Source organism: Polyodon spathula, chromosome 3, assembly GCF_017654505.1.
Source record: "Polyodon spathula isolate WHYD16114869_AA chromosome 3, ASM1765450v1, whole genome shotgun sequence".
In the NCBI taxonomy this organism is placed as follows: Eukaryota; Metazoa; Chordata; class Actinopteri; order Acipenseriformes; family Polyodontidae; genus Polyodon; species Polyodon spathula.
The window spans coordinates 18,567,522-18,639,610 of record NC_054536.1 but is presented as its reverse complement, the minus strand read 5'-3'; positions in this window follow the sequence as shown (position 1 = coordinate 18,639,610).

Here is a 72,089-nt window from a genome sequence, read left to right as displayed (position 1 = left end):
ACTGTCTATAGGAGTGCCAGGAAAACAAATGCTCTCCTCCTTCTCATCTAGTCATCTCCGTGGTCTTTTAATCCTCCAGCACCCAGGGAATGGGAGAAAAGGAAAACATACAGTACAGTATATCCTTTACACAGATTTATTTTTAAAGAGGTTGTAGCTAACAAAATAATCTCATAAATCTTACCTGTCATATTGACCATTGAGACAACATGCAAACTCAAGCTGTGCAACAAAATTGCTATGCATATTGTTTATGCATTAAATATCATACGTAATTTATGTTTTTCAATGAGCAAAACACCCAGTATGCATCTTATCTGGAGCACTGGGCACAGTTTTTGCTTTTACTGAAGTTTCTGGGGTACTAGTGGTGGTGTGTGTTGAATCCTGTGCAAGCAATTACTACTTTCAAATTAATAATTTAGCTAAAGAAAAAAAAAAAAACAGTAGTGTATACATCTGCTAAAGTATGAAGGTATAATAGTTGGCTGCTGTGTTAATTTCTCCTGATGAAGATGGCCTGCCGGTTGTTGACCTTGGTGCACTCTTACATTGATGGAGCTAGTTCAAGAATCTCTGACCTTGACCTTGTGTGCAAGCTTTCCAAACTGTGTTATCCAAGCCCCATTGCAAATAAACAGGCTCATGCATATTGCGGACGGCCTGGGATACATTAATATATCCAGACAGTATGGATTAGCCTGGGTTCCAAGTGTCCTATTGAGTGGGATGGGATATTGGGGGATTATTGGTGGGCCAACCTACCAGGAATTTGAAGTTAACATCTGTGCTGGGATGAAGATTGTATTAAATATTAATTGGGTTCCACAGAAAGAATATTACATGGGAGTTAATAAAACTCAAAAATAAACTCTTTGCTGAAACAGTATAATAACATTGATGATTATTGATCTTTATTAAATCGTGTTCAGTCGGGATTGGCTTGCTTTGTAATCCAAGCAGTGATGGACTGTACGCTAAAGCATAAATAACTGAATATTAATGCACTGTGCTTCTCTTTGAAGTTGGCTAATTGCTACCACTCACTCATTGCTTGCTGAAAAGCTACTTGATGAGGAGTGGTTCTTTGGTTCACACTGTAAGATACTTGACTACTGATCAAGCTATTGCTTTTTTGCTTGCACAAGTTTGGTAAATCAAGGGGATTATTATGAAGACACTGAGGATTTCCATAGTGTTGCTGTGGCAAAACACACAAACAATTTCCAGAGTCAGCGATATCCTTGTGTGATCGCATGGCTCATAGGATGGAATGTAGTCAATAACACACAAAAAGGCTTTGAAATGAGATCTGAGCCATTGGTTGTATTCTTTTAACTACCTGGCATTGAAATGTAGACAATCAGTACAAGAAATTTCTAAGCCATTTTGCAAACCGTATTCATTGCGGAATATTCCTCTCAGTACAGAAGTGATTGTGGGGATCAGTTACTGACTTGAACATTCATATGGAAAATTATACTGAAAAAACAGTGATTCCTAGAACAATACCAGATGTCATTTTTAAAAAGTGTCTTTCAAAACGGATGTAGAGAATTGAACATTGTATGGAATTATTTTATTAGCTTTAACCTATAAGATGTTATATAACTTAAATGTTTTGCATCCGCTATTCCATTCAAACTTCAATCAGAGACATATCATTGGTCCCCCAAATCTTCTTCTCATATAAGGGAGTTTACTCACTCCTGTGATATGCAAATCATTAGCGTCTGTGTTGTGTTGCTGCACGCGAGACTGACAGCTGAGAGCTCTCAGTCAGAACTGTGGCACTAGAATGGGGGGCGTGGCCACTGGACTGCGTGTTCTATTTTGTGTGTGTGTGTATAAAAATGTAATAAAATATGAATAGACATCAAAAATAAAACCTGAAAAAATCTTAATTGATTTGTTGTCGAGATTATGGCGGGAGTTACATGAGGTTACTGCATCAATAAGTGCGTTAGTATTGCAATAAAACTAACCATATTAGCATTTTTTTTTTTTATTTAGTAATGATTACCATGCCGTTAAATTCTTCAGCAAACCACTCAGAAGTCAGAATCCAATATCGGAGATCTTCAGCACTGCTCATTTGGCCCACAGACAAACATGTGACAAAGCCTAAGTCCTGTATTTGTCAAAGGCACTGTACAACCAGATTATAAAAGTTGAAAATCAAAAAAAAATTAAATAAAATCTATTTTTGAAAGACTGAAAATTTCAGCCGTATGATGAACATAATAACCATGGCTCAAACATACGATTAATTCAAATATAGCAGATTGATAAGATTTTCATTTGAAATGTATTTTACAAAAATGTATAAAGACTAAGGTGTCTGCAGCTAGTTGTCAATACTTTGAATTCACCTTGAAAGCCTCGGCTTCCCAAACTGGTAAATATTTCTGCTTATACAGTGAAGCCAATGCGAACACCTCCTTCTCTTAACCTCTTTCAAGAGCTAAAGCAGAGATAGAGTTAGGGTTGGGGTTAGTGTAGTTTCCTTGGCTCGCAACCTTGTATATCTTCTCCTGGGGTTACAGTGTTATCTGTGTTTGAAAGGGAAGGCTCGAGGGTTTGAATTCATTATGAACTGGAGATGATTTTAAATCATAAAAATAACTCTTAAAATACATACTTTCCTTTAAAAAAAAAAAAAAAACCTTTATTAAATTAATACATCCAGAAATCCCAAGTAAGGAATAAAAACCTCTAAATCTGGAGTGGGGTGGGGGTGGGCTCTGGTTGTATGAGCACCAGTAACAATATATATGTTCATGTTTATCCATTCAATCTGTTCAGCTCCACCAAACAGGGGAGATGACCTTACAGTCATCCATAACTATTCAATAATGCTGATTTTAAAATACTGAAAGAAGCATAATGATTTCAGTAACAAATGTTTCAACTAGGCATGTGCATTTGCCCATACATCCTATAGACCAATGGTTTTCAAATTACGCACCGGTGTAGTGTTAGAAAGTGGTACATTGCTACACGTACCAAAGCATGAAAACTACTAAAAGTAGTATGATGTCATATTTTGGTACATGTGCAATCAATTATTATGTGTTTATTTAGCAGATGCCTTTATCCAAGGCAACTTACAGAGACTAGTGTGTGAACTATCATCACTTATAACATCATCTCACCTGAAAAACAGAACAGAGGGAGATTAAATGATTTCCTCCAAGTGAGTGAGCCAGGATTTGAACCAGCAACCTCCTGGTTACAAGCCCTTTCCTTTAAGCACCACACCACACAGCCTCAATTGTGATCACATGGCTGTTTTCCTATTGTCAAACAGAGATACATTTACCATTAATTATACATTGTTTTGCAAACTTAAACTGGAAACAATCAATTTTTCTAAAAAGAAAAAACAATTCTTCACGAACAAGTCAAATTGAGAAGGCCACTGCAAAGTTGCACAATTAAAAAAAATAAAAAAATGTACCCAGTGTATTGCTTATAATAAATATTTGCATAATATTTTCTTAATGGTGGAACAATATGATAAATTACATTAGCAACAATGTAAAAGATCATAACGTGTCAGATTTGAATTAATTGTTTAGGTATTGTTTAGGCATGTGCGAGCAAAGCACAATGAGTTGTGTACCACTTTTTAACATGTACCCGAAAATAACACTGCATTGTTACCATAATAAAAAAACAGTAATGTAGTTTTGTTCTGAAGCAAGGTGAGCTGTGGCAGAGAAAACAAAGTTTATTTCTCAAACTGACCATGTTAAGAAATGTAAAAGCAGAACGCACAGAAATACTTGGGACTGTAATTAGGACATGTACTGCTGAGAAAAAAAAAAAGAGAATTAAAAATGAAATGTACTGCAGCTTACTTGAGTGCAGTAAAACAAACCCAGTTTAGCACATTTAGCTCTCAGATTGTGCTAATGACAATATCTAAAATACATGAGAGTGTGCTTGCTGTGGTGTATTTAATATCGCAAATATAGCAGAAGGAGCTCACTGCAATTTAAACTTGTTACTGAAAAATAAACAACAACATGTGATCATAACAGCTGATCAGGACTTCACCAACACTGAGCATGCAAGCTGCAGCATGCTATTCCCATATTACAACTGTAAACAATTAAAGGTGCGGTCACAAATTCCAGACACAACACACTGCAAAATATTTAAAATATAAACACACTGAGTTCATTGCAGTCACCAGCTGCATAGATTAACCATTCCGCAGAAAGAGGCAACAAACAAGTGAGTACCGGACACAACAAACCTGGTTGTAATGGAGTAGGTCTCGGTTTTACAACAGCAGTTTAAGATTGCACATAGTTACTGGTACACCTGGTGGTCCCTGTTGGGCCTTGAGATTAAAAGGTTGCAAACCAGTGCAATACACATTTCGATTTGCATTTGGCTAAAATCAAAGAAACTCTCAATTTTATGTAAATATTTGTAACCTGTACATGCACTCTTTCACTTTTATTTGTGCTCAGAATAATGAAGCTCTGCTGTTTCTATCTGGTATTATGAGGAGCCCCTGCGTTGCTTTTTTGTTAACTAGACACATTGTATTTTCTGAGATTACTCTCTGAAGTTTTATCAACAACCATTTACTCAAATTCACTTAATGCAGACCAATCGATATTCTGCACCAGACAGAACCTACGTAAAATATGACAGATGCAGTTTAAAATCGAATTGCTGCTCGCAGCTGTGATCTGTAAGTGTTGACCTTAGACTCTGACTCTTGACCTGGGCAGTACACACTCATAAACACATATATCATAGCTTTAACAACCGTGCTCCATGGGGACAAAACCTGATGATCTGTTAATGCAGAAAGACCCATATCAGCAGTGTTTACCAAAGGATATTAGAATCATTCTGTAAAGGAATTATGGATCCATCAGTTCATGCAGAGATAATTACTATGAAGACTAAACAGATGAAGTGGATGGGCCATTTACCACTATCACCATTGACTAAAAACTGGAAACCATTTAGAATAACCATAAAAAAAGAAGAAATCCCTTTAAAATGACTATTTCAAATTAAAATTTATCATTTTTCATTCATGTTAAAATTTTTTGATGGTATTTTTTTATTTTGGTATATTTCTGATGTTAATCAGTGTTAGACAAACTACCAAAAAATCCTAATCTTAAACAACTTTAAACTGAATTACTTATATATATATAGATATAGTATATACTATATATATATATATATATATATATATATATATCCAACCCAGATGCAACCACAAAATAGCAAACTGAAGTTTAAAGATACAATCTCCCCCAGTGATGTAATATTTTACCTTCAGGTTAGGGAAATCTCAAACAATATCTAGTTTTACTATTCTTAAACCTACTAAGGATTCATTTTGCAACTTTGTCCCTGAAAAAACTAAACAAATAACATTGTTGTTAAGGCTCTGCCCTGTTACATTGGTGCTGCAACTCAGATCTCATACTGTAGACTGGCTAAATGCCATCCCTGAGGTCAAAAGGGCATAGAGTGTAACAGGTGATGCACTGTTGTTATGGACGCTGACGCCTGACAGTGAGATGAGTTTATCCACAAATGCAGACAAGCTTTTTTCTTTTGTATTGCTGTTAAGATGCCAGCTTGCAGTCCATGCCCATTTCCACAAATTAGGAATGTTTTATTAAGGACTGTTTTAATACAATGCATTTTTATCAGCTGGGTTTCATAAGTGTCTCTCTCTTTGGTGGACAAAACCTCAACCCAGCACTTGAGGTGACTTTGACAGAGCACCGCCACTGCAATCCTCCATCACAGCCAGGCTGGGAGACAGATCCCACTCCATCTGAGCTTATTAGCGGATAGATCCACATTAGGTAAGCAGCTGCATGCTTCACCAGTCGTGTTTCTCAACTGCTTCTCCTGAGTTTTACAACAACTCAGTTTCAAACCCAGGCCTCTCAATATTGTAACAGCCTTTTGAAAGATGCCTGCGACTGGGACGAGAACTGATATTCTCATCAGAGTCAGGCTTCCTTAGGAGAGACTATAGATGCAGCTTATACTGTGGTATTTCAAGCAGTCGCTTACATACTGTACGTGTGCTAAAGAAAAGCACAGTCAGAGCTCAATCCTGAGTAACACATCCATGGCACACATGCCGTATGTGTACAGACTGTGTGTGTATTTGTGCCGTAGTGAGAAACATAAAACTTAAAGCATATATTCACCTCCCTTCAAGCCACCATCTGTAACCACTAGGCTACACTGCCTCCTACCGTTTCTCAGAAATGACATCAATAGCAGCTAATACAGACTGATAACTATTTGAGAAGTCATGGGTATAAAACATTTTAAGGAACTGAGGAAACACTAAAAAAAAAAAATTGGTAAAATGTTTTGCCTAGAAGTCATTCTCAAATGTCTTCAATGTTTGTAAAGTGTGAAAAGTTCTTAATGACCACATGTGATTATTTTGTTGATATGTTCATAGTCATATATGTGCTGAGCAAATCTAGTGGCCACTTGTTTGCTAGTTTCACCAATTTTAAAGAACTGCTCTGTGTCTTAAACATAACATTGATTGACTAAGTGGTGCTGCGTAGGTAGGCAGACACATATATATACCACTTAACTAAGACAACATCCAGAGAGAGTCCATCATAACCATGCTTTCACATTGCCTCTACTCCAGTGGGGCTGGTTAGAGACTGAGAGTTGGCAATAAAATCAGGCCAAGGCTGGCTCACATTTGCGATGTTCCCATGGGCCATGGTGATGGGCAATTGTGGCAGGGCTGAGGCCCTGCACATGTAAATATTTTTTAATTTAAGTTTGGCAGGGTTCGGGTATTTTAATCCCTCCTAGTGTATCAGAGTGTGTGTCAGGGTTAGAGTATTTTAATCCCTCCTAGTGTATCAGAGTGTGTGTCAGGGTTAGGGTATTTTAATCCCTCCTAGTGTATCTAGTGTGTCTGTAGGGGAGAAGTTTCTTGCAGTGGGACCTCCCTTTTAGTGGGAGCAGCGCTGAGCCATTTGTTGGCAAACTTTTATTTTGTAGCTATTTTGTCCACTGTGTTTTGGTTTGACTTTTTGCATTTATTACACTGAGATTGTTTGTTTATGTCGTTCTGTACAGGGATTACCATTGCTGGTACCCCAGTGGCAGCCATCTGAAACTGCAACATGAGTTGCATAAAAAAACCTGTAAATACTGTAAATAAATCCTGCGCTCATGTATGCCGTGGCAAATACAACCTCCAACCTCCTGTCTGTTAGTGGATACCCACACCCCTATTACTCCCTGTTACAGCAGTACTGGTGACACACTGAGGGTTAGGAATTGTGTGCATGTGGAGGTTATTTTGGGAACCTGATAGGCTAGACTTCCAGAGAGTGGAAGGATGGAAGGATTGTCATCTGGCAGCTCTAGGGCATGCTGTGGCAAGTGTATAGGGACAAAGATAAATACATTTCCTATTTTGTTTGTGCTTACCTGACCATATTCTTCTGGGTCTCTTTACCCCACAGCGCTACAATATGGTAGCTATTTTGTGTCCAGTTGGCCAAAGTCCCTTCTGAGATTCCTAGGTTTCAAATCAATCCACTCCAGCAGCTTTCCAGCTCTCTTTCTCTCAGCCAGAAGAGGAGCTGTGTAAAACTCAGAAAGGCAACACAGGGATGCTGTTTGATGGGTTCCCACATTCACTGAGCCCTCTCCTAATCCTGTCAGTGGAGCTTACAGCACAGTTGTGCATTAGCATAGAGAGGGCTTTTTATATCAAGCTTATTTGCATAAAGGAAAATCAGATTTTGCTTGGAGTGCCTCTAACTAAACTCCCAATTTACACAGGATAGCAAGGTTGTTAACGCAGGAATTTAAAATCCTGTGTATTGTAACTGTAATGTGATTGAGTCTTTTCTGTACTTTAGTAACTGTAGCACTGCCTTGTCCTGCACACAGTGGTGGTCCTTTTGAAATTTCCGGGTTTGCAGCAGTGTGCCAGCTGGTTAGACTCGTAGTCTGTGCTGAGCTACGACTTCGTTCAATGATCGTGTTCTGCAGATTCAGTTTCACCCTACATCCACTCACAAAGGTATTGGTTGATTGTAGAGCAGGGTTTAGTATATTTTCCAGAACAAGCTTCAGACAGAGGCAATGTAGCTTCTGATCATGATATACCACAAGCTAGACTGGTGGAAGAAGTTATCAGGAGTAACTTAGACGCCACTGGACTAATAAGACAAGAAAATGCAGATGTGATATAGCATATGCAATGTTTCCAAGAACAACAGTGCAATTGAGATGTGAAAGCACAGCAGAGTGTAATAAAGCACAGTGGAAGCATGGTAAAGCAGAGTATGGTAAAGCATATTACAAAACATGGCAAATTATTGTAATTGCATAGTTTAGCCACTGGTGCACAATTTACCGTGGTAATGTTTATATGGGTCATATCAATGAAGGGGAATGAAATACATTTTAAATACATACGTACTGTACAGACATACCTAAATACATATTAAATGCTGTATATAGTAGAAATCACCCAGGACAAATTGCAAGACAAGATTTCTTCTTTTTTTTCTTTTAGGTTTTTTCTTTTCTTTTTTTCTTTTTTTTTTTGCATACCAGACGTTTACAAATGTATCTGCATGAGCTAAAAGTAAGCTGAAAAAGGAGAAATTTACCAGGAGCTTGCAGAAATGTCTCTGCCCTCCTTCACTACATGTGGTGCTGAGACAGGCTTCTTCACAAACCACTAGGTTTTGCCTAGAACTGTTTACAATCAGCATTTGGGGCGTCAAGAATCGAAGCCATGGGCCTTCTCAAGCGGTTCCTGTTCCACTCTGTGATCTGTCCTGCAGAGGTAACTGTGAGATTCCTGATTTATAATGCCTTCAAAGATGCTGACGGTAAAGTTATGGTAAGACTTGTTTTTTATTCTGCTGAAAAGCGTATTTGGTGGTGTGTTTTTTCTTTGTTTCTTTTGTTGATGTGGTTGTTGGTCCCCCTGACAGCTAGATATCTTCAGGTGCTTGGTCAAGAAAAGGAGTTGACGTAGTTTACCCTCACCAACACTTTATTACAGTACAGAATCCAGAACCATATGGAAAAAAAATTGGAAATGAAGTGGTGATACTATAGACTTAGGACAGTGAGATGGAGAAACATAGTCACACAGAGAATGGTAAGTGTATGGAATGGGCTACCTAGTCAAGTTGTTAAGTCAGAATTATTTGGATCAATTTGAGACCCAACTTGATAAAGTACTGAGATCAATCAGCTACTAGGAACCGGACAAGCACCGATAGGACAAATAGCCTCTTCTCATTCGTAAATGTTCTAATGTTCTTCTATTCTAAGAATCCTTAATCATCTCAATTAACTTGCAGTTACAAGAACTGGGAAGGTGAAGTGGGCTGACAGGGTGAGCAACATATGGACTTTAACACAGGTCAAAGGGCTGCCTGTGTATTCTCTGACCTCACATCCCTTCACAAGTTCTTATTCAGAATAGGAGGAGCAACATTTTTATCAGGGTCATAAGCAATATTATTGAGAAAGCCACAGAGACAAGAATGGGTTCGTATTTGTATTAACAGTTGACTTGAATGCACAGACTCAACGTATTGCCTTGATTGCCTATCCCTGGGAAACTTGGTCTATCCTCTTCATTGCAGAGATATCGGTTGAGGTAGAGCTTTTCTGGCTAGTGGACAGGATGGTGGAAATGATGGAGGTAGTAGGGAGGTGGAGGTCACCTGATAAGACAAGTACAGGTGAGAATAGTACAGTATTTATAGGACATGTACCTGCAGGGGGGGCAGAGACAAGTGATTGGGGTAGTTTGATTGAAAGTGGGCCAAGCTCTCAGCCAATGTTTTATTTAAAAAGTGATTCAATAAGGAATGCCACAGGATGCACATGCTGCACAGAGTCACAGCCCAGCAGGAGACACGGACTGGCAAGTGGTGTGACCGAACCCGGAGCTGTTCCAGTTTTCTGCAGTCATCTCAGTCTCTACCCAAGCAATAGAACTCAGAGAAGAGAACTTTACTTAATACTGTCAAGGTGTCTGAATTAACCATTTCTAATTGTAGTATTGAAGCCTGAAGGATACCTCACCACATATTGAAATCTGGGCAAACTGCATTACTTTTAGAATGTTGAAGAAAACGTTTGCATTCATTAGCAACTAAAGCTATTGCTGCATAAAATCACGAAGAAATAAACAAACAGAAAGCTTTAAATGTTCATTTTTAATGCAGCCCTTTTCTAATAGCAGTATAACCCCAATGAAATGAAAGAGCTTTGTTGTCTGTTAAGGCCCTTCTTGCTATATTAAATGCACTTAACAGACAGTAAAGCCTTCTCATATTAGGGTCAGCAAACATTTTTCTTAGATTTCAACAAACAAAACCCCAAATAGGTTTTTAGCAATAGTTTTTACTTAAACATATCTGAAATTAAAATTTTAAAACATTTAAAAATGCTTTTTTTTTATGCCCCAAAATCGACCACAGATCCTGTCCGCTGGCCATCTTGGACTTTAGCTTTTAGAAGTAAAAAAAAAAATTAAAGATTTTCCATTAAAATATTAAAACTTTTCATTAAAAAAAATTAATTCCAAGCTAAATTGTGATTTTAAATTGAAAGATCTTTTTTATTACTACGATAAAGCCTACCCCACACATCTGTCACTCTGCCAAGACTGTCAGAGGACGTGGCACCGAGCCTCTGTACTGCAAAAAAAATGCATAGGCATAATTTTAAATGCATGGGTTTTGTTTAGAATATACAGAAATGTAACATATTATAGCACATTTTAAAGGGCATTTATTTGTTTGTTACAAAATTATAATTCTACCCATTATGCAATATACTTTGTAGTATTTCTTAGGGATCAAAAAGTCATAATAACAATGTTTTACATATTAATAAGTACACAACATTGGATTAATGCATTTGCCACTTAAAATCTGGTAATGTGTGTGTGTATATATATATATATATATATATATATATATATATATATATATATATATATATATATATATATATATATGAAGCATTTTTTAAAATGCTATAAATGTACTCCAATTTAAGCTAAATATGTGCATTGCAAAGTCATGTCTTCCACATGTTTTAACTTCCTTTCTATATTACAAATCCATGTATTTAAATGGTCTAGCATAGTTGCAGAATCAGATTCAGCATGAATTGTATCGATGCTACTACTACTGGAGTTTCTACACTACCTGAGCTGCACTGTGAAGTTTAACCCGTCATACCATCTATGTTACTGTTGTCAATCTCTTGTCTACTTGCAAATAAAAACTTGCCTTTTAAATGTATCCTGTGTATTCTTAGTGGAGTTTCTACACACACTACTCGTGTTATTTATATGTGCACATAGCGCATTTGAAATGCTGTTCACGGTGCAAATTTCTAATATTGAGACTGATTTATTTTATTTTATTATTTTGTATTTTTAGGAGCACATTCCAGCTATACATTTAAATGTAGCCCCCTCTGTTGTCACTAGTCTCTTTTTTTCTCCATATCGTCTTAATTTATCATCTATAAAATTCCTTATTTTCCTGTTTCCCTAATATAACTGTTTTATTTTAATGTTCTGACTGTCAGAATGTGAAAATTGAGATTCAGGAAGATTAAAATCTACTAAGTTAATTTTGATGCAGTTTGTTTGTGTAGTATAATGAAGTCGGTGTGTTTTTTTTCGAAAATAAGTAAACCGCAAACGAAACTGACTGTGGCAAGAACAAGACGATACGACAAAGTCATGAAATGTCATTGCCGCTTGTCTTAAAAACAAACTGTTATACAATAAAATCCACTTAGAAAAGTGTGCTTGTTTGTGCCAAATGTAATCTAGGTGAATTGTACAATACAAATAATGATATTTTGTGAGATTTGTGTAATATTTTGAGAAATTATTACGATTAATGCAACAGGTTTCATTGTCTATTGCGATCTGTAGTGACTTTAGAGCTCTTCAAATGTAAAACTACTCAAACATCCTTTCAGACAGATGTGTAGTGGAGAAAAAGTTGTATATTTGTTTTGCAAATGGTGATTACTGGGATAATCTTACGTCAATTTCAAAACTGCTGCCTTCACGATTCACGCACACTCTCCTCATAGAGGATGAACCCGATCACGCTCTGTTCTCCCTGTTCTCCCACCCTACTGAGAAGGGATTATACAGGGATCAACCACACAGCTATACAGAAATCATCCAGCCATACATTAGTTTGCCATTTATATACACTGTCTCTAAAGAGCTAGACTGGAAATTGGAATTTCAATGAGAAAAGCTGAGCCATTCACCCCCAAGGGCCCGGTAAGCTAATTATTGAAGAAAAGCTGATTTTAACATTTAACAGTTTTAACTTATATAACATATATTGATAATTTAAACTGCAGTGTTAGAGCTGTTCAGCATGTTTTATTTAGTATTATATTTGTGTCTAATTTCCCAATGTTGTCCGGTAACAAGAATCATTCACTATACTGACTTTGTTCGATGAAGCTGCAGATTGAACCCAACATCAATGTCCAGTCCTTCTCTTTGCCAAGCAATCCTAGGTCACTCCATGAGCTGAAACCAGCACAGTTCTAGTCTGTCAGAACTGAAGACAGACACTGAAAAACTGAACTGAATTGCAGATGATAGAATGTATTTCCATGTCAAAATTGAGACAATGCTCCTGATGCATAAGTAAGAGCAGTAGTAAGGGAGTTTGCCAATGCCAACACAAAGCTCCATTCTGTGGATTCCCTTATAAAACAGTTACCCATAATGAAAGCGTAGCAGTGTAATAAAGCACAGCGAAAGCATAGTGCAGCACAGGTAAGCATGGTAAAGCATGGTGAAGCCTATTAAAAAGACATGGAAAACCATAGTAAACTATAATAAATGCATAGTATAACCATAGGAAAAGCATGGGGAATCCACAAAATATTATGGCGTTCCTAACTAGGGTTAGTTAGCCGTGTTTTACCAAGTCAATTCTTCAGTAAAAATGAGGGATATGTCTTATATAAATATGATCTTGTTTTTTTATTCCATTTTGAAGGTGCACTAATCTGCCATCAAGAATGCATAACAGTGCAGGAGGTTATGCTGTTTCTTATTCATACAGCTGGTTTTACAGACCCTGATTAGCACTACATGGAATACCTAATGTTACGTTAGGTAAGGTAGTCCAAGATCAGTGCCAGTAAGGGTCTGTAAAACCAGCTGTATATCAATTTACATTGCAGTTAACAGCATTGTATTATGGGGACATTGTGGCAAAGTGGTTAACAGTGTGCAGGTGCAGGTAATCAATAATCAGACAGACAATGATAATCCAGGTGCAATGGTGGTTTGTTTATAAATCCAATTGCCTGATGACAAACAGCAGTAAATAATAAACAGTGATAATGATAAGCAATAAGGTGGCGTGTATTGCTTTATTGCTTTATAAATTCATGTCCTCCTTTCGGTTCACCTTTAACCATACCAAGCAACAAATCACATCGCTCCGTCCCCTTTTGTACATCTATCATGAGCTCTTGGTTAACGAGTGCAACAGCTCCTCCAATCTGCAGTTGCCACATCGTTTCCCTTCCGGGTCCATGATTTAGTGTTCCAGAGCTCCGCCCTCTTTCTAGATGACCAACTTCTGCCTAATCCTGTAAATAAATTGTCTGTCTAACCAGTCCAGGGTACTCTGTTCCCTTTACACAGTGCCCTCGCAGGTCGGGAGGGAGATGTAGCACAAAGAGTCACTTTGTCTCTGTCACAGACATCTATCTGCTACAAACTCATACAGAAACTACAAAGAGATAATGAAATGAACTCAATGGCTGATTGCCGGACAGCCAGTGATTAATTCCATTTCCCCAGTGAATGTGTTAGTACAATGCATTCCCATTTTACAAAGCATACCTCTGTGCTCTACTTGCAATGATCCCAACTGTGTCTGTGTCTGTCAAACACTGCATGTTGCTCATATTGGTGCATTTTTATCTTTAAAATGATATTATACAACGGCAGGGATCGTCCTCCTAATCATTTCAATGGGCTTTTTGATCTCATATCTCAGGACATCGCCACGATTCTATTTAAACTTATTTTTGTGAGTTGTTTGTAATTTCAAATTGCCTCATGGCCACTGCACAGTATAATGGCACTATGGCACTCCATGGTGTATGATCATTATGGAATATCACACCTCACAGCGCACTTGTGATGATATCCTATAACATCACCTACTCTGTAGAGCTGTATTGCGACATGCAGGGCCCTAGAAATGTTTTTTAAAGATTTCTGCGCTTCGATCCATGGATTCCAATTGTCCTTTTTGTCTTTTTGAATTATTCGATGACACAGTGCCGTCCGGTGCTGTTTTAACTTCCAGGACCTAAACAATTTTTCACACATTTGGAGGGAAGAAAGATCACATGCTGGGATGTGAAATGTAACATTTGCCACGTCTTTGTGTTTCACTTTTCTCTTACAGCTGTTCTTCCTTCGCTAATTAATCAAAGATTGCATACTCTATTCTATTAAGTTACTATTTAAACAATAAAAAAATGAGTTTATTTATACAGAGGTATTAATGAGCAATCCAAAAAAGAAGCTAACAAAGAAATATACACACTGGGGGTGAGGGAGATACAAGCGTGTAGAAATGGCATTTAGGACTATGTATGATCCCTATGGTCTGTAATCATAAAAGTATTGTGGAACGGAGACTCTTCCCCTTGGTTTAAGGGCTGCTGGAACTGTATGTGGATAAATAAAAGGACTGTAGGATAAATAAAAGGACGAACGCACAGGTATCGAAAATCAAGCTGCGTTTATTCACTGGCAGGAATCCAAGGAGAACCATGCTTATGTTTTCCTGCTTGGGAGCCTAATGTTTTACTGAGTAATACTGTGCATGCAATGCTTACATACTGGGCATGCGATGCTTACATACTGCTCAAGCAATGCTTAGGTCTGATACAACAGGGTTCCTAACAGGCTTGTTAATATTGTTTTGTTTGCTGAGCAGCATCCAGTGCTCACACAAACACCATACTCTCCATCACGTTGCATTGCTCTTAGAAAGGGAGACGGAACACCCATAGTGGAGTGGCTAAGCATTGAGAGAGACAGCATATGTTAAAGATAAAATACATTTTAAGTGTAGACCTCTATAAAAGTTTACCATTGAATTTGTGCATGGTATGTTTTATACTATGCATCTACCGTTGTTTACTCCTGGTTTGTAATGTTCATTAATATGCTTGACCATACCTCTTTATGCTTCACAATGCTTACATATGCTTTACCATGCTTTATTATTACATTTTGCTCTGCTTTTACTATGAGAAACCTTTACAAGGGGAGGCTCAGTACAGCCCATTGCCTGCAAACCTGTGTGTATCCCTTCATCCTCCAGAACCCTGGATACCATGGCTTAAACAGGTTGAACCTGTCAGCGTCATTCTTGATATACACAGTAAATCTGTATTGTCCTGTATTCACCCACCTTAGTTATAATAGGGCCTGGCTGTAATACAGTAATATTGTAATTGCAGTTTTGCGTTATTGTTTTTTTTAGGAAGCCCAGAGACTGTGACACAAGGCATTTATCTCTAAGTGTTATTGATCTGAGCTCTATAAAAATGATTACACTTGACCTCGCTCTGCTCCCTCTCCCTGGTGTTTCCAGCAGACACAGGAAGACAAGGAACAGACACGCACTGTTTAGCAAAGACCAGCTACAGATGGTGTTATCTGGTGCTAAATGCACCAAGTATGGGAGTGCAAACTGTCTCATTTCGTTATACTAAGTAATGGCCCGTGAGTTTTATTTACGAATGAAAAACTGTGACTCACTGCTGTAGTTTAAAGCACAGTTAGTAGTTTAAGCTCAGACTCTTTACTCAAAATAAATAGATGTTAATAATAGCTGTTTTCGGTGTGCTTCCAAATCAACAGAAAGAGGATTAAAGTTCAGTATCAAGAAGCAAAATCATAGTGGTGAAGACAATATATAAACTGTTACATTTTATTATATACGTAATAAAAAAAAATATATATAAATCTATATAAACAGTGAAAAAGGATTTCAAGCACTGCATTTTCTACAGACATACACTGCCTTGTCACTTTATTAGGACATATCTACCTGATTGAATTTGGCATCTAACCTGGCATGGAGCATGTTCTCCTGGTAAATCTCAGGTCTGGATGGCCTAATGAATATAACCATCCACCGTGCCAGAATATTGGTTGAGGAACATAACAGAAACTTCAGGCTGCTACTACGACCACCACAATCCTCAGGTCTGCTCAGTGTATCTAAATACTGTTCCACTGCCATTTAAATTATTATAATACAAACAAGAGGGTGTGGAAACATGCATTTTCAGAGTAGCTTCAAGAAATTTGCTATCAACGAAAGGTCACATTTACGTGATGAATGAGTCGCATTTGCTAGTTTTGCAACATATTTTCATAGTCAGGTGACGACCTCGGTACGGCAGTACAGTTAAAACATCAGCACCCCAAATGAGAGGAAAATCTGCTTCCAATCAGCTTTTAAAACACTCAATGAGGAAGTTAATTGCCATTGATTGGTGCTCCACTGTAACGGTGAGGCAAAGGCAGCGTTTCTGGTTTTGAAACCAACACATTAATAAACAGGTGTGTTTTGGTTGATTTAATATCTGCTGACAATTGCTGTAATTACTCGGAAAATCAGAGTATCAGCACACCCCTAGTATGAACCTTCCTGAGTATTTTCCTATTTTCACCGACAGAAATAAACTACAGAGATATACAGTAGGGTATTTGATTCACATAACCTCGAGCCATTTATTAAAATCCAGCTTTTGGATAAATGGGATATACCGTGAGAGCTCTTTATCAGTTTTACTTAGAATCATTATATTTATTTCCAGGACCGCTAGAAGTTGATATACACTTTTGTCTTACTGGGAGAAAGAACTAAACTCACAAGCCATAACATTCCCTCCAACCACTACACTCTGAACAATGACTGGTTGAATGGTTAATAAGAACCCCTCCATACTTCATTGCATTAGACAGGCACAGCTTCTCGGTTATTCAAACTTCATTAAGTCAGCGGTGAGTAATAGCTTCTGAGTAATTCCAGCAGGAGGCTGCCCCTGCTTGCCTCTCCCTCTCTCACCCCTGAGCCTGAAGAGGTTAAGAGCCTGCTTTTCTCCCTCCTGTGGTTGAATTAGTCTTATCAGTCACAGAACCACCCCCCCCCCCCCCCCCCCCCCCCCCCCCCCCCCCCCCCCCCCCCCTTCCTTATTACTTGAGAGGGGCATAGGAGCAAACCAGCAAGCATCACTCTCACCACTACCAGGAAAACACAGTACCACCATCTCCACTGCTGTGAAAATAGCAGCTTTTGCAGACACTACTCTCTATCTTTGTATAAGGAGCTACAACACGGTTGCCTGCATGAGCATCTGTTCATTTCTCTGTGAAAGCCATTGCGGGAGTATTAGAGTACTGCAAGGAACCCAAACTGTCAGAAATGTAAGATTCAGAATGAGACCCTCATACATGCTCTTTGGGCTTCACAGAAATAAACCGTATATAGGCAGCAAATTCATGATTTTTTCCTTTCACTAAAAACTAAATAAACATTACATTAAGCTATTCATCCATAAACTAATTCTTAAATATTGGAAAGGGGAAAGAATGCCACATTTCTCAGAATGGAAGCATCTTTTACTTCACATTTTAGACTTGGAAATGTTGTTGTAGACTGAACTGCTTTTTAAAAATATGGAGTGTTTAAATCATATGCCGAATTGTTTCAAAAATACAAATTCAATTTGAATTATTGTAATCATTCAGTAAATCTAAAACAATACGGACAGTAGTTTGAAACACCAGGTTTCCTTTCAACTCGAAGACGACCACCAACCAATACTTTTGGGATATGCTTTTAGGTATTCGCTGAGGGTTGCATGTCAGAGCTGCTGATAGGCCCCTCCATGGAATGATGTCCTCGGTCCCACCTACCGAGGGAATAAGTAGTCGCTCTGTGGAGCACACTTCCTATTTTGCCCCTCACCTATGGTAAGGTACGCTTTTGTGTCACTAAGCTGAGTGTGTTTTTGAAAGATCTGCTCTGAGTCAGCTGCTGTTCCCTTGCATTTGTGCTCGCATTCATGCTTGCTGCTCCCGTGGAATCAGCGGCTCCATTTTGAGTGTCTTCTTTCTTTCTTTCTTTCTTTCTTTCTTTCTTTCTTTCTTTCTTTCTTTCTTTCTTTCTTTCTTTCTTCTTAACGGCCTGCCTCGCCTTGCATCGCAGTCTGTCTTTTCTGTGGCTGTCTGTCATATGCGAGTGGCTGCCTGTGCAGTATTGGTGTGTCTGTGTGTTGTCTTTCAACCTACACCCTCAGGGAGAACACCGTTCCTCCGCCGGGGTTCGGCTTGCTGCCACGTTGAGTGACTCTGCCGGCTGTCGTTCGCACAGCTCATGCAAAATAAAGAAATCCTGCTACACGCGGTTAGGGTAGGCACTGCTGTATTAGCTTAGCTTCAGTACCTTTGTGCACGCTCACTACTTCAGTACACACTGTGCACATGGTGCTCGGTGCTCACAGTGCTTCAATGCCTCAGTGCTCTGTGCACTCGGTGCGCTCTGTGTTCGGTGCACTCCCCTCACGGTGCTTCAGTGCCTTGTGTGCATAGCGCCTCAGTGCTCGGTCCACACGGTGCTCAGTGCACTTGATATGTCCTTCCCCTGTGACTGAGCCATCAGAGGTCCAAAGTTCCCCAGTACATTCCCTTATCTAACTGTTCCAGAGCCCCTCGCAGGGTATTCCCTGCGCAGAGGCTCAGCCATCACCCTCTCACAACTGCTCCCCATCTCCACAGACGACAAAGTGGGTCAAGCACTCGCGAGAGACATAATAGACCTTAAAGCACAGATGGCACAGATGGAGTTGTTGGCACGGCAGCAGACTGCCACTGCTCCGTCCGTGGCTCCGCCAGTGCCTGTCCCACTACCAGACCTTGTCTCCCCTAAAGGAGCTCAGAGTGAGCTGGAATTGACTGCATGCTCTCGATACAGGCCTCCTGGAACAAAATCTCCTTCCCCACTGAGATGGAGGAAGGAGAGGAGCCTACGCTTTCTACCAAGGCAGAGCCCAGCTCAGAGGTTGCCTCGGAGGCTAGTGCACCCCCATTTTTGAGTTCCATATTGGCCCTGATGGGACGCACTGCAAACTTCTTGCAGGTCCCTTGGTCGACAACGACTGAGCCACAGCGGTCTGTTTTTAGGATGCAGGCTGCGGCTCCCCATCCTCAGCCCTTCCCAGCGTTTTGGGATATAATGGAGGAGGTACGCTCCTCTTGGGATCATCCTGCCTCAGGTGCCGAGTGCGTTGAAGCAATCGGGCCTGCTCGCTTCCTGGACATGCCACTGGACATCCGTAGACATAAATACTCTGGAGCTCTGAGCAGTGCATCTTGTTCTCCAGAATTTCTTTCCTGTGCTCCAGAACAGACATGTGTTCATTCACACCGACAACATCCTCACCCGTCAGAATGGTGACTACACCCTCAGGCCCAAGTCAATCCCTTTGCCTCAGCAGAGACGACTCATTGCACCCTGTGGTTCTCCCTCCACCATTGTGAAGGTCTACTAGGCACCGACGACCGAGCCAACGAATGGCCCAAAGCGGTTTTGTATGCTTTCCCACCAATAGCATGACAGAAGAGACAAAGTGACAGTTCTCCTGGTGGCCCTCAGGTGGCCCAGGAGAATCTGGTTTTTGAACCTTTGCCAGCTACTGCAAGGCCAGCCCTGGGAGATCCCACTACGCATGAATCTCCTCAGTCAGATGTAAGGCACCCTCTGACACCCAGAACCAGGCAGACCCCAATTGTGGGTCTAACCCCTAAATGGGACCATCTGTCTGCCTTAGGGCTCTCAGATGTGGTCATTAGTACACTACAGAATGCTAGGGCTTCCACCACAAGAAACTATGTGCTTACAGATGGAGGTATTTTCAAAAGTGGTGTATGGCCAAAGGTCATGACCCCATCTACTGCCCCATAGCAATTATTTTACAGTTTCTGCAAGATCTGCTAGAGGTGGGCAGGTCCCCCTTTTTGCTGAAGGTGTACCTCACAGCTATATCTGCATGCCACGTCCCAATAGACAGATACCCAGGCTCTCACTAAGGTCCCGTTTGAGCCTATACATTGAAAAAACATTCCTTAAGTAACCTGCAGTTAAAGTGTTATGATTGGAGCCCATTATTTCAAACCGGCATTCAAATAGCATTTAATGAGCCAAACACCCAAAGACCTGTCCAAGGTGCTGAAGCCCACACCCAGCGCTCCAGTGCTTTGTAAACCATTTAACCCTTTAACAAGACCTTACTGTAAGTGTGGAAAACCGGCGTTTGAAAACCCGTTGGGGGAAAAATGCAAAACTCATGTGGGGAAGTGACCAAAAAACCATTGATGTTTGCAGTTTTGTAGACTTAAAAAAATATTGATTTAAAAGTGTCCGGCGCTTAGCCCCTAGCTCCTGTGAGTATCTCTTGTGTTTTAGCAAGCATTAAGCATATTAAATTCAGTTTTTACAATCTGCAGTTACAATGTGTGAAAATAACTGTGACTGTAGAACTACCCTAATTAGTCTGACTGATTTAAACAGAGGGATACAAATGTGTTAGCTTTCACTGGAGAACACACAATTGTTTTTTTCCCCAATATAGTATATGTTCTACAAACCTGTTTTATATAGAATTAAGTGATGTCTCTGTATGTCACACTTCACATGGTGTTTTGAATTTGCAATAATCTCGACTAAATGTTTATTATACTCTCCTTGCCTTATTTACACAGTAATGTGGACACCCTTTGTTCTTTCTGGGTATTTCTTTCTTGCAGTTGTATTCCATGTTAATCTCTTGTAAAAGTTTACAAAAGTAAAAGTCCAGCAAAGTGTAATAAAGCATAGTGAGAACATGATAAAGCACAGCATTGCAAAGCCCAGAGCAGTATGGTAAAGCATATTTAAAACCATAGAAGACAACTGTAAACTATAGTAAATGTGCCATGGCAAAAGCAGGGGGAAAACTGCAAAATAACTGCAAATTTACTGTGGTATACCCTCCCTGTAGCTCTAGTTTCATGTCACTTTATAACCACATTAGAACTGCAGTTTACAGAAGAGCTACTGAGTGCTAAGCTGAAATGTCAGTCAGCTACAGTGCAGGCAAAGTGCTCTCTTACTGCACTCTGCTTAGCTGCAGTTGCTTTCACTAGGAGACACAGTGAGCTGCTCTTAAACTATGTACTTTGTGAATGAGAGGCATTGCAGCACACGACACTGACAGCAACCAGACTGCTAAATTCCACTCCATTCAACTGCACTGTGAGTCTTTGTGTCTTACAGGCCTGGTGTTCAGTGAGCGACAAAGCAGGGATTACCCAGACTTCAATGAGTGTGCAAAATGTTCCATTAACATACATTGTACACTCTCTTCTATAGAGGCAAAAGAGGGGGTGGGGAAGCAGAGTGGTGCACACATCTGCATACATTGTATAATCATCCCTGGGCGACAGGGAAATGGTACTATGGTTCATACGTACTGTAAAGACATCTATAGCCTAGAGTAGGGCAGCTTCAAGATTCTTCTCAAACTTTAAATAGGGACAAGCTGCACAATCGGCAACCTAAACCACAGCTTTATTGGCAGACAGGCAAAAAATGATATTGAATACAGCTCAGCAGGCTAGTATGCAGACAGACCGCATGGAACAGGCACTGTCGTGTGAATACACACACAGGCTTATTCTTAGCAAGCGTTAAAAGAGAGTTAGGGCTCAGCCAGGACTTGCTTACACTGTAGAACACCCATCCATCCATCCATTATCATTCCATTTCTCCTGGTGAGGGTCGCGGCACTATAGAACATCTGGAAGAGAAATAACCTTCCCAGTGGGCAGGACAATGGCCCCTTCCCTGGAAAACAGTGTATCTAATTGTGCTGAACCTTGGAATTAACAAAAAGTTATTCCACATACTGCAAATCAGTCATTGTGGTATACCTTTATACCTGATGACATCTAGGTCTTAAAAACCCAGTTTCAGTATTCATCAAATTATTCACTGCCATTTCTTCTATACTATTGTAGCTGTCCTAGTCATCAGCATTTTTGTCAGACTGATAGCTCTAATTCTGAATTCACAGCCTTGTAAGGAGGGTGTATATTACTGACATTATTATTTTTATTATAGAATATGGTGAACAATATTTCTTCTATAAACTTCACTTCACAGTTTTATTATACATTGGTTGTGTGAGACCTCCTATAATAAGATTAGGTGGTGGCACCAGACCTGTGTATAACAAGACTGTTGTGTATAATAAGGTTGATGATAGAACTGCTAACCTCATTTTTTAAAAACAAACTCGCCTTCAGCACATGAACACAACAAAACACTGTCAATACAAAGACAAACAACAGCGGCCTGCAGATTTATAGTGTAATCTGCAGAAGACATGGAGAAATTTGTGGAAGAGCAGAATAACAAAAGAACTCTTAAACAATAAGCGACATACATTTAGTAAAATTCATTTTTTCTCGACACTTCTTAAAGATTGTATAAAATAAACACTACTAGTTTAACAATTTCTGTCTGCTATGTCACCAAGTATTGTAAAAAATTACAGTAATGTAATAATAATCTTTATTTTTACATAGCTAGCACCTTTCATAGTGGACCACCATCACACAGCACTTTACATGACATGAGACACGAGTGTGTGAACTATGCATCAGTTGTAGAGTCACTTACAAGAATTTCTCACCCGAAAGACAGAGCATAAGGAGGTTATTGCTCAGGGTCACACAGTGAGTCAGTGGCTGAGGCAGGGTTTTAATTGGCGACATCCTGCTTAAAAGCCTGTTTCTTTAACCAATGGACCACAGAGCCTCCAGATAGTGGGCATATAAGGGTCTAATTGATTCTGGTGACATTGACAAATCACTTGAGCTAGCGCTCTTGTGATTTATATATCATCAGAAACCCTTGATTGAATTACAGCCTTATTATGCACAATTGACCTTATATTATTATTATTTATTATTATTATTATTATTATTATTATTATTATTATTATTATTATATATGTATCTCTGCTCTTACAGCCCTGCATAGGATCCAGGTTTGCAATCCCAGTAGAACGGCAAATAATTTACAGGGACTGTTACAATCAATGAAGCAGGTTTGTGTTCAATATGAGGAGAAACAGGCAAAGATCCTAATGAAGTGAGTGCAGCCACTTAAAAAGTCTCATTTCCCTGATCTCATTGTGAATGGAGCTCTGATTGTGAACTGATTACAAATCTAGGAGGCAGACAGGCAGCACCAAGCTTGAAATTATTTAGCACAGTTGTTTTTACACAATAGCCCTATTCACAAACTGCAAGGTCTGTTTAGATAAAAAAAAATTTAAGTTACAAACATTCTCTTGGGTAAGCAGTGCTTTGAAGCAAAGCTGAGCAGTTCTGTCTGTTTAAACTTTGCTAAAGGTTTTCTGTTATAGTAAGAGGCAGCCTATACCCGACATACAAAGACAAAGATTGTACACAGGAACTACAATTAAACATAAAAAAGCTTATTTTTTAAAATATTACTTTAGAACTATGATATAGAGTATGTTGTGTGCACTGGATGACATCTGTAAGATAAGATGGAATTCTGACAAATCCTTAACTGTGATTGGTTGATTTCAGAAAACACAGCCCCTCCTCATGTCAGTATTCCAGTCAGACAGGTCCATATTGCCGGCAGCATGTCTTTAGGATGTGAGACGAATAGCCAAGTGGGGGGAAATACCTTTGGAGCAGCCAATATCCTGACAAGAGACACTGACTGTTAAAGACTGAGAGAAATTAACAAATCGAGGAACTATGGATGAGGCCTGCCAATATCTAGATCAGAGCTATTACCAAAGATCTGGGAGCCGCTGGTTACTAAATTACAGGCCTAATAGAAGCCATTGCTTAATCTTAATGTACCCAATAGCCGACTATAAATGGATCAAACAAAACTCTTTTTTTTTTAAAGCCCATTTTGATTAATTAAATCGAGTTTGCAGTTAATATACCCCTTCTCTGTTTAGCCTTAGGGATCATTTACAAAACAATCCTTACAAAAACAATTCTTTAAAGTTTAGGGCAGAATGGCCTCTTCTTGTTCATCATTTTTCTTATGTAAATGATGATCAGAAGCGAGGGTGCTATTACGACCAAACGGTCCATAAAGTCTGGTAATGCCCAATGTGGAGAGTCTTATTGTTTTTATTTTTCAATGTTACAGCACTAAAACTAAAGGTAAAAAAATGAGAAAACAAATCCTCCCGAATAAACCCTACAGGCGCACACACAGATTTGTCGACCGATCCATGTGAGAGCCCCCAGTGGAAAAGCATGTTGTGGCTGTTTAACATTGAACATCTGCAATTCCACATGACAGACTGTTATGCTAGGACATAGATTCATATTACAACACTGTTGGGAGCCCTCCTGTCATGCACTTGTGTCTCACGATCGACCATACATATTTACTTCCCCTAATGTTGCCCTGTATGCAGCTCCTCACCGCCCAACCAAACTGGCAGCACATCAAACGTGTATACACACCAGACACTGACCACCTACTAACCCTGCCTAAGCTGTGCCCAAATATACACAGAGTGTGTCATCCCGTCCCCATCCCTGCCATGGTGCCCAACATACTGGATGCATTAACAAAGTTATATATATATATATGTTGGTTTTCAGCTATACAATTAATTGCATCTTTTACAAACAACTACATACAGTAAATGTATTATATTCTAATATTACATGTTTTTTTCTGTATTAGTTCAATATTAATTTGCATTCTGTTCTCTGTTCCAGTTCATTATTATAATTATTATTACATTTATTTATTATTATTATTATTATTATTATTATATTATTATTATTATTATTATTATAAATTTGGAATCGCCAATAATTTTCTTATTTTCTCCTCAATTTGAAATGTCCAATTATTATTTCAACGCAGCTCACCGCTGCCTCCCCTGCGCTGACTCCGGAGAGATGAAGACAGACACACGCATCCTCCGAAATGTGTGTCTTTGTTTTCACTGTCCAGGCCCACCATGCAGCGACCTCAGAACTACAGCGTTGGAGGACCCAGCAGCTCTGGATAGCCTACAGACAGGCCCGCAGGGGCCTGGCCATTCTACCGGGGTCGCTGGTGCGCAGTGAGCCGAGGACACCCTGTCTGACCTAGGCCCTCCCCACCCGGACAGCGCTCTGCCAATTGTGCCCCCCGGGAACTCCCGTCCACGGTCAGCAGTGCAATAGCCTGGACCTGAATCGGCGACATCCAGGCTACAGGGCACATCCTGCACTCCACGTGGAGTGCCATTTACCGGATGCGCCACTCAGGAGCCCCCAGTTCATTACAATTAGAATCCTTTTATTACATTTATAACTTCAGAATGCTCAATCAGAATTCCAAGGTAGAACTACAAGAACCAAACCAAGTACACAATATTTAATCTTCTTTTTCCATCCAGCTGAAGAAGGACTTGTAGTCCAAAATGTCATGATATCATTGATTTTTTAAAATAAATTATTCACATTTTTGTGTACCTACATTACCTTTCTCTTTTTGATTTTGCACCTTTTGGTGCACAGCAGTTTTCCTTTATACACAGGTACTGCAAATCAGAAGCTAGGAGACATTGAAGAGAAAGAGAGAGAGAGATAGAGAAAGAGAGTGACAGAGACAGAGATAGAGAGAGCGAGAGTGAGAGTGGTCCGATGTCCAAGCTCCACTGGGGTCTTTTTCTTAAGTTGCGGGTCATGCATATTTCACAGGAGTTAAACCCAGGTCACAGCAGTTGATTGGGGATTAAAATTTCTGGTTTATCCACGGCGGGGAGAATGATACAGCGATTAGTGCAAGAGCCTCTTCTGGCAGCCAGGCTCTGCTGAATTAGCAACATGTTTGAATGAGATAAAAAGGCAAAGCTTACCCCACCGCACTTCAACCAGCTAATCCAACTACAGCTGTGAAATGAATAGCACCACATCAGCCTGCTCCCAACAAGCGGCTGCTGCCATCTCTCTCTCTCTCTCTCTCTCTCTCTCTCTCTCTCTCTCTCTCTCTCTCTCTCTCTCTCTCTCTCTCTCTCTCTCTCTCTTTCTCACACACAAACACACACAAACACACAGCATATTGTGCTGTCCCCTTTCTGGTTCCTATTGACGGGCGGCAGTCCTGTCTTACTCGCCGATAACAATCAAAAAGTGTATTATTATGTTTGTGGAATACACCCCAGTGCTCTTTAAACATCTCTACTAGTGCTGCACAAACCGGATATTCATTTATTCGAAATGAGCTCTCCACAGGTCAGGGACATCTGTGTTGATCGGGCTCATTTATTAATGAAGAAGAAACAAGTGAAGAAACAGCTACTTGGATTTGTGTGGATTGCTGTTCTCCACAGTCTAAGAAAAGCAGCAATCCACACAAACCCACACAGCCGTTTCTTCCTTTGTTTCTCTTGGAATGGTAAATTAGCTCGATCAACGCCAGTGACCCTCACCTGTTCCCAGCACCTGATTTCTGTGGAGAGATCAATCCGAATAATCAAATAATTGGTTCATGCAGCACTAGTCTCAACAAAGTGCTGTTGAGTAATAACCTGCCTAATAATCCATCTGTCAACACCTCTGGAGGTTGATGCCTCTCCAGCCCAAAGAACTCCAGGTTACACAGACAGACATGTCAAGTGTCACTCATTTGGAGTAAGAACTTTTTAGAGTCAGTATTAGTAGTGTCTCTTCCAAAAGAACAGTTCAGTAGATCAGGACAAACACCCCACAGCACGAACGTATGAATAATATATATTTTGTTATTGATGAAGTACAGTAATGAACAACAGCCTCACTCCCACTAGGTTTGAGAGCCCATCACCGGGCCTGCTGGACGAGGTCCCCCATAACAGATAGTGCCAAGGGGAAGCTGCAAGGGGGGAACTGGGGGAGGCAAATGAATCAAACAACAGAATGGAAAGTTACCAGCCTGTTTATATAGCTCCTAATCTCACTCCTAATTGTTTTCAAATCTCACTGGTTCAGTTGTTCTGACCTTGGCATCTCTGGAGATACATTCAGCCCTATCTCATTGACAGCAACAACTACGAAAGGGACAAACAACAAGGAAAAAATTGTATTATTTTTAGTACGAGAAGTTGCCTTGCCAAGACTGAAAAAACATGACTGCATTATAAAGCATAGCATAGATAGGAAACCTAACATGGTCCAATTATACACAAGGAAGGAGATACATTCCCCAGTATAGAACAAACAGCCATATTCTTATTGATTAACACTATTGATAATATTCAGATGGTGTTTTGTACCATTCAAACTGTATTTATTGCAGTGCAATGCAGCCGATAGATTTCAGAAAACAAGCCACAATGATGCCATTCAGAGACAAAACAGGGACACTGCATACCTGGTTGAGTGCTGTCTATCTCACAGACGTCTCTGTTATGAGGAGAGACAGACGAATAAGCATTTTTCCTTTATTCATTTACCGAACGTCTGTTAATATCATATTGATGATAATTTTTCTTTAATGCACCATTTGCACTAATTATGATTCAGAGAGTGAGTAATTGTATCTGACACCTAGAGTCTCCGATGGAAATCTTCACATGCAATTCCCCTGATCGTCTGCGAGGTCTGGGACATGACAAGTGGCTCTCTTTCTTTAGTTGCTGTTTATTTATGTATCGATGAGGACCTATATCCTCTACAGCCCCATATTTAAATTAGTATATTATATATATATATTATATATATATATAATAGATCTTCTAGAGAGAGAGAGAGAGAGAGAGAGAGAGAGAGAGAGAGAGGAGAGAGAGAGAGAGAGAGAGAAACAGAGAATTAAAAAACAGCAAATAGCTCTATATCCAAGGAGAACATCAATCAGTAGAAATACTTACTGAAAATCAAAAGTGATAGGTAAAAGTAATTGATAAACTGAAACCTCACTGTTTTAGTCTTAGTTATTAAAATAATTACTTTTCTTCTTAGTTGACTGCTCCGCACACAAAGTTGTAAAAAAATAAAGAAAAGAAAGTTAAAGTTTACAATGCACATAAACTGATTTATTATTGGTTTCAGTTCAGGTGTTTTGGACAACATGTGTGGAGGCAGTGCAGTAGGGTTTAATCTACACATTGTCTGAAGCCTTGATAATAAAGCAGTTTATGTCCTAATTTTTAAAGCGTGTTCTCATTCAATAAACTCCCAGTTTTACGCAGATGTTTTTAACCTTTAGGGTTCTGTTACATGATTTTGAAGACCCTCTGTATGTGCTGGGACTGATGTCTGGAATATACCCCAGTTAAGACTCTAATGCTGTTATGTTGACCTGGACTCATCAGAATGTAAAAATGCAGCCCCAAGAACTCTTTGTCTTGGGTATAGAGACATTTTCTTGCATTTCCACTCTGTGAAATCAATCACTTTCCTTTATGTGTGAAACAGCTGAAGAGCAATCATTTGAAAACACAATATTTTGAAGGCAGGTAGGGAATTATGGTAATGATGGCACCAATTTTGTGTAAGAGCTTCTTCTCTCTTCATGGAAGGATCTTTAGGGATGTGGTGCTGCTTAATGAGGAATGTCCGTGTGCGGGGTGTAAGAGTATGAGTCTGTGGCAATGCAGTGAGTTTTCAGCAGTTTACCTAATACAAGAGAGTCATTTACTCACTGAGTGGCCAAGTCAACAGAGAGCATGGCTCGCCTATTAAAACCCCCACCGTGCTGGGAGGACAAGCCTGGTTTGAAACTTGTTCAGAGTTAGGAGCTCAACAAGGAGCACTCCATTATTCCCAGTGAAAAAACACTGGTAACACCCCGTACTGTAATTCGCATATAAACACTTGCATGTATGTGAATCAAATCTAAAAAATGCATCAGACTTTGAAAGTGTATTTCCATGAGGGCAAAACAGTTAAAAAAAAATATATATATATATATATATATATATATATATATATATATATATATATATATATATATATATATATATATATATATATATAACAAAACAAAACAAAACAAAACAAAACAAAACAAAAAACAGTGGCTCATTAGTAGTTAGTAGAAGCTCTCTATGTGTTGGTTGATCAGCTGACACATGGCTAGGTATGGGATAGCCACCCTTCTTCTGAATGAAGTAAACACTTTGACAATCAGGTTAAGAATCAAGGCAGAACTTACATCAATGATCTAAGAACATAAGAAAATGTATAAACAAGAGGTTAATGTCAAAACATTGACAAGTCAGGTCTTAAAGGATCCCAATAATTCAGCATCAGCAACATGGTTAGGTAACCCGTTAATGCCCAACTGTGTGTCCTCTGATAATGGTTTGTGTGCAGAGCTGAAAGTATTGGTTAGAGTTAACTTTATCAACTCCTTTTACTTCAATCAATGCCCTCCCCACCCCCCACTAAACAGACATGGTTCCTTCATCTGATTGATGAATGGAGAGTGTTTCCCAGGTTGCGCTGGCATGCACGTGGGGTGTGCATCAGCCATGTCCTTGTGAAAAAGCTTGCCACCTCACTTGTTACAGGAGACCTCATCTAAATCATCAGCAGATAAGAGATGTCGTGCAGCTGTAAGCAGAGTAAATACAGCAAGTGAACCAAGGTGTGACTTTGTTTAATCACAATGGCAGTTTGAAGGCATGCAGACCCTGCAGAGCTGCAGGTCTTCGTTGAATCGCAATGTTCATTAACACAGATATATGGACACGTAGAGGGGTACTCCACTGACCACCTCGATTAGCTCTCAACGGAACCTCGGATCGAGCTTGTACAGCATGTAAAATCAAGCCAAGGCTGTGCATGACAATTTAAGTACTTGCAAATGAGCGCTGATGAGTCATTAAAATCTGCATATTATATAGAAATGATAATAAGTAGAAGATCAGTGTGGAATTAGGTTTCCTGTATTGATTGAAGAGCTGTATGAGCTATGAGTCTAAGCACAGGTCTTGTACAAGGAATTCCATTACCATACTGATATTAGACTGGGGGGAAATAATTTATTGTATGTGCCACAATCACAGCTTCATAAATTGGATGTTTTGTATAACAGTCTATTACGATTCACAGCCTTATTCTAACCAATAACTCAACATCATGTTCTTTACAGACTAATGAATTGGTGTGGGTGACAGTTTTACTGCCTGGTATTTACATATGACTGTGACAGGCAAAAAAAAAAAAAAAAAAAACTATTTACCATACATGGCTTAGTTGGGCACAAACAAACCATGCATACAGTACATGTATGTTTGTAAGTGAATACGCTGTGTGTAGTGTCATATTATTATAATGTAATGTCTGGTTATAAACAGTTGTAACACGATACACCCTACACACAACATATTAATTAATTATAAATCATAATAACCCAGACTGTACTCAGGAATGACTATTACAGATAAAAAAGGGTTGTAGTTGTTTTTAATTTTAGAAATATGCATGTTCTGTACATGGCATGAAAGTTTAGGCTAAACACATGAAAGTGAACTCTATTCAGCACACTATTTACTTGGGATGGAAAGAAATAATTTAGCACTTGCGCTAATCAAAATCCAATTGAAAAAAAATGTATATTTGTATTTTTTTTTTTCTGTGGTTGGTGCCCCCTTCTGAACACGCACCTCATGCCTCCTGCAAATCCAATTGGCTGCAGATTTTGAGGGTGAGTGTGAAAGTTGCAATGGTTGTGAAAATTTCAGCCCTTCAGATAATTATTTCTGATTCGTCTTCGGTTATAAATGGTCCTGCTCTGCATTTCACTGGGAGCCTCAAACCAGCTCTATTTATCAAAGGTTGCACAACTGTAACTTTTTGTTTTTTCTATATGCACAGATGTTTCGTGACTGTGGTGGAAAATCGTGATTTATTAATTTGTCCTTTTAATCTGCAAAAGAAGGAAGTGTGGTTTTGCTTATACCATATAAAATAATACATTGTTTGTTTGTGGATGACCTCCAAATGAAATGGTATTTCCCCTTTTCTTATTTGAGGTAGTTTGGGTTTCTTGGTAACTTTGTATTCCGTTGAAATGTGTTTATATCTCTTGCTTGTGCTTCCTCAGCAATAGTAGAACAGTTACAGGGAATTCCACACTGCTGAGATGTTGCAATGGCTTACTGGACTGTTCACTGAGGCTAAGTACTCGGTAGAACAGGTGCTTACCATTTATTGTTTTTCAAACTTTGAACCAGTTTATTTCTAACTTTAAATAAAAACCCATGCTGACCAATCAGCTACAACGGAAGCAGAAACACTGGCAATATGCAGCTCACACAGTACATGTGTGTATATGGGCTGTAGGGAATAATGGATTCATTTGTTTGGCAAGTTGTGTTTCTGAAAGAAAGAATAAATTAAAGGCTGTGTCAAGTAAGGATTGAATAATAGTCTACAGAATAATTAAAACATTTATTGTACTCATTTTAAGTCCAAACCTTGTAATGTACTAATTATTATTATTATTATCATCATCGTCATCATCATTATCATTATTATTGTTTTTAATTTATTAAATAAACCCTAAATACAAACAAAGCTAGTTCCTCCAGGAAATACCTTCATTCACTAAATGAAACGCTGCTCTTGTTCTTCCTGTTCCCAGGTACAAATTTTCCTGTCAATCTAATGATCATATTTGCAGGGGGTAGTTTCTCGCCTGAAACGTTGAAATCAGGTTTGCATGAATTTATGCAAAAGAAAAACTGTTTATAATATATGTATATTTGTAATATATTCTGAAGTCTTATTGAATGATTTACAGAAAGTGAGTATTTAACATCTACTTGTCTCATCAATGAGTAACGGGATTGTACAGCATAGAATACAGCGCAGCTTGTGTCCCCAAAAATTAAAATGTAAGGAAACGTCAACGTCAAGGATGGAAAAGGAAAGGATATTTTCCTCAAATGTTGGTCATAAACATGTATGGTAATCAAACATGAATTCATCATGGGAATAAATACATAAGTACAAGAATACAGTACATGCATTCGTACATCAATAAATAATGCATACCAAACTATACTTAACAAGGCTACAATTACATCAAGTGTTTCTGGTGACATGATAAACACAAGCTGGTAGCTCAAGGCCATGTTGGAGTTGTACAGCACTCCAGCCTGGCTGTGCAGAGCACTGGAGCTCAGTCAATAGAGAAAAATAGTGAAAGATTACCTTAGTGTTCCCTGTCTTACTGAAGAGATAATACATTAACTCATTGACTAGTGACAAACATATTGAACAGAAATACTTCTGATAAATCCTACAATACTACTACTAATAAATAAATACATTGATTAATAATAATAATAATAATAATAATAATAATAATAATAATAATAATAATAATAATAATAATAATAATAATGTGCACAGTAAGGGGCTATAATTGTTGGTGACTTATAAATGTCTAGGGTTTACACAATAACTATGAATGATAAGGCTGTAAACCCCTGTAGTTTATACAGATGTATGGCTACCATGACTTCTACTATGTTTTTTTATTATAATTATAATTAGCTCAATATAGGCTATTGTAGGTAGACGGCTGATTCTGTCAAGTATATAAAATGTGCAAACTCTTCCTGAGTCACTGAAACTCACCCCGAGCCCTGTCTGTGGGAAATCTATTTTTATTAATTGAAGGAAGCAAACTCATAAAAGAAGAAATGCCATTTAGAAATGAAGAAACGTGTATTTAAAGAAGTACAGGGTTGCTCAATAAAGAGGTTCATGAGTGTTTTGTAAGAGGGGCGATTAATGTTCAGTCATTTTGAGAATGGGATGGCATCTCAGCCCATTTAATTTAATGGAAAGGCCAGGGTTGCACGCGAACCCTAAACCATATGGTTCAAAAACGAACGCCTTACAAAACAACTAAAGAGCAAGCTTTGAAGTCAAGGGGTAAGTGTGTGTCTGATGCTGCTGTCAGTATGAAAAACTCATCAGCCGCTAGCAGGAGATCCATTACAAACTCTACATATTAACATTTTAAATCACGTTTTTTTTTGTTTTTTTTTAAATGACACTATACATAGTTAACTTTATTATCCATCTAGATGGTACTAGAATGTTCTGAAATCTGGTGTACTGATTGACTGCGAGTTACTTCCTGATTTATAATGCCTAACGCAAACGCTGCTGGGAAGGAGAGGGAGAGTCTCTACATGTCTGCCCTCTCCTGGTGGCCATCACTGATATCCCCTTGTTTCATATCCTTATAAAAGTTTCCTATAGTAAAAACATAGCAAAGTGTAAAGAAGCACAGTGAGAGCATGCTAAAGCAGTGTAAAGAATTGTGAGGTATGGTTAACCCTATTAATAAATGCTGGTAAATGGATAGTATAGCCATGGGAGAAGCATGGGAAAACCACAAAAATGCTGTGCAAATGTACTGCAGTATTGTCATCACTATTGAGCCCACAGAAGAGCTGACACAGGTGTTGTCTGCTGCTAGTGGCTCCATTAGTGTGTGCAGCTGCACAAATCCATCACTTCTGGAGGCAAGAGAACTGCACTGAGTGTGATATGAGCAAACTAAGACCTTCCAAACAGTTTTAAAAACACTTGTTATGCTGTTAACTAAGAAAACGGGCACTGGATATGCCTGGCTTCGCTTCACCGTAGATCTGCTTCCAAACCACGATGAAACAAAAACCAACTTCCACCTTGGCAGTCTGACTCTGTGCACACCATCTTCAGCCCACCACTCCACTGGGAAAGTGCAACTTCACATTATAGCTATCTTGTATAAAAAGAAAAGGCTTTTACATACTGTGATGGGCTAGATTCTCAAAGCTATTTACTTCATATAGGCATAAGGTATTTTTTCCTTTTCTGAAAGTAAATAAAAAAAGGTGGAGCAGTTTTTCACGATGGGGTTGTGAAAGACTTTCAACTGACTGCTGTCAAGTACTGTGTGTGAAAGGAGAAAACGATGGGGACGTTTCTACAAAACAGCTGTGTAAATAGTTGCTTATTAGTCATTAATCAAACCTTAATTGTTACTAAGCATCAGTGAAGATTATTCAATCTTACCGTAGAAAAATGAAATACTCAGATTGGCTGAGAGGAATACAATAAAGGTGAACCAGGGTAGTGCGGAATACTTGAGTGGGAAATATATAGGAGTAAAATGTTTCTTCCTCCAAGGATCTCACAGCAATGAGATAGTGTAACCTACCGCACAGGACAGTATTTGGTTCCAGGAAGCAGCATCGTGTTTATTTTTTTGAAACTGTCGCTTGAAGACATTGAATTTATTCCATTTCTTTTACTATTTCTAAAGTCAGCACTACCAAGTGTTTAAACAGCATGTGAATTCGAGAAGGAACCAATGAGGGAATACATTCATTGTTATTTTGTTAAAAAAAAAATACTGAAGAAACAAATGAAAATAACATGAACAGATGGCACACTTTACTTAGAAATTATATATAGACTGTCATTTTCCACATTGTGCTGACTACAAGTTAAAAACGATGGTCGGTATGAAATTATTTACTTTTAATTAAAGTTTTATTATAGTAGTTTTGTGCACTGACCCCAACCCTAACCCCTGCATGTCAGCAATGTTAGCCCAGCTGTTAATACAGTCAAGAGAGTGTGCTGCTACCATAAATTACTTGGTTCAATCACATTTAATAAGTGCAGCGTAACATATGCACTTATGGTGATTAATACATTTTAAAGCCTGTGGTTGATACATCCCCTTCTTTATAGGAGGCTGTGTGGTCTGGTGGTTAAAAAAAAATGGTTTGTAACCAGGAGGTCTGCAGTTCAAATCCCAGCTCACTCACTGACTCACTGTGTGACCCTGAGCAAGTCACTTAACCTCCTTGGTCTTTCGGGTTTGATGTTGTTATATGTGACTCTGCAGCTGATGCATAGTTCACGCACTTGGATAAAAGCGTCTGATAAATAAACTAATAACAATAATACATAGGGGTCTATCCAGTTTAAAGGCTGGGTACTCTGGAAGGAGTAATAACTTAACTTAAATTAATGTAACGTGATAGGGGCTATTCACACTCCTATCAGACTTGTGTTAATATGTATCAATGTAAATATTTAGTTGCGGCTATGCGACCCTAATTTTATAGAGCTTAAGGAACTCTCCAACAGTTCACAAGTTTGTAATTATGTAGGGAGCAGCCCAAATGCAAACAATCATGGAAGGGAGAACACCACAAGGGAAGTAAGTTATAAAAGGAACAGTTTTATTTATGTTCAATAAACATAAATACAATGTCTAAGACCACTGAGTAAAAACAAAACAAACATTAAAAACACTATAGATGGATCCGCGAATGGCTCACCAGGTGAAAGCACTGTGGCAGAGATTGCAAGTTCGAATCATGGTTGTGCAAGGCAGCTGGTCTTCACTGGGGACTCTGGGGAGGGTGCTGCACTGGCTTTGGTCCCCCCAGGGCTGGGGTGACTCCTACAGGCCAGGACCCAAGTGAGCTTGGGGGCGATTTGCTGGGCTGGTCTTTGTCCTCCAGAGGTTGGTAGTCTGTAGACATCTGCTCTCGATCTCCTGGGTATGAAAAAAGATGCAGATTGGCTCTTATTATTAGCATCCATAATATCATCCCTGGTGCCATTATCATTTTATTGTTTGCTTTTTTTAATTTGGGATTTTATTTTATCATCTACAGCTATTAATAATTGTCCTTTCATTGTAATGCAAACCCACAGCACCAATATAATCTTACAGGCTGATTTCAGAGACTCTGGCACTAGTCTTAGACTACCTAATGTTAATGTAGGTAGGTATGTAGTCCAAGGTTAGTGAATATCTGGGTGTGATCATACAGTCACTGAAGTTTATGAATAAACTAAGAATACAGAATACTGTACTGGCTCAGTGTAAGACAGATGTAACTACAACATTCAAAAAATGAAGACGTTTGATTCATATTTTGATATTAACGATTCGTTTCACACACCCCAGTTAGCATTAATCTTGCACTAATTTACCTAAGACAAACTAGCATAACTTTAGATGTTCAAGATCCTAATTGTAATAATAACACAAGTATAGTGTCAGACTTGTGCTGCTCCAGTAGGCAAGGCTATTACCACTTTAATATTCAGGTCCAGGTTACAACCCCAAAGAGTTACCTTTGATCCCAATGAATCCTTCAATGGGGTTAGCCAGTAGCTAGACTATAGCTCCCTGAGAGTGTGGTATCCAGAAAAAGACACTGACCACCCAAAAATGATGCATTCGGCTACTTTCAGGGTGAAAATGCACCCATCCACCACACCAGAATTGTACATGAATGGTTTAAGGAGCATGACAGAGACTTGATGCTTCTTCCATGGCTACCACCCACAATCCTTAGATCTCAATTAAATTGAACATGAATGGGTTGAACGTAGACGACACATTAATCGTTAGAAAGCCTCTGCCCACCTCTCTGCACCAACTGTGTGAATATGAATAACTGATTAGATCTCTCGAAAACCTTCCAGCACCTTCTGGAACTCTGCCACTTTCTGTCAAGGCTCTGATCAGGGCAAATGGTGACCCAATTCAGTATTAGGTACAGGTTCAAATAAGTGGCTTGCAGTTTTTACCCCAAATATCTAATCATTATTTGTAAAGAGTTAGTTAATATGTTGAGGCTAGTTGAAATGTTCAGGTGAACTGAAAAATAAAAACTGACAAATAAAAATATAAAAAGCATTGTGACAGGAGGGCTTGGTGGTGACGTCCCCAGACCAGGAAGTTGAGACACACACACACCCACACATACATACACACACACACACACACACACACACACACACACACACACACACACACACACACACACACACACACAGGGCTCTTCTGCCCTGCTACAAGCATCAATTAAAATAAAGCGTAAGTAGAAATAAATAACTAAACACGAAAAAAACAGCCTTCAAAAGTGGCAAGCTCCTCACAGCAACAGTGTGTAATGGTTATTGTCATTCAGCTCATAACCATAAAAAAGGAGAGTCAATTTAATTACAAAACAACAGGCAATTTGGGAGTAGACAATAAGCAGCCATTAAGGTAGGAAAGAACATATTTTTAAAAAGTGTGAGCCAGCTCCTCAGTCCCTACCACAGGACAATAGAAAGAAACATTCTCAGAAAGAAAGAAAAAAATCAGTTTATTGCTTCATTGCCTCACTCGCTCTGCCAATACCTATCAGTTTATGCATCTGGGATTTAATGAGAAAGGAGAGGCTAATTTGATCATCTTCAATCTCGTTCTAATGCCAAGCCCCTGGCTACGATAAGCCAATATCACTGAGGCAGGGAGCACTGATTATTTTTAATCTCATCATATGTCTTTTCCGGTCAATAAACTCCCCCTCAAATCAAATTGTTACCGAACATAACCTACTGCTAATGTCCATTGGGCTTGGGGCTCCCTGCTATAATGTAGTTTGTCATAATTAAGCGTGCCGCCTAATTAATTAAGTGGTCAGGATGCTAATTGCCCCCAGTTTGAAGAAGGGAGGTTGGAGGACAGTGAAGGGCAGCTTTGAGGTTGAAGGGCAAACAATGCCTTCCTCATCTCTGTCATGGGTAAAATATTTGATCAGACCAAATAGAAAAACATAACTGCATCTTCTGAAAACCGTGTTTACCCAATTCTTGAAATCGGAAAGTACTTTAATAGATTTTTGTACAGCAGTGATGGCTGTCTTCACTGACCTCAAATGGAACTAATCGTTGATGATCTTCTTTAAAGGTAAGGTAGTAATAAGCATGTAATTAATGTATTATAGCACATAGTTCAACAATCATTTTAAGATAATCAAAAGAGATAAATGAATTTCCATAACTTCAAAAACCCCTAAAAAAAGTAAAAAAAGTGAAACTGCATTTATTTGTTTTGTTCTTGAAATCCAATGGAGAAATTATATAGTTAAAATTTTTTAATATTCCCATACAAAAAAAACATAGTTAGGCAGTAGTGTTAGCCTTTTTGTTTTTTAATAAAACATTTTATTAGGCTTCCAGGCCATAGGCTGGGAAGCCTATTGTTATTGCTAGGATTATTCTTATTCTTCTTATTATTTTTCTTTATAGGGTGTCAAAGTTGCTACAATAAAAAAAAAAAAAAACAGGTTATTGCTTTAGATAAGCAATAACCTTTGTCTCTGAAATCGCTAGTCCGATTGAACCAAAAATTGATACACATGATCCTAGTGTGGTTGTCTTTAAAGATTTTTCAAGAGAAGTTGCTACAATAAAAAACATGGCAGCCACGTTGGATGACATCATCAACATACAAAATTGACTAATACCGCCTTATAGAGTGCAGAAAGGGCCATGGTTACTATGAAACACATATAGTAATCCATGTATGCTCTATTAACAAATATCATTGCCCATGACTTTTGACCTCTCCTAAAGGTCAAATGTAAAACTGGCTTATAAGTCATAATGGAGTGCAGATAGGGTCATAGTTACTATGGAACACATATAGTAACCCATATACCTTCACCCCCTACGCTGCCTGCTACAAACTTGAAAATGTCCTTTTTCAATTGTCACTCTTTGACTAACAAATCTCTGCTTCTCAGCGAACTTATAACCGATACCAATCTCAATCTTCTCTGTCTAGCTGAAACATAGCACTCTGTAAACGAAGGGCTATTCCTTCTTTTACAAACCTCACCGGCCGAGGCAGAGCACTGCTGTTATTGCAAATTCTGTGCTTGCTTCTTCAGTTCTTTCTTTGCCTGCCTTTTCTTCATTTGAGCATCAAATCGCCATCAAGCTCCCCTCTCCCATGTCCCTCACCCTTGTTGTTATCTACCATCCACCTAAGAGGAACTCAGAAATAATTCTCTGAAATCATAACTATGGGACACGGTAAACCCAATGTTCTCTTTAAGACCATTTCCCAAATCCTACATCCAGCCACTGACAAATCCAACTCTCGTTCATCCTCCTCTCTTACCCGTTATGATTTCTTTCTTTCAGAACAAAATCGACAACATCTATTCTACGCTCTCCCACTACAAACCCTGGTCCTCCGGTTGCCCCTCCTACCCTCTCCTCCTTCTCTCCTCTCTCCATTGCTGATGTTTCCACCCTACTGTTGAAATCAACTACTGCCACATGCTGCCTAGACCCCTGGCCGACTAACCTTGTCTGTCTTTTTGTGCTTCTAATCTTGCTCCTTCCATTATGCACACTCTCAACTTGTCCCTGGACCTGAGTTATGCCTGTACTCAACCGTCCTATCCCCCACCCTCCCCTGCCCCCCATTTTAACTTTTGTATGTCCACACAGTCAACTTGTAATCCAAAGGGTAACAGTGTTCCTGTTCATTAACTGTTGCATATCAGACTTAAACAGCACATAGAGTAGTCTATGCTGCTGTCACTAGTAACCACCATAGCCCTGTCCACTCTATGCATTTAAACAGTATTAGTTGCTGTGACAGGGCGAGGAGCCCTGCACATGAAAAGGGGGCAGGGCAAAGCCCTGCCATAAATGTGTTTGTTTATTTTTAGAACCAGGTACTCCTCCACCCCTGTGCAATTTATTATTTTGTATTGTGATTTGTTTATTGCGTTTATGTATTTTTAAATGATGCTGTAGCCGTGCGTTTGTTTTATTATGTTTATTGAAATGTGTTCTGGCAGAGGTGAGGTCAGCAGCTCGTTCTCTGCCAGTAGTAATTAAAAACCTTGTGCAGAATTAAGTGATTTAATTTGTTGCTAATCAGGAAATGGTCACCTGCTTAAAGCTTGCAGCGCTCTCCAGTCTGGATGGGTGTTCAGAGGAGTGAACGAGAGTGAGTCAGGGTGAAAGTGAAATTAAAAGACTATGGAGTGACAGCAATTTGCCCAGCCTGACCTGTTTGTTTAGCGCCTTAGCACTGCAGTATTTTGCCTTTGTTTTTGTTCCTGCTTCTGGCCTGATCTCACCACTCTACCATCCCTGTCACAGGTGGTTTTAAACTGGCTTAAAAGTTTTAAATATGGTTAGCATCTACACTTCAGAGCCTTTAATACAGTACTCGAGGACCGGACCCACACCACCTCAGAAGGCAGTCTCCAGTCTGGTTCAAAATTAGATTGCATCAGGTATGGGGTTTGTCAGAAGTGTGGACTGTAATACCGAACTACATTTTTTGTGTATCCCCCAGAATCCTAAAATGTTCTTTGATATGTTTGGAGCATGCATATTGCAAATAACAGGTGTCTGAAAGACTTGCTATAGTGTACACTTCATACTGGGTATTTTATGCTGAAAAGGAAATCTGTCAGGACATCTCTCTTAAACTAGTGGGGAAAGTAATAAAAGCACAAGCAACTGCAAGAATGAAATGCGAGTTAAAAGTAGGATCCGGGATGAGCAATTAATGTAATCTGTCAGCTCGGTTTAAAATTTAAATGAAACTGAGGCTCAGTCAAGATTTGAAGGTAAAACAAGTGGCATTGTTTTGTAATTAACAGTTTTTCTTGAGTTTATTTAAGAAACAGAATGAGCTCAAAATTAGTTTAAAAGGGATGTCAAGTGATAAAATAATAAATCCTGAAAACGTCAATCCCTATTTTATATAAACTGAAAAGAAATGTATCATTATATTTGAGCATCAAAAGTATTTATCACTGAATTGTACTTCTGTGAGTTTTACATCGAGTCCATATAATACATTTTGCTGTATGTTTAGATTAATTTTGCTTTTAAATAATAAAGTGATTTTTTTTTTTATAAAAGATTTTATTTAAATAAAATAATAATAATTACTGATAGTGGTATCAAAAATGCATTTCTAATGTCACCAATGTTCATTTTTAAATAATGAGTGTAACCACAAAAATGTAAATGTACTTCTTTACAGCGATATTTCAAATTTAATACCAGTCTAAATATTATATCCCCCACGAGAAACATGAAATAATTCAATTCCCAGGTTCCGCGCTGGGAAATGGTTCTTACTTTTTAATCAGTTTTTTCCCCAGAAGCTTTGCAGAAAGTGTTTGACCACAGAGCAAGTTGTGGAGGAAAAAGGAAAGTGCTTTGCGCAGCTTTAAGAGGCCTCAACTTTTGAGAAGTTTCTTTCTGCTCCTTTTTAAAATGTATTTCAGCAGATTCCGTTCAGGTAAGCTTGTTACCTAGCTGTTCTGTATCAGCTCCTTGCCTTTCTGACTGACCATTAGCAGAGGGTCAATGTGCTGGGAGATGAGGCAGCCGGAGCTCTCTGCTAGACTTTAATAAAGCGTGACGGCATCATAAGCTCTGCTCAGATTACTCTGCTGCTCTCCCATTACCCTGCAAATCTGTCCCCTGGTACTTGGGGGGGGGGGGGGGGGGGGGCGTTCCAGCTCAGCTACAGCCATTTACCTTCCACTTCCCTCAATCGGCTCAGACATCTTGCACCAGATCAGGTATACTTTAAGCAAAGCCTCCGTCACACAACGGATTTCTCGTGAATCGATTTCTCACGCTTTCCTCAAAGCATATTACTTAAAATAGTGGAATTTAATTGTCAACAGACAGGAATATGAATAATCATATATATATATATATATATATATATATATATATATATATATATATATATATATATATATATATAATATATATATATTGAGAGTAGATCATCGCCATAGCGCCATTTATCTATTTATGAGTGTGTATAAAGTCTGACTCCCTAAAACAAAAACGAAAAAAAAAATAGAAATCTATTCGGGGAGTCACGTAAACTGAGGGTGATGACCACAAGTAGGACCAAATATAGGACCAAATATCCTATATATATATATATATATATATAAACTCCATCAGTGTATATATATATTTTAAAATCTCTCCTGTGGGTGACTTATGAAGACCTGTTAACCAGGGGTGGGTGAATGGGATTTGAGGAGAGGGGATGCAATTCTGAAAATAGCAACAAATTACACTTTTTAAAATTTATTTTTTAAGTAATACAAATGTATTTATTTGATGTAATGCATCCTTAATGAGTTCAGTCACATAAGTATGTGTCATAATGTGTCATCGCTGGATTAATTTGTATCTAATCCCTTTACAAGAGTAGCCCAAGGAGAGAGCACAGATGGCGTTACAGTAAATACAGTATAACTGTAAATCTCGAAAAACTACTCACTTCTAAATCTTTTGTAGTCATCTTTGTATTACTTTAGTATAAATACATGTTAATTTGGATTCATATGTTGTTTTTTTCTGACTTTATGAGAACAAAAAGATACACATTTGCCCGTTTTCCCATTGGAAATAGTGATATTTTGAAATTTACCTGTCCTGGTCACAAAAGCAAAGTTTGTGGGGAATAATAGCCATTTTCTATACTTTTGAGGCATAAGCAATTAGGAAATAACACTTACTACCCAGGAACAAAAATTGCGTTACATAGTGTTATCAGTAACTTCAGTGAAAAACCTGCTTCCAGATCAACCAGCAAAATAGTTAAAAAATGACCTCAATGCTCTGTCTGGCACTTTAGACAAAAGCGTAGGTCTTCAACTTTTAAAAAAAACTTGCATTGCGTGAATGTAAAGCACATGGCTCTACAGAAACCCGCAGAGGCTTCTTCACACAGAGTGGTGAGGGTATGGATTGGGTTACCTAGCCATGTTCTTGATGCTGAATCACTGAGATCCTTTGGAAGCCGACTTGACAAAGTCAACCAGTTACTTGGAAGCAGACTAGCATTGACAGGCCGAATAGCATCCTCTTGCTTGTACATTTTCTCAGGTTCTTATATACTGTGTGGACCAGATGCTTAATAAAATTAAACATATTGTTACAGACTGTGCCAGACTGTGCCAATAAAAAAGAAAGAGAATTGTTTCCAATTGGGATTAAATCTTCACCCACCATCCTCCCTCCCTCTCTCTCTCCGTCTCCCAAACCCTGCGCTGGTACAGCTGTATTACAGAAGACAAAGAATTCCTTTGCAGGATGATTCTTCAATTACGAGAGATTAATCCTCCGTTTCACCCAGTGTAACACAGTGAGGGATCTCTGTTACAAAAAAAAAATGCTTCGGGAGGCATTTATGCTGACCGATAGGAATAGATTGACGAAGATCTTGCGAATGGTAATTAATTTGATTATGCAGGATACGCAGCCGTCTCGGGACAATGGGATTCGAGGGGATGTTTTAATCAGGGAATGGAGATTAATAGACTGGCTGATGGTGCTGGTAGGTTGGCCACAATAGCCTACATTTATAGTTTGTGTTGCCACATAGTCAATTTGCCTTTAATTATCTTCTATTCGGACTCCCCCACCCCCCCCCCCCCCCCCCCCCCCCACCACACACACACAAAAAATGTCGTTAGAATAAAGGAAATAAAATAATAAGAGGCCATTTCATTCTTTTTTCTTCTCCTGAGTTAATAGCCTGAATGTTAATTTAGCCTGGAGAGTTTATTTAATACTCCTGATGGTGACTGACAGTACAGAGAAGCCTCATTAATGAAAATAGTGTGTTCATGATCACCAGGACACACTGCATTGCATTGTGAAAGGAGAAGCAATCATTTTAATGTTACTGAAAGAAAAAAAAAACTGAGGGTGCTGAAGAGAACTTGAAATATAATAAGCTGTCTTAGTTGTCCAGTTCTTGTTTTGGTAAATGAACAGGCACTTTATCTAGGTGACCACCTGTCCCTAATTAGACGGGACAGCCCCTAAATGCAAAGATCAAGTCCCAGTCCTGGGCTAAATGCCTCCAGGATGGAATTTGTCCAGGATTCCTAGACAAAGTGCAATCTTACAGTTTACCAACACAGTCAAACCACAGCAAACCTGTTTGGAGCAAAGCCCCGTCCCTGCTGCATCATTTTGCAATGCCTTACACAGCCCCACAATGATTGGCACATTGGATAGCCAATCTAAGACTTAAAACTATATAGTACCATCATCCTGTGACTTTCTATAGTCACATCACATGTTTCACAACAGCCTGATACTGATCTGCTTTGGCTACAGCAAACAAAATACAATTCGTACAATATTTTAATTTCAGTGTTTTCTTTGTTTATGCAAAATGGCTGACTGTAAACGTTGCAGTGATGTTGATAGTGACATGTCGGTAAAGGAAGGAGTAGCCTAGCATAAGGCTTACTCCACAAAATTATTCAGAGAAATGGGTTATAACTGTCATACATGTGGATTAGGAAAACTGCAAATGACTTTATACATTATTGAAGAAAAGATTTTAGAATTGGATACTGAGACAAAAACAATAAGTTGATACTTCATTTTGAAATACTGTTACTAAATATACAGTATAAAATATGTAAATATACAATACCTCCCCCCATAAAAAATGGTAAGTGTCCCATTTCTGCATTTTGAAAAGGTGGTCACCTTAGCTTTACATCTTTAAAAAAAAAAGAAGTTAAAAGAAAGCTCTCAGTTTCCTTACCTTGAACTATGACAACCACATCTGTACCACTATGCAAAAGAGCCTAGCTTTTATCCAATCAGTATTGGATAGCGCATAACATCTCCCTGTCTGTAACACAAGCAGTGTTTCTTGTAGATCCCCACTGGTAGAGGTTGCATGTAGTCTCTCAGAAGTTTACCATGGTATTTTTGTACTGTATTTTTTAAAATTTTACCCCCATGCATTTCCCCTGGTTTTACTATTCATTTATCATAGTCTTCCATGATTTGCCACATTTTTAACATGCTTTACCTTACCTCTCTGGGCTTTATAGTGCTTACCCATGCGTTTGCTATGCTTTATCACACTTCGCTATGCATTTACAGAGGGAAACTTTCCCAGCGGCCTTTCTTTGACAGATTTAAAATTTTAAAAAAATGAAGTGAAAATTTCGGGGCTGCCGTGTGGATGCTACAAGTCTCAAAGTCAATCATGCTCTCCTCAAACAACCGTTCCTGCAGCTGGGGGGGTGGGGGGGGGGGGGGTTTAAAGCACAAAGCACGCGGACATTGGCAATAAGAACACAGCTCTTTGAAAGATAGATTGAAGGTGACAGTGAAGTTGACATTTAGATTTTGGCAAGTGAATACTGCATTCTGCAGAAATAAATAAAAAACCTTCTGTTAGCCCACCACGTCACACAACTGGAATGGTATAAGCACTGCGGACAGGCAGAGTTGGAATCAAAATGACAGCTACAATCAGACCAATGTTTGTAAAGAAACAGCACAGAAAATATATTTGTTAAATTGTGTGTGTGTGTGTGTGAGAGTGTGTGTGAGTGTGAGTGTGTGTTTGGACACTATCTTAGAAATGTCTTTAAAATAATTCTGCTGGTTGAGCAAATTCCATTCACAAAATATCATAAAAAATTGCTCACCTTGTTCGTCTTTCATCTGCCCCACTCAATCCAAGTGTGCTGTCTGCTCGGCTGCTCAGAAATGACTGATAAGTGGGATCCCTGAGCAGCTCACCTGGTTGAAGCGCTGCCGCGTGCTGTGCAGGCTGAGTCATACAGCACAGGTTTGTGACCTGGCTCTGGCTCTGGAACCGGCAGGAACTGTTTCTCATCATCACGCTACAGAGAACCCTGCTGGCCAGGCGCCCAGTGAGCTCAAAGGCGGACACCTGCATGGCTTGCCTTTGTCCTCCAGAGGTCGGTAGCTCACTGACACCCGTCCTCGAGTTCCTGGGTGAAAAAGCTGGCTTGGCCATGGGATTGGAGGTTCCCACTGAACCCTCAGGTCTCCTGAGCCATGTAGGGAATGTTCACTTACCCTGATTTAACACACAGTTGTAAGGCTTTCAGCTTGTAACAAAACAACACACAGCATGGAACAGCACAGAACAAGGACTAGCTTTCCAGGCCCTTTTTAAAGGCAGGTGACCAGGGTCAATTAAACATACCTGTATTTGTTACAAACCCCGCCAATGTTATTTATAATTAAACAACAAACATATTTTATATAAACCACCACCAAATCTACAGTAATTTACAATGGCAGGTTTCACCGCTGCCACACTGACCTACACCTAAAACAAATGAAATACTAAGTGAATTAGTAAAGGGCCCTTATGAAGTAAAATATAGGACTTGTACAACTTGCTTTCAATGTGACCTAGCAGTGAATGAACCCAATTAGTGAATTGTGGCACTGTGAACAGCTGCAATTATATAGTTAAAAAAAAAAAAAGTACTTTAAGAATTGGTAGCTTTAAATGCATTTTAAATGTTATTTGTTTTTACATTTCACTTACTACAGTATTGTATGGTGTTTGCAATCGATCTGATTGGTTCTGGTGTAATGAATCTCCTCCTAGTGGCTGATGAGTTAATGATACTGACATCAGCATAAGACTTGTACTCAACTCTCGACCACAGAGCTTTCTCTGCGGTTGAATGGCAACACATTCGTCTTTCCACCCTGTGGTGTGCAGTTCACATTCAGCCCTTGCCTTTCCATTCAATCCCATGGGCCGAGGTTCTAATTCAGTAAAAATGTGTTCTGTTGCTGTAGTAGTGGAAGTATAAAAAATACATTCAATTGACATTTGAAGTTACTTACTCTTCAGCGTTTAAAAATAGAAACATGCCCCATAGCTTGTTCCTTTCGTGACGTTGTGTCTGAAAAGTAGAAAGGTCAGTGAAAGCAGCGTGTGGCTAGTCATTGATTTCAAGTACATTAGTGTACATTTTCTCCAGCACAGAAATATGCCTTCCCTTTATTGAAAACATGGCATCCCATCAAAGCCTAAACAGATTGCTTGCAAGCAGTAATGCTTTTTTTTTCTCAAGAGGTAGTTCATCATCGTTGATCAGATTTGTTCAACTTACAGAAAAAAACAAAGCAGAAGGGTGACCGGTGAGAGCTGGCTATTGAACGACACTTGGAAAATGCAGTCGCATCACGCTCACAAGATCCATGCTTTATTTTGCCAAGACGCCAGCAAACCAATCAATATCTACTGTACTGAGGGACTGTGGGTTTATCCAGCCTTCCCTCAGGACCTGTTTCCTTTTCTACTGCTTTATGCCTTTGATAAGCTGTATGCTTTGTTGCTATCTAGTCTGAGCAGTGTGTAAAACAGCTCTGGGGTGTATGGAGAGCGCTGCAGGCAGGCAGGCAGACAGGAAGACAGGCAGGCAGTGCAGTGCAGTTTAATGGCTTGGCACTTCAGCCCACTGAATTGAATGGTGAGGCAAGCTCTGCATGGGGACCGCTAACCTCATGGTTCAAAGATGAACGTCTTACCATTCAATTATAGAGCAAGCTCTGTAGTCGAGAGGTAAGTATGTGTCAGTATTATGAACTTGTCAGCCGCTAGGAGGAGAGTCGTTACAGCCCTCCCCTCCCCACTTAATCAAAGCTAGTCCTCAAGCGTAAACACAAGTATGCATCCGCCCAGGCTCATCGAGGGAGTTTCAACATGGGGCTCATTATAACTGCGACCACTCGCTGTCCCCAAGGATTCGGAGCAACTTTAGAGAGAATTACGCAAGCCAGCAGGCATGCTATAGCTTATAGTGCAAAGAACAAAGACTTTCAATTACCTGTTTCAGCCATAGCAGCCAGCATTTTTTTTTTTCCCATATGGTACCACTGCATGAACTGGCATCTCAGCCCATTGAATTGAATGGAGAGTCAAAGGCTGGATACGAACCGTAAACCAAAAGATTCAAAGATGAACATCTTACCATTCAACTAAAAAGCAAGCTCTGCAGTCGTGAGGCAAGTCTGTGTCTTATGCTGATGTTAGTATTATGTACTCATCAGGCACGAGGAGGCGATCCATTACAAAAGGGGCACATGCTAGAACGCAGCACATCTATTATTAGGAGTTACTGTCACACCTGCATAATATCACTTTTGTTAACGTCACCTGCATCTGATTTTTATCACACTGAAATCTCCTGACCAAAATATAAGGATGGATCAATGGGAACAAGCTCAAACACTGCTTACCGGCATCATTTTAGATCAGTCCCTGTGAAATGATATTACAATGGGTTCATTTCTATTTCATTTCTGTATCGCTGGCAATGAGGCTGTATTCAAAGCTTTGCCTAGGTTCCAGGTGAAGGGTGAGTTAGTTGGGCTGCTGTATGTGTTAGAAGATATGTGTGCGTGTGTGTGTGTGTGTGTGTGTGTGCGTGCTCATGCGTGCATGTGTGTGTCATAAACTGTCACAAGATCACAAGTGTTAACTGAATTGCATATGGAACAGCTTATATAAACCAAAGCAGGTGAGGGAAGAATATGTGCATAAAATACATGAAATAGATCCAAATATCATCATCCATATTTTTTAATGAAAAGTATTTTATTGTGCGCTCTTCTCTGTCATTTGAATTGCTTTTTTTTATATTTCCCTTACTAATTGATGGGGTTTGCAATCATTTCATTTTTTTTTTAAATCTTTTAAATAAGTAGGCTACCAAAGACCCTGAAAGAAACAAAATGAGAAATGTTCAACAACCAATATATTTATATTACATGTTTATTTATTTATTTTTCCATTTGAATTCTTTGTTAGAGAATGTGTCAGAAGACAAATCTCAGCTTTCTTTTCTCTGACCCCCAGAATCCTTATAAATGCTTCCCAGAGTAAAAGCTCAGAAAAGCGTAGTAAAACATACTGTAGGTCGGCACTGTGAAGCACAGAGAGGTATGGTAAAGCATATTAACCAACAAGGCACACCATGGTAAGCTATGGTAAACACATATTAAAACCATGGGAAAAGCATGGTAAAAATAGACAAATACTGTGCAAAAATAAGGGACAAAATCTCAGATTTTTTTCTCTGAGCCCCTGAACCTTCTCCGTCAGTCACTTAAACCCATTCTGATCGCCCCTAGTGTTTTTTTTTTTTTTTAATATAACACGTGTGTTTTTGTGCTGTTTCAATATCTGAGATGTTTTTATTAAATCTAGATTAGCCTGTCTGTACCTGGCAGATGGCAGGAGACCTGCCTCTGAAACACAGCAGGCTCCTCGCCGCTCACACATCCAGCACAGGGAAGTGTCATCCAGCCCCGTGGCCACATGCAGCTGTTACCTGGGTTGAAGAGGGAGCGGCTTTAAGGTGGTTTTAACAAGCAAACAAAACATAGAACGTTGCTGCTTCTGAAATCAGAAAACAACACGCAATGTTTATTTGACCTGAACCTCCCCTGTCTCCATCCTCTTTTTATCTCTTTTCTCTGATTCCATACATTTCCCCTGCAACGCACATTCACTCACTCTGTATCAATTTTGTAGTTTTGAAAGAAACCTGTGTTTTAGCAAACTTATTTCATGTAAAAACATGGATTGCCCTGCCTATCTATTCCCTCCCTCCATGGGCAGTGCTCGGCCAATTGTGAGCGACCCTCTAGGAACCCCCGGTCGCAGTCAGCAATGACACAGCCTGTATTCAAACCTGTGATCTCCAGGCTATAGGGCGCATCCTGCTCTCCACACAGAGAACCTTTATTGGCTGCGACACTCGGGATCCCTCGTATGTTCAGGCATCTCTGGATTGAATCGTCAGTCCAGATGTCGATTAGAGAAAATGTTTCTTCATTCTCTGCCGCAATCTTGCTCATGGTGTGTCTCATTCAACAGTAATATGGCTAAACAGAATAAGCAGAAATGTTCCTTGAGGAAGTGAAACCTTCGCGCAGCGTGGATGTTTGATACTTTGTTTGTCATCATGCATTTTGTCTCAGGTAGGAGCTTAGGTCCTGATCAAAAAGCTTTAACAATTTAAACGATTTAAAGAAAAGTGGTTGTTTTTGTAGCTTTTCATAATGCAGTTTTGTTTTAATAACTCAAACAACAAAGCGTAGAAAGATTCAGAATGCATTCAGTTGAGACTCTTTTCCGGTTGAAAATGAGTTTATTGTAAATGGTAGATGACTAAAGGAAGAACACCAACTTTAGGTTAACGCATTTTGGTTCCAGTTGTGTTTTCTATTCAACATTCAGTCCCTGCCGGTAATTATAATATTAATGAAGTGCATAAATACATTAGCTCTCTCTCTGAATTACCAGGCCGTGTGGTATTGTTCCTTTCTGTGCCTCGCAGACCCAGTCTAACACAACCTCTGTGCCAGGTGTCACCTCCGCTGTCGAGTGTAAAATTGCTTAAAAGCTGTCACATCAGGGACACAGCAGGAGGGAGACACTGTCACATACCGTCAACATCTGTTTCTTTTCTGGATTTAAAGATGCCGGCTCCAATGTGTCTTCTTACTGACTGCCTTCACTGAAAGTGGCCTGGGAACAAAAGCTTGATCTCGACGCTTAGATCACTAATTAATATAACCAGGCATTTTCAGAACTTCTTTGGTGACAGTTTTAGCCGTCTCATTCCTAAAAGAAAGAAAATGATGATGCATTTTAATGGAATATTCTTAAATCTTAATCCTAAATAGTCCTATCACTTGTATTTCAAGAAAACACTAAAATTAATTAGATATTTCTTCATCCGTAACTTTAAACACTGGGATGTAAAACTAAAGAATCAGAGTAAAACTAAAGAAAGGTCTCATTCTCTAGTCAAAATGTTTGTCTTTGAGACTACGAATCCAGTACTGATGAAGCCATGAGTCCCCTTGTTTGTCTTCTTGTGTTTCTTACTTGTTTCAATTCAAAATACTGCATTGATAGGCGACATTCTCAAATTCACAGTACGTGAGCTGGGGGTGTAAGGATAGGGCAGAATAAGCAGATGGGAGCAGTTAGTAGGACAGAGTGCCGGCTAGAAAGGACCGGACCTAGGATAGAAGAGCGGGCGAGGCCCACTCTAGTAGCAGACCAGTGGAGCTTGGCATGGAAGCTAGGATAGAAGGTGGTCACTGACTGAGGGAGGGGATGCCGACACAACCCAGGGGCAGAGGACCCAGTAACCGAAACAGGATAGAAAGGTGGTCACTGACTGAGGGCAGTGATGCTGACACAACCCAGGGGCGAAGGACCCAGCAACCGAAACAGGATAGAAAGATGGTCACTGACTGAGGGCGGTGATGTCGACACAACCCGGGGGCAAGTGGTCCCAGCAACCGAAAACACATACGAGGGTTATGACTCAGGGAGCCGCCCCTCAAGAGGAAGATAGTCTCAGTAGACCGGGACATGAAAGGAGATAGATAGAGGTACCCAGCATCTGAGTCTTCTGTAAAGGGGCAAAATGAAAAAATGACAAACGACAAAATGAAACACTAAACAGCAAAGGTGCAAGTGATCAGGACTTAAACAGAGAATAGGTACTAATTGACAGGGAATTGTACGTCTATTATATGATAATGAGTTTTTGCATATGACTCCTCCCATATGTATGATGCGTATGAGATCATTTAGTTTCTTTTTAAAAACTGTCTTGTAAAATTGGGTGCCCCATTTGTGAAAGTACTGTCACGTTGTTTTAACAAAAGAACACTTATCAAGTATTACCCTAACACTTACCACTTGTCAAATATATTTACAGTATAATCGTAAATCTCGAAAAACTACTCACTTCTAAATCTTTTGTAGTCATTTTTGTATTACTCTAGTATAAATACATGTTAATTTGGATTCATATGTTGTTTTTTTCTGACTTTATGTGAACGAAAAGACACATTGTGGCAGGCTGGCGAGTGGATAGAGGCCCAGAGACAGTATGAAGTTCAAAAAAATACTAATTTTATTATAAACAACACAAAATAAAAGTGCACAAGGGCAAAATAAAGGGATTTAAACACAAAAAAAAAACCAATACAAAAAACAAAGCTTGCAAAATTAAATATTTCCAGGGTGGGCAATGCCTTCACTGGATTCACAAATCACAAAAACCACAAACACCAACCTGCTTCCTCAGCTCCCTCTTCCTAAATGAGAAGCAGAGGCCTCCTTTTGTCAGGTGGCTGGGCGCTGATTGATCGTTAATTAACTTAATCAACTAATCAACCCCAGCCACCTGAACATAATAAACCCAGGCAGGTAGGGGAAATTAACCTCATCCCTGCCAGTTTAAAAAGGGAAGAGCTTTGCTCTGCCACACACCTCCCCCCATGTACAACGTACACCGGCCACAATCGGCCAACTCCCCCCTTCCCCCCAGAGTCCAATTATGTCCCTTGAGTGGGCTGTTATGGTGGGTGGTGGTGGGCGGGGTTGATGTCGGAGCCCCCAAGCCTTTTTTGGTTGAGGGGGCCCCGGATCTCCAAGGTAGTATGGCGATGGTGGCCTGGCTCCCTCTAGTAGCGGAGGCGGCAACGGTGGCCCGGCTCCCTCTAGTGGGGGAGGCAGCAACAGCGGCCCGGCTCCCTCTAGTGGCGGAGGCAGCAACGGCGGCGGACCCTCGGCAACCCTAGAAAACAAAAAGGAGACACCAGCAGTCCCAAGCGATGTGGAGCAGCAGGCAACCCCAGGCGATCCAAATGAGTCATCCCTGAGCAGAGCGGGCATGGCATCCCTGGGTGGTGCAAGGCAGGCATCCTTGGGCAGTGCAAGGCAGGCATCCTTGGGCCATAGCTCCTCCCCTCTGGGCTCTGAAAGCAGCGGCTCCTCCCTCTCTGGGCTCTGGGAGCGGCGGCTCCTCCTCCCTCTCTGGGCTCTGGGAGCGGCGGCTCCTCCTCCCTCTCTGGGCTCTGGGAGCGGCGGCTCCTCCTCCCTCTCTGGGCTCTGGGAGCGGCGGCTCCTCCTCCCTCTCTGGCTCTGGGAGCGGCGGCTCCTCCTCCCTCTCTGGCTCTGGGGACGGCGGCTCCTCCTCCCTCTCTGGCTCTGGGGACGGCGGCTCCTCCTCCCTCTCTGGCTCTGGGGACGGCGGCTCCTCCTCCCTCTCTGGCTCTGGGGACGGCGGCTCCTCCTCCCTCTCTGGCTCTCGGGAAGGCAGCTCACCCCTCTCTGACTCTCGGGAAGACATCTCCACCCTCTTTATTGGAGTGACTGGGACATCTCCCATGTCTACCGCCAGGTAATTAACCACCATGAGGGCAACCTCTGGGAAGGACGCTGGGTGGTGTTGTTCCTCCCACTGTTCCCAACTCTCCCCATCTCGACGCCACAGCGTATTGATAACTTTGGGGAGATCGTGGACGAGGTCTGCCTCAGGGTGCATCAACCAGTCCCAGATCTCCTGGGACGGTGGTGAATACTGCTCTGAGCCTCTAGGTGGCACTATCCCACTTCTAACACCAAATGTGGCAGGCTGGAGAGTGGATAGAGGCCCAGAGACAGTATGAAGTTAAAAAAAATACTAATTTTTATTACTATTTTATTATAAATAACACAAAATAAAAGTGCACAAGGGCAAAATACAAAAAACAAAACTTGCAAATTTAAAGGTTTCCAGGCTGGGCAATGCCTTCGCTGGATGTAGAATTCACAAATCACAAAAAACAAACACCAACCTGCTTCCTCAGCTCCCTCTTCCTAAGTGAGAAGCAGAGGCCTCCTTTTATGTCAGGTGGCTGGGCACTGATTGATCGTTAATTAACATAATCAACTAATCAACCCCAGCCACCTGAACATAATAAACCCAGGCAGGTAGGGGAAATTAACCCTATCCCTGCCAGTTTAAAAAGGGCAGAGCTTTGCTCTGCCACACACACATTTGCCTGTTTTCCCATTGGAAATAGTGATATTTTGAAATATCACTGTCCTGGTCACAAAAGCAAAGTTTGTGGGGAATAATAGCCATTTTCTATACTTTTGAGGCATAAGCAATTAGGAAATAACACTTACTACCCAGGAACAAAAATTGTGTTACATAGTGTTATTAATAACTCAGGAACCGTTTCATATTTTTTCACCAACCCTTCAGAAGGCCCTACCTCAGCACAGACCATGTGTACCTTACTCGGTTTGGTGCAGAAGTTCAGTACCGTGTAGCCTGTACATGAGAACAAAAAAAAAAAAAAAAAAAAAACACACGAAAAAACATGTTAAGTTAGGGGGAAAACAGGTAACCAGCTCTCATTAACTGCACAAGATGTCAATGGGACATGCACATTTGTGGGTAATTCTGATCTACAGTACCAGTCAAAAGTTTGAGTACACTTGCTGGAAACTAGTTTTTTTTTTTCAAAATTGACAATGTTTTACGTCTTATACGTTTCTGTAAATACTTGAAAATGAAAATACATACTACAATATACAAAACAAAACATAAGGAGTATCAAAGCAAGAAAATTGAAAATTGTCTCTAAATCTTGGATTCCTCAAAATAGCAACCCTTTGCCTTAATACCAGCCTCACAAACACGAGGCATTCGGTTAACAAGTTTCAGCAGGGAATCACCCGACATGTCTTCCCAGCTCTTCTGCAGCCATTCCCAGAGATGTAGGGCACTTGTGGTTAGCTTCGCTTTGACTCTTCTGTCCAGTACTCTTCTGTCTTATATTGAGGTCTGGAGACTGGGCAGGCCAGGTCATTAGATTGAGTTGTCCTTCACTTTCCTTCTTCGCCAGATAGTTATTGCACAACTTTGAGGTGTGTTTCGGGTCATTATCTTACTGAAGAATGAAGGACTGCCCAACTAGCTCTAATCCTGATGGAATGGCATGCCTCTGAAGTATGCTATGATAGCCATGCTGGTTGAGCTTGCCATGGACTTGGTAAAGATCACCAACTCTGTCACCAGCAAAGCAACCCCAGACCATGACACTGCCTCCTCCATGCCTGACAGTGGGAACCACACAAGCAGAACTCATGTGCTCACCCTCTCTGCGTCTTACAAATACTCGCGGTTGGACCCAAATATTTCAAATTTTGACACATCGGTCCATAAGACCGACTTCCACTCCTCAAACGTCCAGTTTCTGTGTTTTTTGGCCCAGCAAGTCTCTTCCTCTTATTCTGCACTCTTGACAATGGTTTCTTTGCAGCAATTCTTCCAGTTAGGCCAGCTTCATGCAATCTCATCTGAACAGTTGTACTTCTAGTAGCATTTAACTGAGCTTGTATTTCAGGGGCAGTTAATCGCCGGTTTCGCAGACTTGTGACTCGATTGAACTTGTTCTCTGATTCTGAGGTCACCCTTGGCCTGCTTGACCTTGTTCGGTCCTCATGAGTGTCAATTTCTTCAAATCGTTTGACGTTCTTGGCCACAGCAGTTACAGACACTTGCAAAGTTATTGCAATTTGTTTTAAAGATTGAAACTTCATTTCTTAAAGTAATTTCTTTGCTGAGCGTATTTTGCCATTTTGTGCTCCCTTACATTAAGGAATGACAAACTTGTGCCTATGCTACCTATATTTATAGTAATCATGGACCTTCACCTGTTAACAGTAATTGGTGACAAAAGGTTGATTAGGTAACATGCTATTTAACTGAGAGAACATCTAACAAAGACACTTTTATACTTAGGCCAGTGTTCTAACACCGTGTTATACACATTTCAGACTTTTAACTGACTTGGGCTTCAGACTGAAATTCCCTTGCTTTGGGTGACCATTTCATTGAAATTGACAAGATTTACATTTAAAAATTAAGTTTTTGAATGCAATTCACTTATGATTATCAGCTTTTATAAGTACACGTATCATATAATGAAATATTACGTGTTCATAGACAAGTTTATATAGTTAAAAGCATAGATAATCATGAAAAATCTGGTTTCAAGCAGGTGTACTCAAACTTTTGACTGATACTATATATATATATATATATATATATATATATATATATATATATATATATATATATATATATATATGTTATTATTATTATTATACAGTAGTCTCCATGTATAGGAACATCTCTTAACACTAGAACCGCCACAGTTGTACTGATACCTAAAACTGCCACAGCAGTTATTATGACGGTTACATTTTAAACAACATCAATATTAAAATGAAAGACAAACAATCTGATGCAACTCAAAAGTTTTATTCAAGCACATTATATCAGACATCTGCATAGCCAAAAAGCTGTATTTAAATGAACAATTAAATATACAAGGGTTTATTTTCTAACTTACCACATAAAGCACTACTTCAAGAAATGAAAAAAACTATAACAATATTTTTATATAGCACCTTTCATAGTGGACTAACATCACAAAGCACTTTACAGAGGTAGGCTGTGAACTGTGCATTATATGCAGAGTCATTTACAATAGGATATTGATTTAACATCTCATTCACAGGATGCAGCACAAGTGACTTGCTCAGGGTCACACAGTGAGTCAGTTAGTCAGTGGCAAAGGTGGGATTTGAATCAGTGAACTTCTTGTTACAAGCCCTGGACTTTAACCACTGTTCAAAACATGATTTTTATGATTGTTTTATCTCCTTGTGTTTTTTATGCATAATCTATTGCAGTACTATTGTGAAGTGCTCTGAGATGACTGCTTTTAAGGGCTCTATACAAAACAAAGTATTATTATTATTATTATTATTATTATTATTATTATTATTATTATTATTATTATTATTATTATTAATAATAATAATAACTAAAGCTAAGGTTTGCAATTTTAGAAAAGCAAACTATGAAGGTATGAAACAAAGACTAACAGAAGTAGATTGGAGTAAAATAGACAAAACATCCACAGAAAAAGGATGGCTGTTCTTCAAAAATGTAGTACTAGAGGCGCAAAACAATTACATCCCTAAAGTAGACAAATCTAAATGTAAAACTAAATTGCCAAAATGGTTTAATAGATCAATTTAAAAAAATATTCAGCGAAAAAAGGCACCTTAGAGAGCGTTAAAAAGGGACCAAAAACAAAGTACACAGAAAGAGTACACGGAACTGCAAAATCAAAAAGGAAGTTAGAAAGGCCAAGAGAGAAATAGAAATGAACATTGCAAGGGGGCTAAAACCAGTTCCAAAATGTTTTTCCAATATTACAACAGCAAGCGAACATTCAAAGAGGAGATTAAATGTCTAAGAGATACGAATGGCAAAATCATAGATGAAGAAAAAAAAAAGCAAATATATTAAATTATTACTTTTCACAAGTTTTTGCAAAGGAGGATACGGACTCATGCCCCACATGTCAACCAGTTCCTATCCAATTTTAAATAACTTTAGCACAACCGAGGCAGAAGTGTTGAAGGGACTAGGAGCTCTTAAAATAAACAAATCCCCTGGGCCGGATGAGATCCTCCCAATAGTACTCAAAGAAATGAAAGAAGTTATTTACAAACCGCTAACCAAGATCATGCAACAGTCTCTTGACACAGGGGTTGTACCGACAGACTGGAAAATTGCAAAGATAATACCGATCCTCAAAAAGGGAAAAAAAAAACTGAACCAGGTAACTACAGACCAATAAGCCTGACTTCTATTATATGCAAACTTATGGAAACTATAATAAGATCCAAAATGGCAAATTACCTATATGGTAACAGTATCCTGGGAGACAGTCAGTGTGGTTTTAGGAAAGGGAGATCGTGTCTAACCAACCCACTTGATTTTTTTGAGGATGCAACATCGATAATGGATAATTGCAAAGCATATGACATGGTTTATTTAGATTTCCAGAAAGCTTTTGACAAAGTCCCGCATAAAAGATTCCTTCTCAAACTGAACGCAGTAGGGATTCAAGGAAACACATGTACATGGATTAGGGAGTGGTTAACATGTAGAAAACAGAAAGTACAGATTAGAGGAGAAGCCTCAGAATGGAGTGTGGTAATCAGTGGAGTACCACAGGGATCAGTATTAGGTCCTCTGCTATTCCTAATCTACATTAATGATTTAGATTCTGGTATAGTAAGCAAACTTGTTAAATTTGCAGACGACACAAAAATGGGAGGAGTGGCAAACACTGATTCTGCAGCAAAGGTCATTCAAAATTATCTAGACAAGATTCAAAACTGGGCAGACACATGGTAAATGACATTTAATAGAGAAAAGTGTAAGGTACTGCACGCAGGAAATAAAAATGTGCATTATAAATATCATATGGGAGAAACTGAAATTAAAGAAGGACTCTATGAAAAAGACCTAGGAGTTTTTGTTGACTCAGAAATGTCTTCATCTAGACAATGTGGGGGAGCTATAAAAAAAGCTAACAAGATGCTCAGAGACATTGTGAAAAGTGTTGAATTTAAATCAAGGGAAGTAATGTTAAAACTGTACAATGCATTATTAGTAAGACTTCATCTTGAATATTGTGTTCAGTTCTGGTCACCTCGCTACAAAAAGGATATTGCTGCTCTAGAACGAGTGCAAAGAAGAGCGACCAGAATTATTCCAGGTTTAAAAGGCATGTCATATACAGACAGGCTAAAAGAATTGAATCTATTCAGTCTTGAACAAAGAAGACTACACGGCGACCTAATTCAAGCATTCAGAATTCTAAAAGGTATTGACAATGTCGACCCAAGGGACTTTTTCAACCTGAAAAAATAAACAAGGACCAGGGGTCACAACTGGAGATTAGACAAAGGGGCATTCAGAACAGAAAATAGGAGGCACTTTTTTACACAGAGAATCGTGAGGGTCTGGAACCAACTCCCCAGTAATGTTGTTGAAGCTGACACCCTGGGATCCTTCAAGAAGCTCCTTGATGAGATTCTATGATCAATAAGCTACCGACAACCAAACGAGGAAGATGGGCCGAATGGCCTCCTCTCGTTTGTAAATTTTCTTATGTTCTTATGTTCTTAGTATATACACTAACACCACCTAGCGGACATTTTACATATTGCACTCTACAGTGACTATAATATCTGGATTCTTTGTAATAAATAATGATCTCAGTCCTCTAATTCCACCGTCCATCTATATACCTGTCTGCTATTATGAACCAGAGTTGTCATTTTAACAAAAATAAACAAATCAGTGTAATAGCAGCTCTGCTGTAACAGTTTACAATCACAGATCCACACGGCAGTAAAACTTGTGCCTTACATCAGGAAAGAAAGACACAACCCCAGGTAAGTGCATTGTAAGCAGCTTCTCAGAATGTGTTTCCTTTTGTTCTTGTTTTTAGTTGTTTTCCCCACAAAACAAAACAACAACCTTGATGCTCATTAAAAAAATATAAAAAAAGAAAAGCACAATGCTGAAATCCATTGCATGCATTTACCCAACCTCCGGTCATGAAGTCACTGCATTTAAATGAGCTTGTTACCGAGGATATCAAGGCTTTTCTGAACAAGGAGTGAGTCACACAAAAAGCAATCAATTATGCATCAAATGGGTTTTTTGATTCTTTACGTTGTTTGTATTTTTTTTGCTTTGCTTTGAAAGAGATTGCCTGCTAGCAAAGGCCTGTAACACAATGAAGACATGTTTGTGGAGTGGGAATATAATAAAGAGAGGGGGAGAAGGGGATGTGGAGAGGAAGAAATGTACAAGTCATTCCATTTTCCCTGTTTTAATGTGTTGCTCACTTATGTGGTTTGCTCTTATAATTAAGTTTGCTCCTATGTACATTTTTCAGAGGCTTACAAATACTGTAATAAAAATGCAGAAGAGGGTAGAATCTGTACTGACAGTGCATCACACAACGAGTCTTGCGACATTACTTTTAAAATGTGTTTTCCACCATGCCACTGTGAATATTAGAAGTAGCTGGCGATGTCTGGACTGACATCGCTCTTCAAGTTTAAGGAAATACATAACTACTCTAGATCTTGGAAAGATTTAAGAATTTCTGTGGATATGAGCCAGTTAGAACATTACTGTATATTTTACTGGCTCAAATTCACACATTTTCTGAAAGGTTTTGGACTTAGGATTCAGCTTCATGTACACCCGTAACAGACAGACAGTCAGCCAGCCAGACAGACAGACAGATAGACAGACAGACAGATAGATATTTTTATTTTGCAAAAGACCTTTGTTGTATGAAAAAAACAATTACATTTACAGTACAGTACTACACGAGAAAAATAAATCTCAAGCAATTTAAGGTTAAAACATTACAGAAATGCAAACCAAATTTCCACACAGTCATCTCATCCACTGCAATAACCCAAACCACCCACACAGTCATCACCCAAATAAATAAAACCAATAGATTGCACATAACCCTCAATTACAATAATTATAAACACATTATTAATTTATCTTCTGCTACCAAACACACCACGTCCCCAATTACCCAGATTATCCGAAACATTTATAGCTGGTGCACCAATTTATAGAAAGTAAAATCTACTTTGATTCTTGCTGTCACCAAGACTTTAAAAACAGGCGGTTGACACCCCATTCATTTTGCTTTTTGTACTCTTTAAAATGGCAATTTTTGCCTGGCCCAGTAGAAAACTAGCCAACTGACATATATTTGTATTCCCTTTGGTGTACTTCACCCGTAAATAAAAGTAGTTTAAGTAAAGTTCAAACCCAGTGCATAGAACAAATCATTTAGTACCGCAAACAAAGGTTGTAACCGGGAGTTTCTTGCCACAATGGTGTGCAATACTCTCCACTGTAAACCACCCACTCTTTTTGGTATTGAAAACAGGTGCCTGTCAAAATGTAGCCTCTCCACCAAGAGAAGGAAAACAGAAGCCAATGCTCTCCAGGGCAGAGGTTCAGGACATACAGCAGTACTGCCTAACATCAGGGTTGATTGATCTCCACACATCCTCCAAATCATGCACTCCTAGGTCAGTAACCAGTTCCCTGACTGACCTGGGGTGGGGCTCTGAGCTATTTCTGTCTAGCTGGTTATCAATTGTACAATTCAAATCTCTGGCTAATAAAACTACTTCTTCAGGCTGACTCTGTGCTAAAACTGCGTCAAGGGTCTGAAAGAACTGCTCTTGCTCTCTCTCTCTCTCTCTCTCTCTCTCTCTCTCTCTCTCGCATATCTATTGATAAATACAAAAGTTATATCCTCTACACACCTGCAGTTTTAACAAGTGCCCTTTTATGATCTCACTTACTGTAATAGCAAACAACATCCAAATAACCTTTAGCAAATAACATCCAGCACTAAAATGTGTACCAAGACTAAAAATAACCTCTTCCTAAGCATGATTCCATTTTGATTTATAGTTATCATCAGCATGTGTCTCTTGGAGCATAGCAACGCTAACTTTTTTTTGTGTTATGAATTCAAAAAGAGCTGATCTTTTTGCTGCATCTCTGTCCCTGTTTCTATTTAAAGTTCCCTGATTAAGAGTCTGTATTGTAGGATTAAAAGAAGAGACCGAGAGGAAAGTACAGACAATAGTAAAGCAATATACAGAAAAGAGAAAGGATGCTTTTGTAAGATTATACATCATTGTTACTGTTTAAGAGAGACCCGCACTTTGCTTATTACATTTTTCAGTTGATCTTTTTTTTTACAATACCCAGTATTACTGCATTGCGTCTTACTTGCTGAGCAGAACTTAGAAACAATTTTAAATCAGAAAAATGCTCAATCACACTAATCCCTTTTCCCTTTAAATAATTGTAAAAAAGCCTGAATGTTTTCAGCACTGTACAGCCCTCTTGCTTGCTGACTAGCCGATAAATCAGAGCTGACAGAGGAGTCGGTATCGCTGACCCCATCTTCACTAAAATCGCCAACACTGACCGCTATGCTGTGTGTCTGAGTGCAGCCCGCTCTCGCAAGCACCTCGTTCTCTGACTCATCAGCCCGAGAGACCTTAGCCTCAGAGACAAGGCCGTGCTTCGCTGCAATAGTTTTAGCGTTTCTTCTCCCCTTGGGCAGTTTAAACTGGGAGTTTACTATCTCTTTCCCGAAAACTGAAACAGCAGCTTCGCTCTGCTGGTTTCCTGTCTGTTCCCTTGCTTCACTTCCCTGTCTCTCACTTGACAGCCCCACTGTGGGTGGCTCTCCCTCCTCTCTACCTCACCATCAGCACCATAACCTTTTTCCCCTTCTAGCACACCACTAATCTGATAGGAGCTCTTCAGTCTCACACCCTTACTTTGTCTGCAGTACCGGGGGTTTCTTCCCCCTTGCTTTCAGTGTCGCCTGCAGTCTGCCATATTTTTGGCCATAGCAGCCAGCACAATTCTGCTGACAAAATCAGCATATAAAAGAACAGTTAATCAGTTATTTACTATATTAAACTATAACATAAGAAGAATAAACAAATGGAAAGATGAAAAACAGGAGAGAACCATTCACTCACTGTAAGCTCTGAGCTCCACGCTCTGCACACACCCTCACATCACAGGCACTCCCGACAGATGCCATGACAGGCCGCACCAACAGAGAGAGAGATAGATAGATAGATATAGATAGATAGATAGATAGATTGATGTTTGTAATCCTGTGCATCAGGTGTTGGGGAATCATCCCAGACTTTCAAAAGTAGAGTTTAAAGGGCCTTGATATACCCGTCATGCTTGTCTGCCAAAGTCCTAATATACATTTAACAGCAGTTTCCTTACTTGGAACCGTATCACATATCCCTCCAGGAAGTAGTTTTGCACAGCGGAGGTGTAACAGGATTAATGCTGCGCCTCACTCTGCCTTGCTGTGACACAGGAGCACCCCACTGTGCCCAGACTGTCAGAGAGCAGCTGTGACACAGCCAGCCCCTGCCAACCACCTGCAACAAGAGAGTTGAACAATACCCAGATTGTGCCAAGCAGGGGGACTGAACAGTCCTTTCATGCATGCTGCTAACCTCTTGTTGTAACAGGCGGAGGAACATCTTAAAGTAATTGCAGCTAACAAAATAATTCTATACATCTCCTTTGCACTTCTACTGGCTGCATAGGTCTTAGATGTGCAGTTTTGAAAGAAACACATGTGATAGCAAGCATTTGTTTTTATATATATATATATACACAGTACCTTGTAAAAGTATTCAGACCCCTGACCAATTCTCTCATTTTACTGAATTACAAATGGTACATTGAAATTTCGTTCTGTTTGATATTTTATTTTAAAACACTTAAACTCAGAATCAATTATTGTAAGGTGACATTGGTTTTATGTTGGGAAATATTTTTAAGAAAAATAAAAAACTGAAATATCTTGCTTGCATAAGTATTCAACACCCTGTGCTGTGGAAGCTCCCAGTTTGCACCGATGAAAGAAACAAGGACATAATTACCTTACCATTGGCCTCCACCTGTGAACCATTAAAATTGCTGTCACATTTTCTGGATAAAAACCCCACTGTTGAAGGATCACTGGTAAGGCTGTGAATCTGAAGGAAAATGAAGACCAAAGAGTATTCTGCAGAAGTTAAAGATAAAGTAATACAAATGCACAGATTAGGGAAAGGGTACAAAATAATATCCAAGTGTTTGGATATCCCAGTGAGCACAGTTGGATCAATAATCAGGAAGTGGAAGCTGCATCACACCACCCAGGCACTGCCAAGAAAAGGCCGTTCCTCAAAACTCAGTGCTCAAACAAGAAGGAGACTTGTGAGAGAAGCCACAGAGAGGCCAACAATCACTGTGGGGATGCTTCTCATCAGCAGGGACTAGGCATCTTGTTACAATTGAAGGAAGAATTGATGGAGCAAAATACAGGAAAATACTGCAACAGAATCTGCTTCAGTCAGCAAAAAATTGAAGCTTGGGAGGAAATTCACCTTTCAGCAGGACAATGATCCCAAGCACAAGGCCAAAGCAACATTGGAGTGGTTCAAGAACAAAAAGGTGAATGTCCTACAGTGGCCCAGTCAAAGTCCTGATCTCAATCCCACTGAGAATCTGTGGCACTATTTGAAAATTGCGGACCACAAGCGTCGTCCAACCAACCTGAACAACCTGGAGCAAATCTGCCAAGAAGAATTGGTCAAAATCACTCCGACACTGTGTGCAAAGCTGTTACATACTTACCCCAAAAGACTTAAAGCTGTTATTGCAGCGAAAGGTGGCTCTACCAAATATTAATGTGAGGGGGTTGAATACTTATGCAAGCAAGATATTTCAGTTTTTTATTTTTCTTAAAAATATTTCCCAACATAAAACCAATGTCACCTTACAATAATTGATTTTGAGTTTAAGTGTTTTAAAATAAAATATCGAACAGAACGAAATTTCAATGTACCATTTGTAATTCAGTAATATGAGAGAATTGGTCAGGGGTCTGAATACTTTTGCAAGGCACTGTATGTATATGTGTGTATATATATATATATATATATATATATATATATATATATATATGTGTGTGTGTGTGTGTGTGTGTCATATTTATACTTCAATGGAAAGATTCCCTGCTTTCTGATTGGCTGAGCTAGAGGGATATAATCCCTGGTATATAGAATGTTTGTAACCGCATCACAAAAACAGCTAAAACAATATTACTCAATCAGTTTTATTTGTACCAAAATGTTAATAACATATTAATTGAAGACATTACGTAGATTAAATGTGTACTGTTGCACAAGAATATTGACTACAACAAAAAAAAAAAAAATCATATCTAGATTAGTATTTAAACCATGAAGCACTCCTCTATTTCTATCCAGCCTCCCCCAAGATGTTGAATAAATTCCATGCCTCGATTGCACGGCCTCCTTGGAGTTGCCTCCTTGGGAATGACATGCTTCTTGAGAATGTCATGGTGCCGGGGAGCCGGCGTAAAACAGACAGGCAAGACTGTGGTGTCTGCAAAAAAAAAGAGCCAAACTAAAACTTTCATTTACCAGTTTTATCTGGAAAATAATTGATTAGTTTGCTCGATAAGATTGCATATATTTCATTATTTGTTGTTGTTTCACTTTCCCAAATCTTAATGTATGTGTGTATTTATGTATGTATTTATGTATGGGATAGCTGACTGCAGGCTACCTAACTGGTTTCATCATTGCAGGTATACCCCTTCTCTGTGCTGCTCATGTCGTGAGCGATCCTATTTATATACCACAAGTATCTTATATATGTAAATTCATTTAATGTTTTATTTGTAGAAAGCCTCCCTGATTAACTGTAACCTAGCAACCACTAGGGGTTCTAAATGTATCTGTCTGTTTTTGTGTGTGTGTGAGAGTGTGTGTGTGTGTGTGTGTGCCATTCCTAGCAATTAAACACTACATAAGTACTGCATGTATGTATACATATGATATTAATGACCATTCACTTTAAAAATAAACCCTTCTAGATTTCTCTTTAGAAGGCAGATGATGTCAGTTCCTTTCAGTTGGTCTGAGAACTTCTATAGATATTGGGATCTACTATTAAACAAACGTCAAGTCAACTTAGCTGTAAGAAGAAGCTGTTCAGTTACTGTTCTTAGTAGTTTCTTGCTATGAGTTTTATTCTCAGAAAACATGCCTTTGTCTTTAGTTCAAAATAGAAACCATAGTTTTTACTCCTGATATAGATGTTATAGATCCAAAATATAATTATTCTTTTCATATGGGGGGATAAAGACAAAATCATAAGAAAAAAACAAACATATTATTTAAACTATTTTATTCCAAAAAGTAATGTAGAAAAAAAAACCTTGTTAGACTTAATTTGATGCAGTTGAAGTATGTTTTCTTTTTTTCTCTCATTGAGTCATTTACACTTTTGAGCAAAAGAAAGCTTTGAAAATCAGCCCCATAGTCTAAGTTGTCTGAAATTGTGCACCGTTGCTTTAAGAGCACCTCCAGTTTCAATAAACAGCCCCCTAAAGGCCCAGTGCTGTGGGACTCTCTGTGCAGAGTGCAGTTGGTTGAGACTGGCCGTGTCACCGGAATGGATTTGTGATGCATCTTGGGTTGTCAGGGCTTCTGAATGGATAGCCACCTGGGAGTCTTCGGTAGATATCAATCAATCACATAGATTAGCTCTCAGCACAGCTATTTCCACATCTGATTTGAACTTGGCCAGGCCTCAAACTCTGCATCTAAGCTGTAACAAGGAAAATTATGAAATCAAAACCTTTGTTTGATGTGCTCCTCTCCTACTTGTGTGTTTTGCTGGTGTGCCACTTTTGTGGTCAGTACAACACCCACACCCACATACACACACAAGGGGGAGCAGGCTCTATTAGGCTTGTCCATTGCAAGTTATGCTGGGTATATACAAGCTGCTGTGGTTACCCTTTACTGGTGTTGTTTGTTAAAGTATCAGAACTTAAGAAAAGGATTGATTGTGGAGTTTCCCTCACATCCAGTGTCCCAAGACAGATCATCTTTTTCTATTTCAAATCACCTTCAGACTGAAATGCCCTTCTGGAATTTCTGAGATCCTCAATAATATTGGAGCCATGACATCATATCTTCTCTGGTTAACATCCATTCTGTATCTATGATTGGAGCCAGAGGGAGCAGACATGGGAGAATCTCCTTTCACGAACCATCCATTGAATGGAAGGTCTGTAGCAGTAGCTGCAGTAGATTCTGAATTTGCAGGTGAAAAGCCAGGTTGCTCACTTGCAGGCAGTTCCAGCAGTAAAGTCTAAAATGGTCTGGTCTTGGTCTAAAATACCCTGCCATGTACAAGCTGACACTTTAGAAGGTCTCCCGGTTTTGTGAAGAAATCCTAAGCAGATTTAGCATCTGTGCTATCTATGTCTATAGGAAACAAATCTTCAAGTCCCCTATACGTGGAACTATACAGCAGAAATATCTTCCACACCTTAACTACTGGAAATACGGTATGATGGCTCATGAAGACACCTGCAAGGCTGGCTGTTTGGCTGTAAAATTGTGATTGGTTTGGTCATGGGATCGGAGGACACCCACTGACCTTCAGTTCTAGTCAGCTGTTGTGAAGGATAGTGTAACAAAGTGACTAACACAAGTGCATGGGGTAAATGGCATTTGGTTTGAATTGTATGCACTTAAATTGATCATGTACTAAGTAATCAGTTTGTTATCATCATTTAGTATTGCTGTTCACATACTTGAGAAACAGTAATTAGAATTAGCCCTGTTTTCATAAAGCCAAAATCCTCACAGCTGCAGTAGATTAACTTCTTAACTATATCCATTGACACTAACTGACCAGGCCATAAAGACTCTAGGAACCAGAAGTAAAGGAGCATGGAGATCTGGAGAAAGACTGGAAAGGACGTACCAGGATCCAGGAAGCAATAAGACACAACAGGTGAGCAAGAGAAACAAACAACAGGGTGATACAAGGAAAGTAAAACTGTCATTTTAGTTGTTTGGGACATGTTAAATTAACTACTTTTATAAAGTATTGGTTCACCTTTAGGATTTATATTAATACCAACATTGATTTCTTTGTTTTGGTTGCTGGGAGGCAGCAGGAACCCTGTCCGCGCCCCCACCTCCCCGTTGACAACACAGCACCTGGAGAAAGAGGATACCAGCCGGACGGGAAGAGAGGGAGGGAATACAGACGAAGGTGACCAACATCACTCAGGCTGACCGCCACAAGGCTAACCTCACTCCCCCTGCAGTTAAGTACAGTGTTGCTGGGTTTGGTCTAAGTAAGGGGATTACAAGAGACTGGCTCACACCCTTGACCATCTAATATTGAGCGAGAGCTGGGGGAAATTGGGGGTTGAATGGGAAGTTATTGGGGGGGCCGGAGCCAAAGGACGGGGTTACTGAGGCTGATTGACCGAGGACTGTCCCTCTTCTCTTTTCTTCCCTTCACCAAATGGGGTCGCCACAACATTGTCGATGGAAGGGAGTCAGTCCATGGTTGTCACGGGAACTGGACGGGGGGAGGAAAACAGGACTTATGTGACTAAAATATATTTGTGTTTGCCTACCATCACAACAAATACTACCTGTGCACAGGGTAGGGGGAAAATTGGTGCATGGGTGGTGTGAATTCACTTTTTTAGTGAGATTTAGAAAAGTTTAACCGTTCTTTCTTTATCTTTGTGTGATGATTTTTGGTGTGACAAATCAGCTATGATTATTTCTTTTACCATAGCTTTTTAGAACAATTTGCTGTGTAGTTGCTGTGTTGTGTGTTATAGTGTGCTGTGCTATTAAAATTGCATTTTTTATAATTACCTTGGCCGTTGTCTCTGTTCATCCTGGCTGGGGTCGAAGGTGGTTGAATGGAATTCAAAAGGAACCGCCACAGGAAAGAAGAGCAAAGGGCTAGTCATTGGGGCTAGCAGTGTTAAACACTTGCCTGAGCTACCTGTGACAATAGCTGTGGTGAGGAGGTGCAATTGGACATTCAATATTGAGAGCAAAACAGGGTTCAAATAATTGAGTACTCTAAATTAAAAAATATGAAAGAAAGAAATACTTGCTGTAACTGCTGTGTTAATAATAATCAGCAGAACGTCGTTTGACCAAATAACAATGAGAAGTAATTGTGGACTTCAATCATTATGGACTTGTTTGCTTTTCAGCTGGAGGGAATCAAGTGGGATAATAATTAGTTAATTCAATTAACAAAGTACAAGGAGAGTTATCTCTATTTGGAAACAATTTACACATCATCAATATCTTAATCGAGTCCTGTATGGAGTTTGGTCAATTATAAATGATCCTCTACTATTGTTACAGATAGGAGTTTCTATAGCAGTGTACTGTATTTGGGAAATTCTGTTCCAGCAGACAAAGGTTGGTCTATTAAAAATAGATATTGATTGTTATTTTTAGTTACCAACTCAGGGCCACCTTTGATTTTCATAAACTGATCACTTTCTTATGGATGCTCCTGGAGTAACATTTCTTTAAACTAATCTTTGGAACTGTTCCTGTAATGATCCATCTCCCATTCTCTGAACTTAAGACCAATAAAACACAAATATTTAAATTTCTTCAGCCCGAATGTTATTCAGTGAAACCAAATTAGGACCCTACCCCCTGGGCTATTTACAACAAAACAGCAAACTAAAACTTAAAAGCACAAGTATGAACCTAAGTGGACACATGTTTAACAGACTTGTTTTTAGTCTCATTTTTAGGTTACCCCCCCCACATTGTTTACCCAATCCAAGCCTTGGTATGACAAGCCTCGTTTTGACACCTGCGGTAAGTAGTCTCACTGTTTATTGCTGTATTAAAAATGCTTAAATGAAAAGCTTCATTTTTTTCCCCCTCTCACAGCATCACCCATCTGGAGTTTTGGAGACTTCACAACGGTAGATTGGAGGAACTTGCTGGCGATGCATCTGAACACCAGCTTCCTCTCCTGGGCTGTGAATCCCCCTCGCTGGGGTGTTGCTAATAAACATGGATGTTTACTCAATTCTTTGTAGCTGCTTGCGAGTGCTTTGTGAAATTCCGAAGACTAAAACTGCTACCATAGATGCGCTTGGGAGTGGGGGCGGCATTCTTTAGGGAGTAGGAAACTAATAAACTGTCACACTTTACCAGCCCTTGAAGCCTCTATAACAGCAAGTAATTGAGTGAGATATCCAGTACGTTTCCTCCAGGGTCCCTGTGAGGTTAACAACGGGAGTTTACTTTTTTTTTTTTTATCCTTTTGACACTTAAGAAAGCACTAACCAAAAAAGTTTGTGCTTCTATAGGCAGTCATTTGTAATTGAACAGTTCTATATATAAAAAAAAAAAAAAAAAAAAAACAGATGGTGACATGCGACTCAAATTAAAATAATATTTAAAATGCAGGTAGTTCAATAGAATCTTGCGACTCCATGCCTACACATGTATGGATGTATCAGCATATGTGTAATTTGTGAATATATTGTCAATGTGTTTATTTTGTTGCATTGTGTGTTTGTGTGTGTACCAGTGCAAGAGTCACTAATAACTTCTCTTTAGCATGCTGAGACAGGAGTCGAAAAAATGAGCTTGGAACCTCGTAGCTTTATAATTGGGAAATCAGCTTCTGAATGCATGGGGTTGTCAAATCTATATGAGACATTCAGCAGCACGGAATATTTAAAACAACAAGAGAGAAAACCAAATTTAAGCAGAGGGAGGGAAATTATCAATAGGATCAAAGTGGACTGACCCTGAGAGGCCTGGCAGATCACACACACTTCTAGGGAACGCTGGGAACCCAGAACGTCGACGTTGCAAGGAGGGAGACGAGATGACAGAATAGCGGCCTGTTCTTTTTCTTTTTCCGAAAATAAAACAGAAAGCTCATAAAATGATGAGGGGAGACATACTCAACTATCATTTATTCTCTTTGACAAGACAATAGCTTTCCTTTTCTCTTCGCTCTCTCTATTTTTATTTATTTATTTTTTTGTTTTTCATTCCCAGTGGGAGAGAGAAACAATTCTCAGAGGATGGATAACACAGAGCGAGAGAGAGAGATGTGTGTGTGTTAAAAAACAGCTTTGAACAGAGCTTCAGATGGCCTTGTCAAACTTGAGCGGAGAGTAGCGGTGTAAACAGCAGAGACAGACAGGCAGTGAGGGGTAGAGGAGTTCAGTAGCAATGTAATAGAGGGGATGGATCCATTAGGAACAGAGATGCACTAACAGGAGGTTTAGGGGCAGTGTATTCAAGTTGAGATGGGATTATTCATTAATTCAGTAACAAATGCTCCCTATAAAAGTCTGTCGGCAACATACATTTCCCATTGCTACAGCCGTAAATTAAAAAATTAGAGCTATCAGTACAATAAACACAATGATGACCGTGACGTATATATAAACAGTATATACAAAATAATACAGAAAGAGAATTGGCGATGAATAGTAAAATGAAAATTGGATAAATGGTATTGAGGACCTAGATATCATTAGGGAAGCAAATTAGGTGTTAGTGTAATGACAAAGTCTATTAAAACAATTGATTTACAGGATGTGTAATTACTTCTTGTGTTTTCAAGACGCATGTAAACATGTGTGACATATTCACAGACAGACATCTCTACATATCCCTTGGATCTAATACTTTAAGTAACGTATGCTAAATAATGTTAGACATCACAGCTAGATAGGACGTTTTCCAGATACATGAAAAAATGTAAAATGTGACAGTCTCCACTATATCCAGAATTAACCTCTCAACCTGTAGGTAAGAACTTGATTAATTGATTCATTGATTGTATAATTGTTCATTAATTCATGTTTTTATCAGTAAAGTAAGGTTTTGGTGATCTTAACAGGATCAGAGAAAACACACACACACACACACACACACACACACACTAGCTTGACCACAAAGTCTCTTATTCTGGTGATAAGTGAACATTAAACGAAGTGGAAAGACTGCTTCTTATCCAGTGATCCAGTGATTTAACACGATTTCACCCAAAGATTTATGTCAGAAAATCTAGCTATTAACCTCACATATCCTTTCAGAATAAAAAAAAAACAAAAACAAGGTACTCAAGGTAATCAATAATGAATATGTTTATTTAAAAAAGTGCAATTCAAATTGGAAGGTTTTGGGCTCCCGAGTGGCGCATCCAGTTAAGGCGCTCTGCATGGAGTGCAGGATGCACCCTATAGCCTGGAGATCGCAGGTTCGAATGTCATTGCCGACAGTGAGCGGGGATTCCTAGGGGGCGGCACACAATTGGCTTAGCGCCGCCCGGGTAGGGAGGTATTAGCTGGGCAGGACAATCCACGGTTCACCTCACACCAGCGACCCCTGTGGCTGACAGGGCGGGGAGGCTGTGCAGTGGAGTCATTCAGATCTGTGTTGTCCTCCGGCACTTGCCCTCTGGTGGCTTCACTGTGGATCCACAGTGTGAAAAATTTCGGATTGGCATTTTTGGAAGGAGGCGTGTTTCAGCCCCCATTTCCTGAGTCACCGGGGGGTTTGAAGCGGTGAACCAGGATAAAAATAATAATTGGGCACTCCAAATTGGGGAGAAAACTGGGGTAAAAACCACTGCCGACGACTAAATTAAAAAAAAAAAATTGGAAGATTTTTTATGTTGTTTGATTTGCAAAAACCTTGATAAGGTACCACTGTGTGGAGTGCTGGGAGAGTCTGGTTGAATCCATTCGAGTTGCCGATCTTGGCTGGGGATCCACGCTGTGCTCCCTCGGGCAAGGGAGGAAAATTGGGTGAGGTTGAAAAAATTACTGCAAAAAGCCCTTTTGGGGAACTAACTAGAAGCATGTTTTAATGGCCTTTAAGATAAATTATTGCTATGAACCATGCTGAACTCATAACTTCTTGCAATGAAAAACAAAATCAAAACAAGAATTGGAAACCATATAATAAGACTGATAAGTGGGTGAGATAATAATTTAAGCCTATACAGTCTACAGGTCACAGCCGACTGCTTCAAAA